Source organism: Dipodomys spectabilis, unplaced genomic scaffold, assembly GCF_019054845.1.
Source record: "Dipodomys spectabilis isolate Male_0828 unplaced genomic scaffold, ASM1905484v1 ptg000001l, whole genome shotgun sequence".
Classification (NCBI taxonomy): domain Eukaryota; kingdom Metazoa; phylum Chordata; class Mammalia; order Rodentia; family Heteromyidae; genus Dipodomys; species Dipodomys spectabilis.
The window spans coordinates 9,360,691-9,432,779 of record NW_024870678.1 but is presented as its reverse complement, the minus strand read 5'-3'; the positions used below and the strand labels follow the sequence as shown (position 1 = coordinate 9,432,779).

Here is a 72,089-nt window from a genome sequence, read left to right as displayed (position 1 = left end):
GATCAAGATGTACTCATACATTGTATTCAGACATTGATAAGTCAAATTGAAACCCTTTTGTACTACTACTTGAAGATAATAATAATCAATGTGGATGATGGAAACTACCCCAGAAAAAGAAACACCCAAATCTCCTATGCACAGACCAACTATCAGGCAACAAGGACTTGTTGGTCCTGAACAGTGGTGCCAGCAATAACAACTTCTCTGTAATCTCACCCCAAACAAGGACTTCAATAATGATCAACCAGCCCACACCTGTCCTGGGACTGGGGCTGTTGACACGTGGATACTTTTTACCACCGTCCTCTTTGTCTACTTAAACTGAAAGTTCATGCCTATTCCCCAAAGATGACTGAAGATAGACTAATGTGCTTCCCCTTCCCATGGCAGCCTAAGCTAATATAATTAATGTCCTTTGTCTGCTCTTTATCATGTCTGTCTTTTTACATGGTGTCCAAGGACAAGTGGTCTGTCCTGACATGTGGAGGTATCCCAGGAATTTGGGCCTGGAGCCTAATACTCCAGTTTCAAAAGGTGACAGATAATGTAGGCTATTACCCTGTCCACCACACAGAGACAACAGAAAGAAGACCTTCCAGAAAGGGCTAGATCATATGGCAGCTTCATAGTCTTCCATTTTGAGGCATGACCCAAAGGTGAGAAGAGTTAGAATACATTTTTAAAATGATTTCCATGTTGCAAACAGAAATTGCATTTTCTGAAGAGCATTTAAAATTACTAATCACTCCATCTTCTCCACCGGTCTTTAGCTTACCTAATACGATTGCATGCTATTTAATCAACAAAATCTTTTCTTTTCAGGTAAGGGGTAGGTTTATTCAGTAGACCTGCTGGGACCAGGCCAGGTTGGCACTCCACGTGGCTGGGAAAGGCCTGGGAAAGAGAGCTGGGAAAGAGAAGAGAGAGCTGGGAAAGAGAGAGAAAAGAACTAGAAAAAAAGAGCAACAAAATCTTTCTAAAGATACAATCACCTAGCAACTTCCAAAGTTGTTAACAGATAGATTGAACCACAGGGAATCAAACTAGGTAAGTTATTTTTGACAGCTAAGATATGTCTGCTCAGGATTGGTCAGTTGAACAGAGGAAGGATTTTATAACAAATTTACTCACTACCCAATCTCTAATACCATGAAATCCTTGATCCATGCATATCACTGTTAAACATCATGAAATAAATAAATGTATTATGAGTCTTTTAGCTCTTAGCGAAGACTACCTGAACAGCCAACTCAGTCACTGTCAGTCACTGTAGAAAATAATAGTGGATGCCCGGCACCGGTGGCTCATGCCTGTAATCCTAGCTACTCAGGAGGCTGAGATCTGAGGATCACGATTCAAAGCCAGCCCGGACAGGAAAGTCCCCATGAGACTCTTATCTCCAATTAACCACTTGAAAACTGGAAGTGGCACTGTGGCTCAAGTGGTAGCGTACTAGCCTTGAGCTGAAGAGCTGAGGGACAAGCCCAGAGTTCAAGCCCCAGACTGATTTTAAAAAGAAAGACAGAAAGAAAGAAGGAAGGAATGAAGGAAGAAAGGAAGGAAGGAAAGAAGGAAGGAAGGAACGAAGGAAGGAAGGAAGGAAGGAACGAAGGAAGGAAGGAAGGAAGGAAGGAAGGAAGGAAGGAAGGAAGGAAGGAAGGGAGGGAGGGAAGGAAGGATAGAGAAGACCACATTATTCTGCTTCCCATAGGAAGTCCTCAATTGTAGTAATGCTTTGACTAAATGAACTACAATTTAAACTTCAGACATGCCTGACTTGATGTAGACAATAGCTAATCAATAACTTATCTATTGAAAATAACTGGTATGAGCACTATGATGACCATGGATCAAATTAGATTTTTATTTATCTTTATTTCTTTATTCGGTTGCTGAACTCAACAGAATTAGACTCTAGAGTTCATTAAGTACAAGAATAAACATAAAAATGGAGTAGACTGAGAGAGGGAGGGAGGGAAAGAGGCGGGAAGGAGGAAGAGAGAGAAAGAGAAGCTCACATTGGACAGGCAGGTTGGGGAGATCTGTGCAGTCTTTCACCCAAATTCAATGGCATCTTTGGGTAGATTTTGATCATATTTTGGGCATTATGGTCCTATTCTTTTTGTTTGACTGTCATGCTATCACCTCCTGCTGGGTAGAGGATGGGCCTGAGGAACAGAGGAGGTCATAGGGGAGCTATTGGAAGGCTCTGTCAGGACAAAAAGCAGAGAGCAGCACTGGCTGTGCCCAGGACAGCAGCAGTAGAGATTGCTGGGAGGTCCAAGAAGGAAGAGGACGTGCAGGTGAGACAGAGGAGGCAGCTCGTGGCTTTTGTTCGTTTCATCTAAAGCTCAAAATTTTATTTTCATCTTCCAAGTCCAACAAACCTCACATTCATTCTGAACACTGAAGACAGCAAGTTAGATGAGCAAAAATTCATTTGTTCTGGTCTTTTTAAAACCATTTCATATATTGGAAAATAGACATGGAAAGGAATATTAAGTCCAGTGAAAGCATCAATAATTGTTCTGGAACAAATTCTACTTAATATGATTTAATAGGTTTTAGTGGGACTTTATAAACAACCCAACTTAAATTAGACACACCAAGATTTAAATCCACAAAATCATTATGCAGTTAGCCTAAAGAAAATGATGTTTAAGAAGCACCCCCTCTTTCTTCTCCCTCTTCCCCCTCTTTCTTGCCCATTCAGTTTCTCTGATGGAAACAAAGTGTTTGAACTGAGGAATATTTTAAGAAGGTCTTTGAGGTAAATGGTATGTAAAAATTTGTACCATGAGATAAATAATATGCCATATTATAAGGCAGTCATTAAATGATTTATTAGTAACAATAAATACCAAAAATATTTTTTAAATTACGGCTCCTATCCTAAAAATTATACAAATTCTAACAAAACATTATTTTTGTTTTCCACGAATAAATACAAATAACATTACAACTCTAAATGGCAACTGTGATGCTTTTTCATTTTCTGGTAAAAGCAGAGTTGTGAATGTGAATAAAGAAACATTTCTGGAAGTGGTGCTGTGGCTCAAGTCATAGAGTGCTTGCTTTGAGCTGAAGAGCTGAGGGACAGTGCCCAGGTCCAGAGTTCAAGCCCCATGACAGACCAAAAAAAATAATAAATCACATTAACACAAGAAACATTTCTTCAAGTGAAAGACAAGTACTGGAAAAGAGTAGGATTTTTAGAGCAAATTACACATGTCCTTTAAAAATGATACAGAAATTCAGGATAATCCTCTTGGTTTTTCTATCCTGGAAGAGTTTACTGTCAATGGGAACTAACAGCCTAGAAAGTAGCACTGCCAGATTTACCACATAAGGATACAGAATATCGGCTAAATTTTAAACTTTATATAAACAATAAATAATTTAAATATAAGTATACCCCAACAAACTATTTGTTGTTTTTCTGAAACTCAGACTTAACTGGTGCTATGGACTGAATCCGGTGGCAAAATGCGTATGGTAAATTCCTCATCACAATTGTAACTAGATTTGAGGCTAGGGCCTTTACGTGGTAATTAAAATTAAATGAGGTTATGAGGACAGGCCCCAATATAATAGGATGGACTATCTTATTAGGAAAAGGAAGAAATCTATCTCAGCCCACACAAAGGAAACATCACATAAAGACACAGCAAGAAGGCCCCCACCTGGGGGCCCAGCCAGAAAGAGTGCCCTACCCAAAACTAAATCCTAGTGATATATTTCCCTAGTCAAAATAGGGGTGGAAACTACACTGGGAAATGTTTGACAAGATGAGTCTTTGTTGTGTGGAGCTTTACTGAGCAACATGAAATTTTTGGTAGGTTTTCTAGTCTTCTTAAAATACTTTTTTTATTGTAAAGATACTGTACAGAGGGATTACAGTTACATGAGTACATTTCCTATCGAGTATTGTTACCCCCTCTTTTGTTTTTCCCCTACACTCCCTTCCCTCCCCACCTCCCCAACACCTCCCTCCCCACCTCCCCAAAGTTTGTTTTCAACATAGTGTCTTGATTCACCAAGTAGCATTCTCTATCCCTAACAGTGACATTCAAATTTGTTTCCAACTATTGCTTATGAAAAAAAATTGCCTGATGTTGAGAACCATTAGGTTAGCCCATATGCCACAAAACATTTTGAGATACACCAAACTAGGAACACTAAACTAGTAACCCCTGTGATTGTGTTGTAAGGTAGCCATCCATGATTAGCCATCAGAAGAAAAATATGAGACTTGTATCACCAAGAACAGATAGGTCAGTTGGAGGTAGCTTCAACTAAGCTATAAATCTATCTGTATGAAAGAGCGAGCCCAAAGGAGCACCAATATATTCCTCAGTGTAAAACCAAGTTAGTTCTTTTTATGTGTATGAAAGCAATGGGACCAAATAAGGAAACAGAAAAATAAAAATCCTCAGGTGAAAATGTACAATGTTGTCTCCAGAAGAATATCAATTTTCTTCACGATAACATGTTTGTCCTAATGGAGGAGCCGCTACACATAGCCATGATTTGGAGAAACCGAATTAGAATAAAGGCATTCATTATCTACCTCCACCTTCAACTCAGATCTTGAGGCTTGTAAAATCAGAACTCAATTCTTCTTTCTGAGTCAGCAGATCCTCAGAAGAAAAAGAATTATTGTATTTTCTCCCAGCTAAATCTGAGGTCAAGCTTTTTTGTTTGTTTTTTAGAAGAGTTGCTAGTTCCCTTTGAGCAAGCAATCGATGCTTGGAGAGATTAAATAACCTGCTGAGACCACACAGGAGGATAGTGGTAGAGTAGAACTCTGAGCTATGGCAGACCCACACCTGATCTCTCAGAGGGTCTTTTGACCAACTGGAATGCTTTACATCCACAGGCTGGCTTGTTGCTCCATATCCTGGCTCTGTGGGACAAAAGTGAAAGGGACGGTTGTCATTCCTGCCTAAGGAGGGCGGCTCTATCAATGCCTGACAAAACCCACCCACATCTAAGCACTCTGCACCAAGAGATCTGCCTCCAGATGACACTTGGCAATGTGTGAAGACATTTTAGGGATCGCAGGTGGTAAAGGAAGGAGGCAGGGTTCCTGTTGGTTTCTCAAAGGGAGAAGTCAGCATCTTACAGTGTGTCCCAAAGAAGAAATGTGGGCTGAGGGGTAAGCATTATCAAAGAGGTAGAGTTGAGCACATGCAAGGCTTTGTTTCCCGCTGGACTGTCCACAGAAGCATCCTCGCTAAAGCTGGGTGGCAGAGCCAAGCAGGACCACAGGTCTGGAGCCACCGTGCCTGTGGCTTGGGTCAGTGGCTTTGGGTCAGTGGCTGCCATCGTGTAGGAGTGAACTAGAGGACACCCAGGGGAACCTCTCATTTTCCAGTTGAAAGGCGGGGACGAGCTGGCATGGCCTGGGACAGGACCCGCAGAGCTTCCCAAACCCGAGCACAGCCCTGCCAATGGCTGAGATCAAAGGGTGGTCCCCACCGGCACCCGGCGACCTGGGGAGTCACTGTCCTCCAGAACAGCTTCAGCCTTCTGAGGATTGAGGACAGCCATTAAGGGTGATTCTCCCCGCGCCATCTTCCAGGATCGGAGACTTCAGTCAAACATTTCTGCAGCTGATGAACAGGGTAGTTTCACACCGAACCAATTCCCCTTTGCTTGTGGACGAGCATCTGGACTACATTTCCCAGGACAGCTTGCAATGACACTCATCATCGGATAATGATCTGGCCAATTGGAGTCTGCAGACATGTTCCACCAGAGCCCATAAACCCTGCTGCATAATCCTGTCAGGTTCTTTCCGCTGTCAGTGAGGTACTCCCAAAGTAGGGAAGAGTTTGAACAAGTGAGGTAGATGTTGTGTTTAAACAAATGAATCCATAAATTAGTAAAAATAAAATAAAATAAATCTGAGGTAGGGAAACCTCTACGACATATGAAAAGTCTGAGGCCAGGACAACTTGACTTGGTACAGACATTTTCCTAGGGAAGGACAGATGAGGAGAATGAGAAAAGATGCTGGGTGGGAATGAGAGGAAGAACTCAAGATGAACACTTAGTGGATGCACAAACCTGCACAGGTGACCCTGAAAGCTAAGTGGAGGTATTGCTGCTCCTTCATGAGGAATAAGAGGTAGAGAAACACCTTATATACCTCAGATTTTGATGTATTTGGGATTATCTCAACGTGCTTATAAATGGCAACAGTCCGGAGACCTAGTAAGTATATATTGCTTACCAGAAGTTTCTGGCACAAGGCAATAAAATGAGAATGGGGTAGATATCATTTGGGCACCTAATCCAAAACTGAGTCCAGCCCAGATTGTTCACAAGAAGTTAAGGTAAGATTACCTCCCCACACCTCCCACGTGTGAACAGGACAAAGAAAACCAGTAAGGGATATATATGCTCAGAGATTCGCAAGAACAGGAAGCCATCAACACCTTCCAGTCTTAAAGGCTAAGGGAAGGAAAAGGTGCTATAAGGCTAGGAAAAATGGGCATCCCTTCTCAAGAGGAAATGTAGGTGGACATATGCAGCCACCAGAGAAATGCAGGAGCAAATAAAAGGGAGTAGCGAATGTATTCCCATCGACAAGTCCGTTGGTAAGGAATTCTATGTGATTCATTCAAGAGGAGTCAGATTTCTTGAGCAAGGACTGGTAGAGAAAAGTACAAAGGTTGGATAGGTCCAGAAATAAACATAGCAAAACCCACACCGGTTTTTTTTTCCTTGTGTTACACAAAAGTGTAGGGGAACTACCCTATTCACCTGCAGAAGTGATGCTAATGGCAGCCTGTCTTTTTGTAAAGAATTTCTGAAATATTCATCAAAATACAGCAAATCTGTGAAGTCAGATATCGTATTCTGGTATTTTTATGTATTAAGTACTTAAGTGCAAAACATTATTGCAGATTCTGGGATAATAAAAGACTCACAATAACAATAGTTAGCATGTGTGTTTCACTTACAATATTCTAGGCACTGAACTAAGTGCTTTACAGGCATTATGTTATTTTTCAGTCCTATAGGTTGAGCATCATCACCATTATTGGTATCTTACATACAAAGAAATACAATGCTTATAATATATTTTATAGTTGTCTAGATTTGAGCCTATGTTAATCTCATTGCAGAACTTAGTCTCTGTCCTCAAGAAAGCTCATTGGCCAGTGGCGAAACACTGTTTGAACATAAATGAAAAATAAATGAATGAATGAAGAGTGGGGAGTGAAAAAATAAGAAAGAAATGAATAACCATTTTCTACTAAATGCTATGGCTGAAATAAGTATTGAGGAGTTATGAGAAAAAAGCAGTGGAGAAACTAACAAAATAATGAACTGAAGAGCGGGGACAGGCAGTTACTAGGAAGCTACAAAATGGGGACCTGACCCTATCAACACCTGGTATCTCTCTTGTAACACTTAGATTATGTTCAGGGAAGGAGAGCTGTGGCTTACGTGGTAGAGTGCCAGCTTTGAGAGGAAAAAGCCAAGGGATAGCACCCAGCCCTGAGTTCAAGCCTACTACCAACACACACACACACACACACACACACACACACACACACACACACACACACACACACACACACACACACACACACCATGTTCAGTTTTGCAGTTCAGTTATTTGGTGCATGTTCCAGCCTTACCTTAGAGGTCCTTAACCCTGACTGCATAAATAATAACACCTTTTACAATTTCTGGAACTTCTCTCTAAACTCTTTCATCCGAATTCTTCAGAATGAGATTCTGAGATTCATGTTTTAAAATCCTCCTCAAATAGCTCTTCTATGCATCCTGAGATGAGGACAATAGCATTACTCAAACATGTCCCACATGCAGGAGCAATGTCTTATTTCCTTTATAGCTTACAGCTCTGCCTCACATATAGTTCAATATTTCATTGAAGCAACTTGAATCAACTTGTTAATGGAGATAATTCATAAGAAAAACTACAAAAGCACATTTTGGTTATATAACTTGGAAGCACTCAAAATGAAAAAGGGGATAATGTTCTTGTTAATGCTTTTTTCTTTGAATTTGTAAGGGGAATAGGACCCTTGTATTTTCCTCAATAAGGCATTAGCACACTGTGTTTTCTCAACAAGCCCATAGGCATTCAAGTATCAGAAAATTAATTGAGGTATTTCTATCTACATCCCACAAATAACCTATGTGTCAGAGAAAAGAAAACCACGAAGAAGACTGGATGTCATGGCACTAGCATTCCAGGTGTACTCTGGGAGATGTTAAAATGCTCAGCATGCTGAGTACACTTATTTTCATGAGTTTATGTAAGCAAAGAGGGAATTGGGTAGAGGAAGACTGCCTGGAGAAATGTTTCCTTAGGTGCATGGCAATGGAGAGAGGGCTTCCTCCTAAGGGACACAGGTAGAAAGAAGAAGTGCATCACGGCACTGGAGCTATTCAGGAGGCTGAGATCTAAGGATTGCAGTTCTAAGCCAGCTGGGCAGGAAAGTCTATGAGACTCTTACTCCCAGTTAAGCAACTAAAAGCTAAAGTGGGGGTGTGGTTCTGGTGGTAGAGCACCAGCCTAAGGAAAAAATAAAGCTAACAGACAGCTTCCAGGCCCTGAGTTTAAACACTTGTACTGATACACACACACACACACACACACACACACACACACACACACACACACGCACCCCAAAAGAAAAGTTTCATCTAGACTTGGATTATTCCTGCCAATGAGAATAACATCTCCAGCTTGTGAAGTCTGGGTAATAGCCCCATCATATCCCTACTACTTTTCAATTTCATGAAGGCAGGAATGAGATACATTTTGTTATGTGCAACTTAAACATGGCCAGTTAAGCATTTCAAAAACTGAGTAAATGGGGGGAAATTGGGTTAAATGAAAAAAGAAAAAATTACAATCTGAAAGAATAATTAATAACGCCCACAGGAGTGGAATATCTATTTGGGCATCCTAGCAGACAAAGCAAAGTGAGAAACAGAATTTGTTGGTAGTGGTGGTGGTGGTGGTGGTGGTGGTGGTAGTGGGGTGTGTGTGTGTGTGTGTGTGTGTGTGTGTGTGTGTGTGTGTGTGTGTGTGTGTGTGTGTGTGTGTGTGTGTGTGTGTGTGTGTGTGTGTGTGTGTGTGTATGTTGCCAGTCCTAGGGCTTGAAGTCCGGGCCTGGGTGCTGTTCCTGAGCTCTTTTTGCTCAAGACTAGTGTGCTACCACTTGAGTCACAGCTCTACTTCTGGCTTTTTCTGTGATTAGCTGGAGATAAGAGTCTCACAGACTTTCTTGCCTGGGCTGGTTTTGAACTGGGATCCTCAGATCTCAGCCTCCTGCATAGCTAGAATTACAGGTGTGAGCCACCAGCACCTAGATGGATAAGATTTTTTTAATTAATTATATTTTTGGTCAGTTGTGGGACTTGAACTCAGAGCTTTGGTGCTGTCCCTAAGTTTTTTTGCTCAAAGCTACTGCTCTACCACTTGGTACCACAGTGTCACTTCCAGTTTTCTGGTGGTTAATTGAAAATAAGAGTCTCACAAGCCTCCATGCCATGGCTGGCTTTGAACTACAATCCTGATTATCTCAGCTTCCTCAGTAGCTAGGATTACAGACATGAGCCACCTAGCTCAAATAAGATATTTTTAATGAGCAGTTTTCTTCTTTCAGTACTTTGGGTATATCACCATATGCTTTGGTGACCTTAAAGATTTCTGTTGAGAAGTCTATTATAGCCTACCTTATAAAAGATTCCACATGACAAATTTGTTTGCTCTTGTTTATTTAAAAACTTTCTTTTTAGCTTTGATTTGAGTGTGTGTGTGTGAGAGAGAGAAAGACAGACAGACAGACAGACAGAAAGAGACGGAGAGACAGAGACAGAGACAGAGAGAGTACTGGGGCTTGAATTCAAGGCCTGAACACAGTCCCTGAGCTTTTGTGCTCAAGGCTAACACTCTACCATTTGAGCCACAGTTCTACTTCTGGCTTTTGGATATTTAATTGAAGATAATAGTCTCACGGACTTTCCTGCCCAGGCTAGCTTTGAACCATGATCCTCAGATCTCAGCCTTCTGTGTAGCTTATCAGCTACACAACTACACAGTTGAGCTACCAGCACCAGTCTAGTTTTGATTTTTGATGCTTTGATTGTATTTTGCAGTGAAGTCCAAAGTGAGTCCTTTGGGAGGTGCCTCAAAAGTCTAGGAAAACTACTAACTCCGTTCCTATCCTCCTTTTCCCTGCATGGGGAAAGGGAGCTTATAATCATGGGGATGGAATAATAAAAAGTAAACTTTTGCTCCTCGGATCCCTTTGGAACAACTAAACTTTTGTTAGGGGAGAATTGTGAAAGGAGTAACATTGATTAAGATGCATTGTACTTAGAAACTGGCATGTTGAACTGAAATCCAGGAGTTGTACAACTACTTAAAGGTAATCTTTAAAAGAATTAATGAGGAAGTGGCGCTGTAGCTCAAGTGGTAGAGCGCTCGCCTTGAGCTGAAGAGCTGAGGGACAGCGCCCAGGCCCAGAGTTCAAGCCCCACGACCGACCAAAAAAAAAAAAAAGAATTAATGAATCTTTAAAAGAATTAATGAAAGTTTTGGCATTTTTGTTTGTTTTTGTTTTCCTCCGATGTGTTGCTGATGCTTCCTCAGTTTTCACTTGTACATAGCTAATTGTTTTTGATGAGAAGATGAAGGCTTTGTTCTATTCTGCCATCTTCCTGATGGCATTCCCGGCTTTAATGAAAGACAATGTAGTCCTTTCAGAAGAACCTAGAAGTATTTAAGCAAATGATTACGTTCTGGATCTTTTATTTTGATACCACTGAGAAAATGGGCTGCTCAAATTTTAGCTGAATATATGTCAAGTAAAAAAACACAGGTAATCTCAGATTTTGTTTCAGTTGACTGATTTGTCAAAAGCCCCCTTGATTTAATATCACTGGGAAAAATGAAAACATTAATATTCTCTGCACAGACTAACATAGTTAAGATTTCCTATTTTCAGTCAGATAAAGATCATTTTGAAATAAATCTGCTTACACCAGAGCCAAATATGCTTTAATAAGATTTGTTCATGCCACAATCCTTTTTTAGAAATGGGATTTACACAAGCCATGGATAACAACAGGATTGCTCCATTTAAAAAAAAAATACCCTTACTTTGTCTAGCTTCATAAGAGACGAGTTAATGGTAAGAAAAGTCTTCATTCTTTGGCTTGTAGCTGTTGTATAGTTTCCACCATGACAACAGGAAAGTCAGATGATAAAGAGCACACACAGGAAAATGTGCCAGCTCCTACTGAGTGGGCCGAGATTCCCAAGAAAAATATAAAAGCCAACCTGAAGCTGTGCATCCGCGGCTCATACCTATAATCCTGGCTACTCAGGAAGCTAAATTCCACTGCCCCATGCCCAGGCCCAGAGTTCAAGCCCCAGTACTGAAACATACACTTTCCTGAAAACACCATAAATTCCACTCTTCTTTATGGCTGAATAATACTAATTCATATATATAATCACAGACAGAATGTGATCTCATTTTCCTTATTCACTCATTTGTTGATGGACATCTATGCTGATTCCATAATTTGCTGTAAACACATATGTTTAGATATTTCTATTGTATGAAAACTTCCTGTGAATATATTCCCAAGAGTGATATAGCAGGATACATGTTAGTTTCATTTTCAGTTACTTAAATAACCTCCAAACTAATTTTCAGTTTGCATTAGTTTACTTCCTAGCAGCATTGTACAAAGGTTGCTTATTTTCCCCCTTGCATCTTTGACATTTATTGTTGCTTGTTACTTTGATGATTGTTATTCTGACTACAGTGAGATAGAAACTCAAAATAGTTTTGATTTGCATGTGCTTTATGACTAATGATATCGGATATTTTTTTCATATATTTTGGCTATTTGTACTTCTTTTGAGAACTGTCTGTCCAATCCATTTGTCCAGTTACTAGTTGTATGGTTTGTTCTTTTTGTGTTTAATTTCTGGAGCTCTATATTCTGGATAATACTCATTTATCATGAATAGCTAGCAAAGATTTTCTTCCATTCTACCGTTTGCTTCTTGATTCTAGTAATTGTTTCCACTGCCATGCAGAAGCTTTAATTTGATACAATCCCACTTGTCAATGTTTGTTCTTACTTTTGAGCAGTTAAAGCCCTACTCTGAAGGACATTATTCACATCTGATAGTGTCTTCTCTGTATTGTTGTCTAGTAATTTCAGATTTTCTAGTATTACATGAAGACCTTTTATCCATTTTAAGTTTTTAATTGTTTTATAAATGATGAGATAGAAGTCTAGTTTTAGTCTTCTATGTGTAGACATATTCTCCAATGTATATCTTCAGTGCCTTTGTAAAAAATCAGATGGCCATCTTTTTGCTGGATCCTCACATGGGAAAAGAGAAGAAGCCCTCTCTCTTCATTTCCTCTCTGAATGGCACGAATCCAAAGGCCTCCATTCTCAGGAGCAAGTTACCTCTCAAAGGCCCCACCTCCTAAATAACATCACAGTAGAGATCTGAGTTCAATATGAATTTTTAGGAGACATAAAGTTCAGATCATTTCCAACTCCAAATAAAATTCTGATGGAAGAAGTTCTACTGCTTTTAAATAATAGGATTGAAGAATACTAAAATAGATCAGTTCTAACAAATAAGCAACTTAGATCTAAAAAAGTTAATTCGTTCTCAGCAGAACTAGAGCCAGCAACTGTTTCTAGCTAATGTTATATGGCAGGAGTGGGGTTACGGTATCAAAATACACATGGAGGTTCTTGAAAGGAATGTGTGAGAACTGATTAGTTTCTCTTAAGAGTCTTCAGAGAACATTCCCACTAGTAAAATGACTTGGGGGGGTATGTGATCTGTGCTACTGTAAAAGGCCCCATGCTTTAAAGCTTCCCATTTTCTTTAGTGCTCTGTTGTCAATATCTTGACATTCTTGATATTTTTTAAATCAAGGGCCTTTAAATTGTCATTTTGCACTGTGTCCTGAAAAAATCATGTAGCTGATCCTGCCCTTCACCCCTACATACACACACACACACACACACACGCACGCACGCACACACACAGTTCCATGGTGTAGGAAAGACCCCACAAATATCCAGAGATGATTCCCCCTGACATAATTATTTTATGAAATAGCTGGTAGTCCTGACCCTCAGGTTATAACTGTGCTGCAAGTGTCTAGGGCTGGCTGGTTTATTTATGTGCTATACAAACATTGGAGCATGATGGCCCTAAGCAAAATTTGCAGCCAGCCAAGCTTAGCCTTTGAAGTTTGCTTTCCTCCCTCTAGGATCAGTTCTACTACCCTTTGTCTAATCCCTTCTGATCCTGCCCCTATGATGCTCACCACTCCTATGCTCTCTGCTCATTTTTTCTGCCATTTGTCTTTCTTTTATTCCTATTGACACAAATCCATTGTATAACAACTCTTCCTCGATGCCAATATTTTTCTTTCCAAAGATGACAATAAATAAACTCACAATAAACTCATTTGTGTAAATGGGGTTTACTAGACATTATTGTTTACAACTAACATTTACTCTTTAATAATAATACCCTGGTTTTTATGCAGACACTCACCTCCTCTATATGGCCATAAATTCAGAGGAAGCTGATTCCACATCTAAGCCTAAGACTGGGTCTTGGTATAAGCCAAATCATGAATGCTTTCTTCTTTTTACTGACTGTTTTAAGAAGATGTGGGACATAGTCTGAGCAGAGAATCTGAACAGTAGGGGATGCAAGGCAAAGATTGGAGAGATGTTCAGGAATTGTGTGCTGCTTTTGGAGATATATGGGGAAATAAACATTCCTTTGTATTTCCTCAGTACGTGTAGCACTGTTTATTAAGTCAGGTACAATGTCACCCCTTCTTTCCCTCTCTCCCAGTTTTTCCCTCCCACCTCTGCCCGTATTTGCATAGTTCATTTTCAACAATGTCTAGTGAGTAGCACTCCTGCATTTGCTCACACTTTGTCCTTCCATTTCTTTACCTCCCCAAAGACAAACGAACAAGACAAAAAGAAAACAAATCTTGTTTATTTTGATATAGATATCTCATTCTAAAAATAACACAAATTACTAACATTTTAAGAAGCATAAAACATTGAAAAGAAATAAAAATGTTCACTTTTTAATCATTTGTACTTTAATTTCAAATATGTGAAAGAAATGAGGTAAGTATCCATCTCAAATTCCAATCAGATTTTTTTTCTGATTTTCTATTCTGAATTATATTATTGCTAAATAGCATATTGAAAAGGCCTCACCTGCCAGGCACTGGTGGCTCATATCTGTAATCCCAGCTACTCAGGAGGCTGAGATATGAGATCAGGTTCAAAGCCAATTCCAGACAGGAAAGTCCATGAGATTCTTATCCCTGAACACACACAAACACACACACACACACACACACACACACACACACACACACATACACAACTAGAGCACTAGCCTCAAGCAGAACAGCTCAGGAATAGCAACCCAGGTCCTGAGTTCAAGCCCAATTAAGAAAAAAAAGAAAATGCTGCCACTTATTAGGAAAATCCAAGGTCAATGGAAACCAAGTACACAACTTGTACAGAAGCATGTTGTACTGAGAATTATTTGCACTAGTGTGTTTTCATATCTAACTTACTTGTTTGAAAGAGAATTTGTTTTTCTCTTTTCTCATGGAAACCACATTTGAATTGCACAAAAGGTAATTTCACACAAGTAACCAGATGCAACTCATTATATGGTGGCCTATCAAGGGAAACTACTTCAAATATTTAAAGTTCATGTATTAACATCCATGTCATAATATGGATAGCATAATGATCTTTCTATATGGAAATCACATGTTAATTATTTTGCCTTCCAGACTAGTTTCTCAGAGAGGGAGTTATAATTTGCAAAACTCCATGAAAATAGACCATGAGCAAGGACTTAGGGCTCTTATTCCCAGTCAATCACATCGTGGATCCTGGCGCTTTTATCTCGCCAGAGGAGGGAAAAGCAAACCTTGCTACTGGCACACTGCATAACTTGAAACCAGCAGCTGAAGGGCTCCCGCTCAAACACACCTTAGCCACAAGGTCTGAACTATGCAGATATGGCCAGGTTCCCCTAGCTCCCTATCATCATAGAAAGACGCTCAGTACTTAGTCCTACAGCTTACAATCCAACTACCCAAGTATCCCTCTCTCCAAATACCTAGATCTGCTGAAACCCTACACATTTCCTAGAATGGAATGGCATCCGTGGATATTATTCATCTTCCCTCTGGTAGCTTCCCCTGCAGTGAGTGCTGTTTCAGCTGACTGGATCTGAATCATCATACTTGAAAAGCTCAACATTTTAAGTCAGGTGCTAGAGGCTCACACCTGTAATCCTAGCTCTTCAGATGGTGTTCCCAGAAAAGCCTGGGAAGAACACTCTGCTAGATATCACCTGCAACCAATCAGGCGTGAATCAAGTGGTTGAGTGCCAGCCCAACAAGCCCAGGAAGAGTGAGGGGGGCAGGAGGGGGTCAAGGGGGGGGCGGTATTTTATTCTTCAAGAATTTTGAAACAACTTGATTCTACTGATTTGAAAAGGCCATGCTATTGTGATTAACTGTCCTAGTGGTGACTCCAATCTGACTTTGAAAGTCTTCAGCTGATTCTGCCTGCTGAATCAACTCACCAGTAAGTTGTGTCAATAAATGCAAATGAGGCTAAGTCATTTGGGTTGTTTATCAAAAAAAGCATTTACATAAAGAAATAGAGTGAAGGAATAGTTGTGAGCCTGATGACACAAAGGAGAACTCTGGCCCCAAAGCTCTCTAAGACAGATAAGGACACCTTATAGTATTGTGGTCATGTATCAGAAAGAAAACAGTAGTTTCGAATATCTATAGTTTAAGCAATACAACTGCCTTCATAACACAGAATGTGAAGGAAAAACCAACAGAAATACATCCTATCAGTCCAAGACAGATAAGGATCTGTATATCCTACAAAGGTGGTTTTATGTTTTTTTGTTTTTTTTTTTTTTTTTTGCCAGTTGTAGGGCTTGAACTCTGGCCCTGGGCACTGTCCCTGAGCTCTTCAGCTCAAGGCGAGCTCTCTACCTCTTGAGCTACAGCACCACTTCCCCACAGAACTCTTAACATGAGACATACTAATGCCCATTATCTCTGTTTCTCTTCATATTGCAGGTGTTAGGACAAAATTAGAGGGCTGGGAAGGTGGCTCAGTGGTAGAGCACTTGCCTTGCATGCATGAGGCCCTGGGTTCGATTCCTCAGCACCACATAAGCAGCAAAAAAAAAAAAAAAAAGCCGGAGGTGCCGCTGTGGCTCAAGTGGTAGAGCGCTAGCCTTGAGCTGAAGAGCTGAGGGACAGTGCCCAGGCCCAGAGTTCAGGCCCACGACCAGACCCTCTCCCCCCACCCCAAAAAAAAGACAAAATTAGAAAAATAACAAATAACACAAGGATTGGAAAGAGTTAAAATTACTTCTATCTGCTATTTATATGACAGAATATCTGGAAAACTTAACAAAACTATAAACAATATGAGAATTCAGTATAGTGGCAGAATATAAAATTAATATTCAGAAACCACATAAAAGAATGGCAACAACAGGAAACAGTGTTGTGGCTCAAGAGGTAGAGTGCTCTCCTTGAGCTGAAGAGCTCAGAGACAGTGCCCAGGCCCAGAGTTCAAGTCCCACAACCAATCAAAAAAAAATGGTAACAAGATAAAATACTCAACAGCATGAACTTAGGTCAGAAATTTGGAACACATCACAATCAAAAAAAAAAAAAAAAAAAAAGAACCTCGGGGAAGGGAGGGAGGGTGGGGATGGTAGGGGGAAAACAATGGAGGGGGTAACAATGTTCAAGAGGAAGTGTACTCATAACCTCACTCATGTAACTGTAACCCTCTGTATAGTAGCTTTACAATAAAAAAAAAAAAAAAAAAAAGAAGTGGTACTGGGGTTTGAACTAGGGGCCTGATATTTGCTAGGCTTGCACAATACAGTGAGCCACACCATCAACCCAACATATGAACTTTAAAACACTCCTGACATTGTACTCTCAAATTGCCACATTGAATGAACACTCCCTGCACATAAAGATAATATAAATAAATAAAACACTCCCAAAAGACAAAAAAATTCAAGAGTAAACTTGAACAAAGAGAATGACATCCCTTGTTCTTAGAAAGCCAACTGTACCATTAAAATGTCAATTCTCTCCAAGTTAGTTACCATAAAAATATGTATATCTCTAAGTTAACATATACATTTAGCCTGAAATAAGAGAAAGAAACAAATTATTTTCTAAAGTAAAAAACTTATTAGAAAGCCCATCATGTTAACCTGCTTAGAAGACCTAACAAAGAATTAATAAGGAATTTCCAGTCCTACCCAATATTAACACGTACCATAAAGCTCTTATAACCAACAAATTTAGAACTGGTACATGAACAAACAGATCAATAGACTAGAAGGTTGATCCAGACACAATAAGAATTTGCATCATCAGTCATATAAATTCAACCATCTAAATTCCTTTGCTTATGCAACCATAAGCAAAAGATGGACTTCCAGTTAACCATTTGGAAAAAGATACAAATGGATCAATACCTTAAAACCACATGGATCAAAACTAAAAATGTTAGGAAGAAACCAATTTCAGGAGGGAAGAAGATATGAAAAATTAGGTTGTAAAGGAAAGAATTATATAAATACTAGAAGAAAGCAGATAGCCAGGTATGGGCAGGGTGGCATACACTTGTAATCTCAGCTACTGAAAAGGCTAAAATAGGAGGATCATAAGTTTCAGGCCAGCCTGTGAAGCTTAGCAAGAACTTGTAACAAAATAAAATGAGGCTGGAGATATAGTTCAGTGATAGAGCATTTGCCTAATATGCATGAGTCCATGCAGTTCAATCTCCAGTACTGCAAATAAGAAAGTGTTAAGTGAATTCATCTGTAACTTTTATGTAGAGAATGACTGCCTATGAATTTAAATCTACACAAATAAAAGATTGGTAACTTTTACCACATTAAAAATAAAATATGTTTTCATAGGAAAAAAAAATAAAAAAGCAAGGCCTAAGCTGGGTACCGGTGACTCACACCTACAATTCTAGCTATTCAGGAGGATGAGAGCTGAAGATCAGTTTTTAGCCAGCTCAGGCAGGAAAAACTGCCACAAGTGGAGGTGGCTCAAGTGGTGCAGCACTAGCCTTGAGCACAAAAACCCAGGCCCTGAGTTCAAGCCCCAGGACAAGCACAAAGCAATCAAAAACAAAACAAAAAAACAGGACCGAAACGTAAATAACAAATTGGGAGAAAATGTTTACATCTTATACGACAAAGAAAGGACAGGTAGCCCTCTGATGAGTTTATAAAAAAGAAAGAAAACAGAGGCAAGAATGGCAAAGAAACACATGAAGAAATGCCCGTTATCCCTGGCCACAAAGGAAATGCAAATCATACCTCTGAGATTCCCTCTCATCCCAGTTAGATTGGCCAACATCATGAATTCGAACAACAAATGCTGGTGATGATGTGGAAAAAAAGAAACGCTACTGCACTGTTGGTGGGAATGTAAACTAGTACAACACTCTGGAAAGTAGTCTGGAGGTTCCTTTAAAAACTAAATATAGACCTTCCCCACGACCCAGCCATACCAGTCCTAGGCATGTATCCTGAACATCATGAATCAGGATGTGATAAGGATACCTGCACATCCATGTTCATTGCCACACAATTCACAATAGCCAAGATATGGAAATAGGCCAGATGCTCCACAATAGATGAGTGTCCAAAAACTGTGGTACCTATATACAATGGAATTTTACACAGCCATTAGAAAGAATAAAATAATGTCATTTTCAGGGAAATGGATGGAACTAGAACAAATCGTGTTAAGTAAGGTAAGCCAAACTCAGAGAGACAAACAGTTCATGTTCTCTCTGATATGTGAAAGTCAGATCTAAAACGCAATTCTAGATACCAAGAGACTAAAAGAGGATAGTCTTAGTAGAGAATCACAAAGGTGCAATACCTAATCACCCCTCTATATTTATATAAAATAATATACTGAAACAAACTACTAAGATATTGAAACAAAAGACTTTGTTTTTTCTAATAATTTGTATTCTGTACCTTATGTACAGTGTATTCACCTGTATATCTGAAGCAGGCCAGGAGAGAGGACAAAGAACTCAAGGAAAAAGGATGAAAAGTGCAGCAGTAGAGTGCACTGGACCACTGATGAGAGGGAGCTATAGAACTCAAGGTTGGAGATAGGAGGGAGGGACTAGGAGAGAATGAGGAAATAGATACTGTATGAAAGGAAATGTGCTTACTACCTGATTCTTGTATATGCATATCTGTCTACCACCTCTATAAAAAGAAAGTAAATCTTTAAAAAAGGAAAACATGTAAAAACACAAAAGAAAATGTACAAAAACATGTACAGTAACAGAAGAAAATGTTACCTTAAATGAAAAGACCTTCAAACTCATGTATATAAGAGACACATACCTTCATTTTCTATCACTGTGCAATGAAGTACCCCAAAATTTATTGGCTTAAAATAAGTCAGTTAATTTGACCATGGATTCCAGGAGTTAGAAATTCAAGTAAGGTTCAGCTACAAAGTTCTTCTGTTCCATATTTGGCTGGGGATGAAATCATGTGGACTTTGGGGCTCTCTCTCTCTCTATGCCTCTTCTCTTCCTGCTTCTCTTATGCTGAGCTCAACAAGTGTCATTAATGAATAAACTAACTTTTCAGAAAAGTTAACATTATTGGACAGACTTAGCTAATACAGACTTAGCTAATGTGTGATTGAAGAATTTTCCTTGACACTGGAATGACAGAAAGAACTTTGGGTAGAAAAGTGATATGAAAAGAATGCTGCATTAATATACACATAAGGGGGACTGGGAACATGGCTTAGTGGTAGAGTGCTTGCCTTGCATGCATGAAGTCCTGGGTTTGATTCCTCAGTACCACATACACAGAGAAAAGCTGGAAGTGGCACTGTGGATCAAGTGGCAGAGTGCCAGCCTTGAGCAAAAAGCTCAGGGACAGTGTCCAGAACCAGAGTTCAAGCCCCAGCACTGGCAAAAAAAAAAAAAAAAAAGAATTGGCAAGAAAGGAAGTTGACCAATCTAGAGAAATAAATGAGATGACATGACCTGATCTATATCTGTAAGGAAAAGCAGTAAAATGTTTCACTTAAACCAGCACCAGCCAGATGCCGGTGTCTCATGCCTATAATCCTAGCTAATCAAGAAGCTGAGATCTGAGGATCATGGTTCAAAGCCAGCCCGAGCAGGAAAGTCCATGAGACTCTTATCTCCAATTAACCACCAGAAAACTGGAAGTGGTGCTGTGGCTCAAGTGGTAGAGTGTTAGCTGAAGAGCTGAGGGACAGTGTCCAGGCACAGAGTTCAAGCCCTACTACTGAAAAACAACAAAACCCACAAAAAACACATAAGGGGTCTCAAAGGTACCAAGTCACTTTAAATAGTTCACTGAGTTTTTACCACCTCTATCACCCTTTGTTAAATATTGCAGGCATTAGGAACATCACACCTCTGTGTATAAAATATAATTCATTTAGAAACGTGTGTTGAGGACTGGGGATGTGGTTTAAACAACAGGGCATCTGTCTAGCAAGCCCTGAGTTCAAACTCCAGTACTACCCAAAAAGGAGAGGGGGAATACATGCCAGACATGGGGTATTCAGTGTTAAACAAAATGAGTAATATTCTTGGCCTCATGAGTTTTACATAGGACAAGAGAAATATATTATTATGTCCATTGCAAAACCAGTCTATTGTTAGAGGAATGTGCTACAGTGAAATATATTATTATGTCCATTGCAAAACCAGTCTATTGTTAGAGGAATGTGCTACAGTGGCTATCAAATGACAATAAGATCATACATAGTTGGGAGAAACAGAAGACCTCACAGAAGTAGTACTAGCAAGATGGATCTTTAAAGGTAACAGAAATGAAAAAAGTATTTCTAGTAAATGCAAAAATGAGCAAAGACAAATGTTACCACATGGCTGGACTGTAGATATTTTTAAGGAAAGAAGCAGAAAATGTTACTAGAGACACTGGATTATAGTGTAGGAGGGTCCTGATTTGAAAAGTTGAACTTAATAACTAGGAAATGGAAAGCCTAAGTCAGAAAAAGCAAAACTATGCTTTAGGAAATCATTTTTACCATAGCATCTAGAAGATACAGGAGAAACGCAAAGCTAGAAAAATGCTGGAAGATATACTCATCTTCTTGGGCTGCTGAAACAAAATACAATACACTGAGTGTCTCCAACAGAAATTTATTTTCAAATGGCTCTGGAGGCTGAACTCCCAGATCGAGACACTACGCCTGGACTCAGAGCTTTTTCTGGCTTGTAGTTGGCAGCTCCTCTCCTTGTGTGCTCCCATGGGCTTTCCTTGACACTCAAAGTTCTGGTCTATCTTTCTCTTTTTACAAGGATTCCACTTCTATTGGATTAAGACCCACCTTTATGACCTCATTTAACCTTAATTACTCCCTTCAGAGGTTCTACCCCAAATATTATCACGTTGTGAGGAGGTATCAACATATGAATAAGGGAGACCATACAATTCAGTTCACAACAAAATATTATAGTAGTTTATAAAAACATTATGATGTTCTTACTTTTGCACAGATATGGTAAAAGCTCACAACTCACAATCTTTTTAGAACTGAGCAATAAGGTGTATCTGGGCGCGGGGGGGGGGGGGGGGGATGGCAGGTATATTTCAAGCATGACTGAAAAAAATGACAAAATAAAGACAAATGTCTAAGTCTATTCTGGTAAGACCAGTTTAGGTTAGATTTGGAAGGAAGGCTTCTTAACGTAGTAGAACTGGGCAACTCAGTAGACTGAAGACAAATACACTGATTCATTCATTTGTAAGTGGTACCTAAAGCCATGAGAATGGATACCATTGAAAGAACTTATGAAGTGAGGTCTAAAGGCTGATTTTATTTTACCAAATTTTCCCCATCTCTATCTCTTTCTCTTGAAGCTGGAAGAATGATCGAAGATGGTTAATTCAGACCATTTTATCCCCTAACTGGTTACCTACAAAAATAAAGAAGTGTTTGAACTTAGCATAAGATCCCCAAGTTCTCTCTAGCTTATTATTTCCTACTTCATAATTCAATTTCAGTAACCTTAAATAGCTGAGATTCTAATGCTCACTTGTTATTTTTCCAGAGATTTCTTATTTGCTCCCACTGTGCTATCAATAAGCAATGCTTACTGTGTTCAAATGTTGCTGCTTGTTGGGAGCCATTCTGTCCTCCCAGCTGCCAACAGAGTAACATGACCTTGACTGTACTTTCTGTGTTGTATTTTTGTCTATCTTCCTCAACATGAACACCTTGTGTCTGAGAAGAACTACCCCTTATGAAGACTAACCTCACACCAGCTTTTAAGGTAGTTATCATCTGCATTTGTCCTCATATCCTTAGTACCCACCAGTAGTGTCTGGAATAAGATGGCAATTATTTGCAGACCTTTGACTTCAACAACATAAATAACTGTGACATCAGATCTTCCTAGGATTCATATTTTTTAGGAAAACAAATACAAGACCCCAATAAAATAGGAGAACAGAAACTAAAAGAAAAATGTTTAAAACTCAATGATAGAAATATAAACTGCTACAATAAGTTAGAATACTTCATCTTAGTAATTTCCATGCAGATGTTTAATAGAGAAGGCTGGCAAAAGTCAGATTTTTTAAGAAAGAATCAATAGATATTTACTCAAATATTGAGTACATGAACTGTGAAGAAATTTAACAACATTTTTTGCTCTGGATATGAAGTCAACAGTAAGAGTGGTGTTTCTAAACAACAATGTACCGTCACAACAAGAAATCAAGAAAACAATTCCATTAGTAGGTACAAAAAATAAACTATGAATCAAATTAAAACATCACTAAGACACCTTACTGTGGCTGGGTTTTGACATCTGGTAAGTTTTGATCTTACAAGCCATTTAATATTTTGTACATTTATGTATAGTGAAGGTTCAGCTTGTAAGTCACTCATAAATTAATGTTTAATGAAATCATTTGCTTGGAGATTGTATATTCCTATTCATCTGAATTCTTTATATTTGACTTTGCCCTGTATGCTCCAAAGTCACTGACAGAAATATCAGGCCTAATGTCTGATACATATTTCTATCCTATGAACAAGTAAGGACAAGGTAGTTTACTTCCTTATACTTAGCCTTCAGAAAAGTCATCCTTCTCCAGGCCAGCAAAATCTATTATGACAAACACTGTTTACTTTTATTGCAATTAATACTTTGGGAAATCAAATTTCATAGAAACCACCCAAATCAAAACTTTCAGGCTATAAAAAGCTACCACATGAATTTTGATATGAGGCAAAAGATTAAAAAGAAGTAAAACTATTATGTGACAATTTACAGTTAAGAGTTTAGACCTAAGTTGAGGTCATTCACGCTACGAGAAATAGCCAAACCTTTAGGAGATCTCTGAAATCAGGAAGAAATCTTTAATTTTTCTCAGTTTGTCACACTGATGGAGCTCTAATACATGCATTATCCTTGGGGAAAAGACCTTAAAAAGCAAGCATTGTGGCCAGGCATTGGTGGCTAATGCCTATAATCCTACTCAGAAGACTGAAATCTGGGGATCATGGTTGGAATCCAGCCTTGGCAAAAAGTCTGTGAGATTCTTACCTCCAATTAACCAGCAAAAAGCCAGAACTGGATCTGTGGTTCAAGTGGTAGACCTCTAGCCTTGAGCAAAAAAAAAAAAACACTCAGGGACAGAGTCCAGATCCTGATTTCAAGCCCTGGTACTAACAGCATATGCATGCATGTGTATGTGTACACACACACACACACACACACACACACACACACACACACACACACACACACACACACGGGGTTAGAACTCGTGTATGTGTACACACACACACACACACACACACACACACACACACACACACGGGGTTAGAACTCAGGGTCTTGTGTTTGCTGGACAGGTACTCACATCTCCACCCTTAAAAGATTATTTTAAAGAGATTTCTTACAACTATGAATTGTTAAAAACATTTTCTGTTCATCAAGACAAGCTGGCAGGCAGGAAGGTCTGAAAAGGTCAAGGTTCAGTGGGAATCCACAGATGGAACAAGGTAACATTTTATATAACTAATATATACATATAGAATTTTCTGTGTACACACTGAGATCTATAGATTCAAGTATAAACAAGCTTTAATTTCTACTTTTACACTAACCTACAGCCAGACCTTATCTGAACCTCAGAACAGATATTTAAGAGTGTGCAATTCAGTCATGAGGGCTGTCCTGAGCAAAGAAGCAAGTTGAACCACATCCTTGCTTCTGCCTAATTGACAGTAGTATATGCCAGACACTCACTCCAAGTTGTGACAAATAAAAATTTCTCCAGACGTTGTTGAAGTGCATGGTGGGGGAGGGGGATCAATAACTGAAAACACTCACAGATAAATGTTATGACCAAAATCTCCAGGTAAAGGTTTCCATGTTATTTTTTTCCTATTTTCTAGGAAAAAAATTATCTGAAATCTAAGAAATTAGATGGTTACTACTACAATTACTTTGCCCATCTATTGCTCCACTAAATGTAAAAGTAAAAAAATCCAGCAATTGTTATGTTCAGCTGGTTTCTTAAGATTAACAACATAAAATACATTTATTAAAATTAAGTGCTCTTAGAACCAAGACTATATAAAAGATAGCTTTTGAAATAAGTCTCAAGGGGAAATTTATTCAACACAAGAACAGAACTATACTGACAGCCCTATGCTCATTTTCCCTTTCAAACCCTATCTCTTGACCTAAACAGCAACTGAAATCACCAATAGAGAGGAAGGGGAACACAAACATCAATACCCTGGGATTCAGTTTATTTTCTGCAGTTCTTTGGATGAGTAATGCTAAAATTAACTTAGTTTCTGAAATGCTACAGGATAGAAAGAACTGAATACAAAAATTAAGAAATTTAGATCAAAGTAAAATATTCATTAAAGAATACAAATAACTGAATAGACTATACTTTCAAATCTCAATAGACTGATGTAATTGTTTATATATAGACATAACAAAGTATGAAACAGAAAGCAAAACTCGCAACTTCTAGTTCATATTTTTTTCAAATTAGTTGTGGGGCTTGAACTCAAGGCCTGGGAATTGTCTCTGAGCTCTTTCGCTCAAGGCTAACATTCTAGCATTTGGAGCCACAGCAACACTCCCAGTTTTCCGGTGGTTAAATGGAGATAAGAGTCTCAGGGACATTCTTGCTTGGGCTGGCTTTGAACTGTGATTCTCAGATCTCAGCCTTCTGAGTAGCTAGGATTACGGGTGTGAGCCACCACTTCCCAATGAGTTCATACTTTTATTTATTTATTTTTGGATCCAGTCGTGGGGCCTGAACTCTGGGTCTGGGCACTGTCCCTCAGCTCTTCAGCTCAAGGCTAGCGCTCTACCACTTGAGCCACAGCGCCACTTCCAGCTTTTTTCTTTTGCTTATGTGGTGCTGAGGAATCAAACCCAGGGCCTCATGTATGCAAGGCAAGCGCTCTACCACTGAGCCACCTTCCCAGCCCAAGTTCATACTTTTAAAAGAATCTCTTTGTTAAACTTGCATATGTTTAAAATAGATAAAAGTACAAAAAAATTCTGGAAGAACTGTCATCAAAAATATAATGGAGGTATTTTCCCTTTTGTATCTGAATCCTCTATTTCTTGTATCATTAATACTTTTTAAAATCCCAAGTAAATTCTTTTTGAATTCCCATTTTCTGTCAAATTTATCCTTTTACATTCTATCAGTTAAGATCTTTGGCAATTGCTGACAGTAAATTAATTTTCTTGAGTTTAACCTCAAACCATCTTGAACTTTTACTACAGTACATTTTGGTATAGGCATTTGTTATCAACCAGAGTTAAAATGTGACCTCTGACAATCTTGAATTTAGATGAAAAGTATGCATGAAAAAAATCAACTCTGTCTTACAAGGTTTTAAAGTTAGAAAGTGCTCTATGAAGTATAAGACAGACCACAGTTCTTACCATTCAATTTCCTGCTTTAGCAAGAACTATTAAATTGCTTTTGTAGAGGGTACACATTTACATTTTTTAACTGTCATTTTCATATTCAGCAAGTCAATTCATATTTAAATTAATATGAATTAGACAAAGCTAAATTTAAGTAACATTGAAAGATGTCAAGTGTTTAACCTAGTAAAAACGAGACTACATTTCAATCAACAACACACCATCTAAAAACAAAATAGTATAACTCTAATCATGAGTTTCTCATTATACTTTGTAGCTCCTAAATATTCAGAATAAATGTAACATTCCATTAATACTATAATCCATGAAAAGAGTATATTTTATTGGTTTTTATTCATACATGTTAAGTTTCAACTTTCAATAATAAATTCAATAAATTTGATTCCTTAATCATAAAAACTTGCTGTACATGTATTTACATATTGCCACGGTCAACAGCCATACAAAACATCACAAGTTAACTGACTGCGCATCAGACCTTCACACAAGAGGTGGGAGCTAATTAAGAAACATACATTCCAAGATTAAACTGTAAGTATGCACAGTGCACACGGCACTGTTCATTAATGTCATATTTTCCTCTGAAAGAGGCATTCTCAAGCCTTAGTCACAATACACCACCATTTGCTATTCACATTAAAACCAGCCTTTAAACTCTGTAATAGTAACCAACTAAATTTCAAGAAGCAAAACACAACCAGAATTGGGAATGGGATTAAAATCCTCTAGCTTCTTGCTGTGCTCTAAGCTTCCACCTATCAAGCCACTGTGGGGAGTGTCAAGAATAATGTAAAACAATCTTCCATCCATGAGGCCATCTACTTTCCTTCCGGTTATCACCACCTCTCGGGAGTGCAAAGGGAGCCCTATGATGCAGAATTTGTGATGATTTTGGCAGTTCTTGAATGACCAGTGCTATGAGTTGTAGAGATTGAACTAGCAGTTGAGCTCCTCCTATACTTGACTGCAAAATCTTAGTCGCTTGTTTTAAAGCCCTCTTCCTATGACAACAGACCTTAGTCACATACATTTATTTTTGCTGTGCACATACTATCATAAGATGGGAGAAAGGCAAAAAAAACTGAAATCTTTCAGAACTTAGGTTATATCTCAATGGATAATTTGACTAGATTCATTTTAACAAACATTAAATCTCTTCAATTAGAACCATTCACTTGAATTCTTTAAAACTATAGACTCCAGAACGTTTCTAAATGGCACTTACATCATCAAGCCAATCAGAGGCACAAGGTGTCATAAATTAACCTTATTCCCCCCCTGCAAAAGAAATTCAATAGGATATGGATCACATTACAGGGGAAAGAAGCAGGAAATTCTCAAATAAAGTTGTTATAATTTCACACAAAATTTTGGCAATGAATTCAATAAGACACTACAAAAAGTTGTACAAACAACTGAATTGTGAAGTAATGTCACTGGACCAAAATTTAGTTTAATCATTTTTATTTCAAGTATGTTTTAAAAATCATAAATGGGGTTTTGTAATTCAAAGTTGAAACATTTTTTCTTCATCACTTTAGAATCTGGCAAGCAATTCCAGACCATGCTTTCTATATCCAGCCTTCCATTTTTATTTTGCAGACTTCTGAGACCTAGTATTTAAGCTAATCCATTCTAAATGTACATAAGCACTGTACACTTCTTGATAATTGTTTTTGGAAAAACGTCCATTAAATACAAATAGTTTCTGTTCCAGGATCAGCAATGAGGGAATAGTATTAAAACACTTATCAAGAAATCACTTATTCATTTGAAAAATAACAGAACCAGTGCTGTTCTCTGCCATGAAAGAGAACATGGAAAATTAAATTATTTTCACAGACTCTGGTAATACTTTTATATCCTATACAGGCCTCAAATCGTACTTATCTTTTATACTAAATTACCATTGGGATTTAGTGAATAAAAATCCCAAGTGTTATTCCAAAGAGGAACCAGTTACTTTAGGGCAGGTTGGGGAGGGGGGAAGGTAACTTTTGTCAAATGTTTATTTTAAATAGAAACAGTACATGGAAATATTTTTAAAATAACTTTGGGCACTACACCGATACTATTCATTTAAAAAAAATCAAAACTTACTTTCCTCTTTTTAGGAAAATTTTTACCTTGACTTTTAAGATTATGACATTTGCCCTATTGATTTGATTATGACTAATTCAATATTTAAGAATTTAGTAATTAAAATTTTTAATTTTGTATTTCAGTGTATGAGTTCTTTTTCAAATGAGCTTTACCACTCAGAATAGACACCAGAGCAACATTACTAAGAAATGAAATGGACGGACAGCTGAGACAGGTATTCCCTCTGCCTGACAATGAGGACACTCTGAATAACTTCATTTCTCTGAAGCTCCTTAAACTCAGAATGTTTCCATTTAACAAGTCCATATATTATTCTTAAAAATCAAAGTTTGGTCACTACAAAAAGACTGGACAAAAGGTATTCCTTCTTCAACACCAAACAACAACTAAAACAGCTCCAATCATTCCCTCCTCTCCCCACAGAAACAGGGAAGTGGCAGGGGCTGAAGCCTTTAATCTGAAATCTCAGCTCCTAAAACATCGCTGCTATTTTTGTTCCAAGTTGCAGGTTTGTGTATTCTTTCTCCAACACTCCCCCCATTTATAAGTGTATTTCCACACGCGCGCGCACACACATACACACACGCACACACTCATTCACTCTCAAGTAAGACACTTTTTTGTGTTTGTTGATAAATTATGAGGAATATGAACTAGGTGTATACAGGGTTTCATAGGTGCTTTGTAAACATCAGAGTCACTTGAGTCCTTTTCTCCAAAAGCCTGAAATCAAATTACACAACCAGGGATCATTACTTTCCCAGACGCTGTTCACAGGCTGCATACTGACGAAGGGCAGAGAAAAAGTCCTCATAGCTGATGTTTAGGTGGGAAGGCAAAGAGCTGGAAAGAAAGCACAGGGGAAAGGCAATTAGATGATACACTGTAATTTGGGAACTGTGGGCGGGGGGAAGGAGGTGGGGGACCTGAGAATGATGATCAAAAGTGGTTATAAATCTTAAGCAGAATATGCCAAAACAATTCTACTAAAAGACTGTCAAACACTGTGAAACAGTTCAAATAAAAATGAATCTTCCTTTCTTTCCATAAGAGAAAAGCATCTGTAGTGAGTTAAGAGTCATTATCTATCAAAGCAAAAGCCTGAAGTAATAAAAACTAGAGATCTATGAAAGATCTCACACAAACCCACGTTAGGAACTTCATGGTCACTAGTGACTCACAACTGTAATACTACTCAGGAGACTAAGATCCGAAAGACCAAGGTTCAAAACCAGCTGGAGCAGAAAAGTTCATCAAAGTCCACTCCCAATTCACCAGAAAAAAGCCAGACTGGAGCCATAGTTCCAATGGTAAAGCCCCAGGTGAGCAAAAGCAAGCCAAGCCAGTTTGAGGGCTGGAATTCAAACCTCAGTTCTGGCAGAAAACAACAAAATATTGTGGTCAGAATATCTTAACAATTTATTAAGGCCAAGTTGAACACAGGGCAAAGCTAGCTGTATAGCATCCCCACAAACTGAAGCTATATGGTAGGCAACCAACAATGAAATTCAACCCCACCATTTCCAACTGCTCACACAACCAAAGGCTCCTGGACTCCCCCCAATGTTGTCAATAATTATCATGAAAAAAATCTTTAATTCAGCTTAATTGTGAGGCTTGGAAATTCCAGTTAGTGACAAAGGTATACACGGGATCAGATTAGAAGAGTCGTATTCAGCATTCCAGTCAAGTGTAGAGATTGCTGTCTGCAACTACACAGGTCTTAAGTAGCATATAGTCCAAGTCTAGAGTGAGCAAAAGTGTGAAACCCTATCTGAGAAATAACCTACAGCAAAAGGTAGTAAGTACCCAACTAGAAAGCATAAGCCTTGAACCTAAGCAAAAAACAAAGAAGACTAAACCTGCCAACCTACCATGAAACAACTCCTACTATAACTTCTAGTTAGTATGCCTTTCACTATCCTTCCTCTGACTGCTAGAAACTTAGAATCAAGCCACCTACTTCCTAATTCCTATTCATCTCGTAATAACATCAAATAACATGTCTTATCTCTGCTATCACTCCTATCTTTGGGTGGGAAGGCAGTTCACCGGAATAAACTCAGGGTCTCCTTTCTTGCTAGGCAGCTGCTCTAATACTTGAGCTTAAGCCTCCAGGTCTGTTTGGAATATTTTTGAAACAGGGTCTTACATTTTTCCCAGGCTGGTCTGGATCACAATCTTCCTGATCTCATCCTCCCGCACGGAGATGAGAGATACCCAACACCGAGCCCAGTCTTTTATTGGTTGAGATAGGATCTTGCATACTTTTTGCTCAGGCTGGCCTTAAACCATAAACTCCTGGTTTCCAAAGTAGTTAGGATTACAGGCATATGCCAATTCACACAGCTATTGTTTTAGAACAGGGGGAGGGGTATCTCAAAAATATTTTGCATACACTGGCCTTTAACCACAAGCCTCCTCATCTCTTCCTTCCAAGTAGTAGGACTGAGTATATGCTAATCCTTTTGTCTTATTCACTCCACTCAAATACTATCCTCAATGGACGCTCATAATAACATTGTTACTGCTAAGCTTCCTTCAAATGTCCTCAAAGCCTCATCTCTCATCATTCTTCTAGAAGCACTGAGTGACATTACACACCTCACCCCTTCCCGCCTCTGATATCTTGCTATTACAGTCTGTTGATCAAGGCCCTACCCTCTACTTCTCCATCAATGACTGGGGCATCACGGTGCTCTATCTGGTAGAGTATAGACAAACACCAAGCAGAACTCAATGTAACATGGCAGACAGATGAACATGGGTCCGTGGGAAAGCTAGTTCTCCCAATGCTAGTTCTCTGTCACTTTTTTATTTTTTTTGGGGGGGGGGAAGGGGTCTGGTCCTGGGGCCTGAACTCTGGGCCTGGGCGCTGTCCCTCAGCTCTTCAGCTCAAGGCTAGTGCTCTACCACTTGAGCCACAGCGCCACTTCTGGCTTTTTTTCTTTTTGCTTATGTGGTGCTGAGGAATCGAACCCAGGGCCTCATGCATGCAAGGCAAGCGCTCTACCACTGAGCCACCTTCCCAGCCCTTCTGTCACTTCTTTAAATCCTCAATGCCACAATAAAATGTCCATTTTATAAATACAGATTTAAAAATCTTATCTGTTCTAAAACACATTCTTCCCTCCCCACTTCGAGTGAACTTCCCTCAAGTTCACAAGCTGACAGATGATGCCATTCTTGGAGCCCACCTGGAGGCACCTGAAATGACCAGTGAATCCTTAACAAAGGCAAGAGACACACACCTCCTCTAAGGACCCCCAGAGTTTGGAGACTGTCATTCCACTTTATTTCAAGCTCCAACAGGTCTTGTCCCGATCTCTTCCCCTGTACAATGATTTACAGCTCTTCCCTTTTCTAACATATTACATCTCTTCTGCCTCTTTATATAGCTTTTCCCTCCTTTCAGTTTCTACATTTCTTGAAGGACCCCTCTGTATACTTTAATGACCTCAAATAAATATGTTCATCTCTCCTGTTACAGACAATGGCTCAAAATCACTCACATCCCCCCTTCAAACTTCAATCTCCCTCCACTTCATTTCCTTTCAGTAACAATATTCTTCACCCCATAACTTAGGCTTTAAAAAAGTCATTTATTCTCTAAGTTTTTCTACAATTAGTAAAGTATAGGCATGCAATCATAATAAATACTCTTCTAACAGACAATCCTAAGGGGACTTTCAGAGAAAGGTTGCACGAGAGGCATGGTTCAAGTGGTAAGGTACCAGCCAACAGTCCAAAGCCTTATGCTCAAATCCCAGTACCAGAAGAAAACAGTTTGGCAAATGTGGTTTTAATAAACAATTTCATTCTTTTCACTATATTTTTTCTTAACTTACAGTGATGATCTCTTCATTTGTCTTTTTATTTCATCCTTTCTCCAATTCATTTCCAAACAAATCTTCCCAAATATCATTGTTATATTACTCACAGGCTAAACTCTTCCCCACACCCCATCTACTATGAAATGCAGTCTTTATGTTAATATTTAAAACCTTCCAAATTTTGACTATTTCATTTCCTTTCAGACTACTGTCTAACATTCTGCTCTAGTGGGGCCAATTCCCTGTGTCTTTACTACATATTCCAGTTTCCTTTTGTTTCTCTTCCCATCCCTGTGCTTCCCACTGGTATTCTAAATACAAAAAACCTAGGAGTATTATATATTCTTTGGGAGTTCCCTTCAGATTTAGAACAGCAGTGGGCTCAACAATCACTTGCCAAATCAACATCAAGAGTACTTACACAATTTCAGTCAATCTGATTTGCCAGGGAAGAAAACCTAATGTGCTGTCCACAGGACCAAACTTCAATACTAAATCAGGATCAGGGAAACCATTTGAACCTTGGAAATAAAGATACACGCATGAAGTTAATATATACTGCTTGCTGTTAAAAAAAAAAAAGCTGGGAGAAAAAAGCTGAAAGGAAAAATTTGTTAAGTTGGCCTCTGTTTTACAGATCTATTCTCTTCAAAATACTTCTGTCTTTCCCATCCCATTCCTTCCGTATACTTTAATATCTATGTTTACTGCAAATGTGGAAATCTTCTCCTAACTCCATTTAATTGAAATAATTATTTGAGAAAGAAGAAAGTCCAATTCCTCCCCTAAACCCAGTAAATACTCCCTGGTAAGTACCCCCAACATAAGTGCTAAGTTGGCTCCTGGGAAAGGCACTGTTCTTGAGGTATAACTGTTGATTTTAGCCATAGAACCAAATTATTTCAGAAAAGAAAACAACCTATAAAACTACTTGTTCTCGGGACTGGGAAGGTAGCTCAGTGGTAATGCTTGACTTGCATGCATGAGGCCCTGAGTTCATTTCCTCAGAACCACATAAGCAGAAAAAAACCGAAAGTGGCCCTATAGCTCAGGTGGTAGAGCGCTAGCCTTGAGCTGAAGAGCTGAGGGATAGTGCCAAGGCTCAGAGTTCAGGTCCCAGGACTGGCAAAAATTAAAAAAAAAAAACAAAAAACTACTCTCAGAAAAAAATGTATGTAAACTTAATAAAGGGCTATGTAAAATAAAACTATAGGCAATATCATATTATTTTCCCTAAAATTAGTAATAAGGTGTCCATTCTCCCATTCTTTTTTTTTTTTAATTGTGAAAATACCATACAGAGAAGTTACAATTACATGGGCAAGATAATGAGTACATTTCTTATCAGGCATTGTTGCCTCCTCCTTTGTTTCCCCTTTCCATCCCTTCCCATCTCCCCACCCCCCCAACCCCATACCCACCCCCATTCTCCCATTCTTATGCAACATAATGCTAGAATTCCCAGCCAGAGCAATAAGGCATGAGAAAGAAACAAAAGGAGTTCAAATAGGGAAAGACATAAAATTATCATGATTTTGACTCCTATCTCTCACTTTATAACTTCAAATTAGACATGAAATCTAAGTCTAATACTTGAAAACATGGAGGAAACTCTGTAAACTAGAGACAAACGTAATAATTTTCTAAACAGAACTACAGTGGGGCACCCATGGCTCAGCTGAGCACCAAATGCTTACACCTACAAACCTATGTACTGAGGAGGCTAAAATCTGAGGATCATGGTTGAAAGCCAGGAAAGTCTAGAAGATTTCTAGCTCAATAAGCTACAAAAGAGATGCCAGAAGTAAAGCTGTGGCTCAAGTAGTTGCCTTGAGCAAAAGAAGCTCAAGGATAGCATCTAGGCCCTGAGTTCAAGTCCTAGGACCAGCACTAAATAAATAAGTAACAAGAATTGGCAAATAAGGCAGTGTCTACATAGTACAAGAAATATCTACCAAAACCAACCCACAGAATGAGAGAAAACCTTCACCATCTATTCAACAGATAAAAGGATTAATATACAGATATATAAAGAGCAAAAAAACAAAACAAAAACTCTAGGGTGTGGGCACAGTGAGAACAGTGAGGGTTAACTGAGGATGAGTGAGGATGAATTGCATGTATGAAAACACAACAATGACACTTGCTGAAATTATCTTAAGAAGGGGAGCAGAATGAAAAAAGAAGTGACAGAAGAGGTGAGGTTGATCAGTGTACCTTGTTTTCATGAATGGAGATGTCTCAATGAAACCCTATCCTTGCCTCAGACTTTCCAGCTAAGTATCCAGAAAAACCAACCCCTAGATAAGTGGTACAAATGTTTTCAGTGTTCCCTAAAGAAAGCCCAAGTAATTTGAAGGGAGAATAAGGACTATTCCCAATCTGACAAGCATGTGGCTATTTTTATCTATGTTATGAACTGAGTTCCCCATGAGAAATGGATGTGGGTATTTCAACTGTTTAAAAACAAAGTTAAAGGGTCACTAGTATAACAGATGTGGTGTGATAATCCAAGGCTTCTCACATCTTCAACCTACCAACAAATTGTTTTCCAAACCATCTCAACAGAACCCAGATTTTTTTCACCATGAAGTAAGCAGACTGAGCTTGGAGGATGTGATATGGCTCAGTGGTAGTAGATGTTTGTCTAAAATGTACAAAGTCTTGGGTTCAATGTTCAGTACAAGGAAGAAAACAAGAAAGAAAATTTTTTTTAAAGCAGCAGCACAGAGCCAAGTTATGGAAACAGCCCAAATACCCTATAATACAAGCATGGATCAAAAAAATGTAGTACTTATACAAATTCCAAGAAATGGATACAATTTTTGTTGGTGGTGGTGAAGGTGTTATGCTGTTTTTTGCTTTGGATTTTATTGTTTCTGGTACAGCAAAGGTGTGGTGCAGAAAAGGAGAGAAAGAGGGTAAGAGGAAAGGAGAGGGATGGAGGGAGGTATGAGAACAGGAAGGGAAGAACAAATGCAATCATACAATTCAGTATACACTATGTAGAAAATTATCTATGTAACTTATGGGCAGGGATGGAAGGAAGAAACGGGGAAAGTAAAAGAAGGGGTGACAATGTCCAAAAATGAGAAAAGCACTTATTACTTGACTTATGAAGTAGTAGCCCCTCTGTATAATACCTAATCTTATTATAATATATAATATATAATATGTTATTATAATAACATCCCTATTTCCAAGAATACTCATCACTACAAATGTTCAAGAATTCTTTGCTTAACGATTATGACCTCATATAAGTAAACAAACTACATCATTATCTGAAAAGCATTTTCACATTTTTATAGCATTTTCTTTAAATATCAGAACTTTAAGGGAATGACGATAAAAACCAGGCTTTATAGGATCAAAAGAACCTACTAAATATTTTACTTTCGTACTACTATACTCAAGACAAAACTGAAAACACAGTATGACTTACTAAGTAAACTGTCTAACATATCTACATCCAAATCTGTGGCTCTCTTTTGCTGCTTGGCTACAAACTGGCAGAAGTCTTGAGCAGCTCTCACAATATCTGCTTTTCCATCTTCTGGGGACAGCACCTTCACTACCAAATGGCAATTTAAAACTGCAGGGAAACACAAATAAAGTACTTTAAAAAATATATTTTTCCAAGCTTGTTTCACAATCAGTTTTACAAAACAGTTAAGTTCAGACCAAAACAAAAAATACAGTTCTTATGTAAGCCAGAACCACTTAAGTTCTTCAATTTCAATATCAAAGCATACTTAGCTACTTTCCTCTGACAGGACCCATGTATCCCAAATCACATTACCATATGTATTTTTAGACTGCCTTCTTCTCCAAGTCCTCAAAATGACCTTTTATTGTGAATATATTCTTTGCATTGTAAGAATTTTAATTATAGGCTAGCTAACAATTTTCATTCATCTAAAATTCCATCTACAATAATAGTAGTAGAAACATGGAATAAAAGGAATGCATAAGAACGCACGGTCAGTGGAGCTAGGATTCTGATAACAGGTCACTGTCAGAAGTCCAAAATTTTAAGACAGGGCATCCTAGTTACTTGGGAGGTAGAGAGGAGCATAGAGGGTTTGAGGGGTTATGTGGATTAGCGAGACTATATGATGAATGCCTGTAATCATAGCTTGATCCTCCTTGATCAGGAGGTCAAGGACCAATGACAGCCAAGACAGAAAAGCAGAAAACTTCACCTGAAAAAATTAAGAGGTGAGGACACATCTGAAGTGGCAGACAACATGAAGTCCTAAGATCAAACTCCAGTACCACCGCCACCAAAATAAGTAAATGAAACCTAGCTACTCAGGAGGCTGAGATCTGAGGATCACGATCCAAAGCCAGCCCAGGCAGAAAAGTGCGTGAGACTCTGATCTCCAATAAACCACTAGAAAACCAGAAGTGGCGCTGTGGCTCAAGAGGTAGAGCGCTCTCCTTGAGCTGAAGAGCACAGAGCCAGCGCCCAGGCCCAGAGTTCAAGCCCCATGACCAACACACACGCGCACATGCGCGCGCGCGCGCGCGCACGCACGCACGCACGCACGCACGCACACAAAGTAAATGAAAGGCTAAATTTTTACATGAGGTTAAAATTAGACTATTTCAAGTTACCATTACTTCTATCGGCCCTTTATACATACTCATTTAATTTTCTGACTTATATAAGTTCTTTAGATTCTCTTTGTTGACCAAGTTATAAAATCTGACTAATAAAAATTTTAACATGTGTATGTTTACTTTTCTAGAAATACTTTAATAAGAGGAAGAAGGAAGGTAATTAAAAATATTGACAATAGAGACCAAAATGAAAGAAAAATGACTGATAAACCTTGCCCTGAAACATGTCCTCATATGTCACATATTCAATCTTACACTCATGCTTACCTTGATCATCTTTTTCATTACTATTTGCAAACTCCGTTGAGTATTTGGAACAATCTAGACCCAGAAGTTCCTGCTGCTGTTTTAAAATTTCATCCATCAATCTGGAATTATTTCTTTTGAAAATTCCTAAGAAAGAAAATTAAAAGCAAGTAAATCATAAATAGGTAATTTAACAGCTTTTTAATGATTAACAGATGCTTATGAATACAACACTAGATCCATAACTTAACAAGCCTCAAATGAAAAAATAATGACTAAACAAATGAAAATCTGAAAAATAAGGAAACAACACAAGTTAGGTCGAGTCTGGCTTCAGGCTACAGCCCAAAAAGGGCAAGGGTTAACTACTTGGTAGACTACTGACTATGACAGAAACTTAGACCTTCAAAAATTTTCATTCATAGGAAACTTATATTTACAGACTAAGAAACAGGGATCTAATGTCCTTAAGGGCTTATCCAAAAAATTCATTTCTGACTTCAGTCTAACATTTTTCTCTACAAAATTTTTATGTGTATTAAATACTGCCTCGATTTTATTAGTTTAGGCTTAAGAAGAAATGACATGAATTATTTTTAAGTTGAAGAGACAAAGTATTAAGACCAAATTTCTGAAAATTCAAACAAATCACAGAAACCAACTACCTGAAGCAGATTTTGATCCCCCAACCATACAAAGTAGCTTAGTATCACCAGGTTGCTGAGAAAAACAAAGGAACTATTTGACAAACATTCAACACAAATTTATAGAGCTCTAATTGGAAAAAAAAAAAAAAACAGCCACTGCTTTTTTGTTTATCATATGTTTCTACTTTGTGCTCATATAGGACTTTAAATTAGTTCAGTGCATGAGAGAAGAGTGCACTTGTGTAAATTTTGTGTAAAAAGAGACAGAATCAGCTGCATACAAATGCCAATCTGGTCATATATATGTGTATATCTCTTGGATGGACAAAGGTTTGTCCAAAGAAGACTCGAGCTGAGGTGAACTCAAAGTCCAAGAAAAGAAAATGGATAAGACATTATATACAGAAAATGCTTAAGATAAAGCATAGTTTAGAATATTGAGAGACAACTGTTTATGACACAAAGGATATGAGAGGAGAAGTGAGCGAATAGTTATAGTTTTTATTTCACACTCTTAACAAACAGGTTACCCACAATTTATGAGCAACATGGAAATGTATGGAAACTTAATCCTCAGTTGAATGTTCTTAATATCAGAATAAGAAAAGATAGGCAGTAAACTACTGTAGGATTCCATGTGTAAGCTGGTGAGACCATGGAAAGGGGAGACTTACCACAAAGGAAGAACTGAGAAGAAAATGGTACATGACTTACTCAGAAGTGAATGTGTAATATCCATAGCTTTTTATCCTTGGTAGCAGAAAAGGGTAACATTTTTAAAAAGTGATTGTTTGATTTAAATTTGCAAAAAGAACTGGTTAGAAGGAGAATGTAAACTCAAATTTAAACAATAATGGAATAGTTAGGGAGTTCTTGTAAAAGCGATTAGAAGACCCACCCACCACCACCAAAGAATGACTTATAGTCTTACTTCTTTCTGTAGTCCTGTTTCTTACTCATCAGTTTCCCAAAAGGCATCCTCCATACACTAAGGCTCAATGTTTAACCTAATAAGCTGGCACCAAGTACCAATCAACAACAAAACATCAAAAGTTATATCAGTAGGTGAAAAAAAAGTTTCCAGAAACCTCTTCACAATAAAAACAGCCATTTGTTGATTACAGACAAGCAGAAAATCTGTTAAAATGGAAGCATATTACATACAGACACAGAATCAATCTTTTTTTAAAGGTATTTTTAAGGTATTTTGGTCTTGGCTGATGTATGTAAAAAGTTAAAAGTTTTAAGGGGGGCTGGGAAGGTGGCTCAGTGGTAGAGCGCTTGCCTTGCATGCCTGAGGTCCTGGGTTCGATTCCTCGGCACCACATAAGCAAAAAGAAAAAAGCTGGAATTGGCGCTGTGGCTCAAGTGGTAAAACGCTAGCCTTGAGCTGAAGAGCTGAGGGACAGCGCCCAGGCCCAGAGTTCAGGCCCCACGACTGGACCCCCTCCCCTAAAAAAAGTTTTAAGTTATAGTTTCTGCTAAGTGCTTAGAAAAACAAAATAGATTGTGTCCACAATGATTCCTAACCGATCACAGAAATCTGACAATACTTAGGTCATGCATAAACACTATTACACCTCACAGTTTTCCTTAGCCAAGCCATACACAAACATGCTTCACGTGATACACAAGAAATACAAGATGTAAGAGTGGCTTTAATAGGAAACATCTCTAGAAGTAGCATGGTATACGTACAGATTATTTTTCTCATCATAATCCATCCTATTTGCTCTTCAAAACTTTAACACCAAAATGATTAAGGAAATTATCACAAGCATTTTATGTAAAAAGAAGTCGGGAGAGAAATAGAGGAGGTGAGATTGACTGGAATACATTGTAAATATATAGAGAAAGGTGACAATGAAATTCCCCATCCTCTGTATAAGCTAAATTTCTTTTAATTTGAGACCATTTCCATTCAGAAATAACTGACTTAAGGAAAAAACATTTGATGTGCTTTACAAAATTATGTAACATTAAGATTTCAGAATTTATTTTATTCTTTTTATAGATAGGAAACAGAGTAAGGAAAATAAACCATTTGTCCTTAAGTATCTATGAGTTTAACGGGAAACTTAGGTCAACTGAATTTACTTAGTATTTGTTAACTTTTTTTTTTTTTTTGGAGGGGGGGAGGGTCCGGTCGTGGGGCCTGAACTCTGGGCCTGGGCGCTGTCCCTCAGCTCTTCAGCTCAAGGCTAGCGCTCTACCACTTGAGCCACAGCGCCATTTCCGGCTTTTTTCTTTTTGCTTATGTGGTGCTGAGGAATCGAACCCAGGGCCTCAGGCATGCAAGGCAAGCGCTCTACCACTGAGCCACCTTCCCAGCCCCTTTGTTGACTTTTTGTAACAATGCTAAACTTACTATTGTACTATTAATTTGAATCTTTCTCTAAATGAACCCAAATAAAATGGATCTAGTTTTTAATGAGTATAGTCTTTTAAAACAACTAGAAGTACAACTCTTTTATTCCCTCGCCTTACTTTTCTTACTTTCTTATCTATAGCTCTTTCAGTCATGGGTCTTCAACTCTGGGCCTCAGCTCTTCAGCTCAAGGCTACAGCTCTAACACTTGAGCCACAAAGCCACTTCCGGTTTTCTGTCAATTGGAGATCAGAGTCTCACGGACTTTACTGCTCTGGCTGGCTTTTGAGTCGAGATCTTCAGATCTCAGCCTCCAGAGTAGTTAGGATTACAGGTGTGAGCCACCGAGGCCCAGCTATAGCTCATTCTTAAAAATGCTTTTGAAGAGATTTCACAGAGCCAACAGAACATGTATTTTAAATACTTAAGAATAACCTGAACCGCAGGAATGGAGGGAAGAAGGGAGTGCAAATATAGTCATTAGATTCAATGTACGTTATGTTAAAAATAAACTATGTAGCTGGGCGCTGGTGGCTCAGGCCTGTAATCCTAGCTACTCAGAAGGCTGAGATCTGAGGATCTTGATTCAAAGCCAGCCCGGGCAGGAAATGTCTGTGAGATTCCAATTAACCACCAGAAAACCAGAAGTGGCGCTGTGGCTCAAGTGGTAGAGCTCTAGCCTTGAGCTGAAGAGATGAGGGACAGTGCCCAGTCCCAGAGTTCAAGCCCAATGAGCAATAAATAAATAAATAAATAAACTATGTAACTTGAGGGCAGAGAAGGGAGGGGAGAAAGGGAGAAAAGGGGTGACAATGACCAAGAATCATTATACTCATAACTCAACTAATGGAATCATAAACACGTTGTACAATTACATCATCATCATCATAATGAGGAGAAGTAGAAGAAGACAACAATGAGGAAGGAGAAGGACGAGAAGGAAAAGCAGCAGCAGAGAAGCCAGGCATCTGTGGCTATTAAAAAAAAGAAAGAAAAGAGTAACCTTGGAACCAAAGGCTAGTTTCAGCAATAGTTATTTAAGAAATTTTTATAGTTTTGTTTCTTAACAACTACCTCATGGAGCCTCAAATTCCCAAATGTGAACAATTGCAAATGGGAAAGATAAATGAAAAGTCACTCCTGAGTATATACACGCGTGCATGCACATGCATGCGCGTCCAAAGTCTCTTAACTTCCATGAAATAAATTATCATTCTAAAGAGCTGCAAATGTTTACAAAAAAAAAAGCATACAAATGTTTCTTGATATTCCTTGACAAATATTAACTATGTACTTTGGGGCCCAAAAGTAGGCTTCTTTACTATATTCTACGAAATTTTCTAAGCACATTTTTAAAGTGGCTTGCACCTATCATCCTATCTACTCACATGGCTAGCCAACATGACAGACAAATCCAAGACATTCTTATTAACCAGCAAAAAGTCAGAACTGGAGGCATGGCCCCAGCCATGGGACGGGACCAGGGGAGGCAAGTGAGAGCGAAAGGCCCTTAGTACTACCACCAGAAAAGAAAATGGAAAGAAATGTTTTAAATTGTAGTATTGGATAAGACAATATTAGTATGTTCCCTAGACTTGCATGAGAACATACTGCAGTGTCCCAAAGCTTGTCAATTATAACAGTTTCAACTTACTAATATTGCCCAGTATGCATTCCAACTTTTTAAAACTTTTTTCCACTTAAATAACATGTATCCTTCCTTGTAGCCAGTCAATGGTTACTTTACGTTGTATTATTTAGCAACAAAAATGAATAAAAATTTCTGACTTTGTTCATTTCTGAAGATAAAAAAGTCAAAAGAATTTCCAGGGCTAGGGACATAGGTCAGCGGTAGACCATTTCCCTAACAAGTCTAGGCCCTGGATTCAATCCTCAAAACCAGTTTTTTGGGGGAAAATACTGTGTTCAATAAATTATATATTTAGAATACAGTCTGAGTTATGAAACAGATAAGGGTTGGAAATATCAAACTTCCTGTCAGCACACAGATGATACTTAAAATCATGGGAGACTGTCTGGGATAGGGGTCAGCAAGCTGTTAAGGGAATGCAGAAAGCCAGAAGCAGGGGTTTATAGCTACTCCCAAGCTACATTGGCAGAGTTGAGCAGAAAGACAAGGACATCACACACCTAAAATTCCTGTACATTACAACATTTAGAAGTGAAACAAAGCAGAGAAGCCAAGCAAAAGGCTCAGAAGAAACAGGAAGTGAGACAGGAAGAACTCCAAGCATAATAGTAGTGTCATGGGGATCAGGAGCAGGAAATACTTCAAGAGATAGATTACTAGAGTATATACTGCTTTCAGGTTCCTTATTAGAATCAGTTTAAACAATAGTGATATTTTGTGATTATTCAGCCTACCACTATACTCAAGCATGTATACATTAACTGGGTAATAAAGTCATCAAACATATCTTTTAAAGTTGAGGCAAACAAGTAACAAGGAAATTTAATTAAACAAGTATGTAGTCAACAATTTGTCTGTACTTCTTAAATATGGATTATCTTAAAAATTCATGTGAAATATATAATCGACTCTATAAAATAACTTAAAAATAATTGATTTAATCCAAAATTAAATCTTTTACTGTGATTTTTTTAATTCTTATAAAAATAGAACTTCTAGGGATAATCTAACAAGAAGTATAAGGACACAGGGAAGCACATAAGAAAAACAATAAAACAGAGGCTGGAAAGGTGGCTCAGTGGTAGAGCACTTGCCTTGCATGTGTGAGGCCCTGGGTTCGATTCCTCAGCACCACATAAGCAAAAAGCAAAAAGCCAGAAGTGGCGCTGTGGCTCAAGTGGTAGAGCGCTAGCCTTGAGCTGAAGAGCTGAGGGACAGAGACCAGGCCCAGAGTTCAGGCCCACGCCCGGACCCAAAAAAAAAAAAACCAAAACAATAAAACAATCTCTTCTAGTTATAAAGCACTTATCCAGCTATAGAATTGAATACACAATTATGTGTTAATACATATTTCTCAAATTGACTTTTCCCCCCTCTTTAACTAGACAGTTAAGTCACCTAGTGGTTACCTTAATTTCTCTGCCTTCCTGTAAGTCATCTAGTAGTTACCTTCATTTAATCTCTACCAACCCAACTATTAGAATTACCAGAGAAGAAAACATTCAGAACAGTTATTTAAAAATCTATTAAAATACAAGACTAAGGTAATCATAACAAAATAAATCTTATAGCCATTAAACTATTTTATTTCAAGGGACAGTCTCCAGATAGCTCACCGAGAAGCAGTTATATGGAAGTTGGCACAAAGTGACAGGGGAATAAATAGTGTAATGGCACAGTCAATGGGAAGAATGCTGGAATGAAATCACAGGCCTGTACCACAAGGGAAATGAACCAGACATATGGATTTGCTCAGCTTCTGCTTGCACATTTTATTCTTGTTTGCTTGAGCAATGTTGGGGATTGAACGCAGGGTTTCCTACACAAGGCAAATGCTCTATTCCTGAGCAACATCCCCAGCATACTTTAAAAATGAAAGTATCATCATGGACTCTGCTCATCTGACAAGTAATATTTCAATACAGAGCAAGAGCTCTGTAAAAAATATTATCTTGAGTTGATTAAAAAAGTGTCCCATAATTCAGAATAAATATTTCTCTTAGCAGTATAAGGAAAATATTGGCCTGTACAATTTTATAATTTTTTTGTCAGTCACAGTGCTTGAACACGGAGCCTAGGGCTGTGCTTAAGCTCTTCTGCTCAAGACTAGTTTTGGATCACTTTCAGTCACCTAGCCACTTCCGGTTTTCTGGTAGTTAATTGGATATAAGAGTCTCACAGACCTTCCTGGGCTGACTGGCTTTGAACCACAATCCTCGGATCTCAGATTCCTGTCTAAACTAGTATTACAGGCTTGAGCCACCAGTGCCCGCTCTGTTTATAACTTTTTTTTTTGGGGGGTGGGGACAGGTAGGAGTAAGTAGGAGTTAGGGATATTTCTATATGTAATTTCTATCACCTGCAGATAAGTAGTACTTTACCAGGTCTTGAAGATGACACAATATAATCACTAATAGTACCAGAAGTAACTATTTTGTGGTCATATTCTCTCATCAGTACAATATAAAAGTTTCAAGAACTCGCGAGGCACTCACAGCCATAAATCTCAGCTACTCAGGAGGCTGAGAAGCCAGCCCAGTTTGTGGTTCAAGACTAGCCTGGCCAAGAAAGCCCATGAAATTCTTCTCCAATTAACTATCCCCCTCCCCCAAAACAGTTGTAAGTGACTCAAGTGGTAGAGTGCTAGCCTTGAGCTAGAAAAACTCAGGGACAGTGCCCAAACCGGATCAAACCCCAGGAGCAGTGCGCACACCCACACACATTTATACACAGTTCCAAGAACAAAGGTTTTTAAATAAAATATGGTTTAAATTCTAGACCTGTCCTTACAGGTATTGGCTTACTTTGGATTTGGGTTTTTAGGCTTTGTTTTGTTTTTGAGCACTGTACTGAAGCCTCTCTAGCAAACATTCTACCACATAAGCAACACCTCAGTCCTTTTGTATTTTTGTTTTCTCAGATAGGGTTCATGCTTTGCAAGGACAGGCCTCAGACCTATATCCTCCGACCTCTGCCTCCTGAATTGGTGGAATTACAAGCCAGCATCACTCAGCACCACCAGTGCCAGAAGGTCTTAACTTTCCAATTATGTTCCTTGGTCTGTAAAACTACTATATTTAATGTATTTTTGTATACTATTGTGGCAGAGAGTAAGAGCTCAACAAAGAATGACTATTAAGATAAAAGTCTAGGAAGTGGAAATGTGGCTGAAAGTGGAGATGTGTGCTGACAAAATGCCAACTTAGAGCAAAAAAGCCAAGTGAGAGCATGAGGTCCTAAGTGCAAGCCCCAATTCCAGTACAAAAGAAATAAAATGGTAAAATTCTACTTAATGCACAAACACAGCATTATAGATAAATAAATGAGTACTCAAGAGAATGAAATCATTTCAAAAGCTAAAAAGAGAAGGATAGAACCTATCAGATAGAGCAAGACCAGAGATGACGGTTGACATAGATGATACAGTTGACCTGACCTAGGAGGAACAGTTTGGAATAGACTGAGAAGCAATCAATGATAATCCCTTTGCCCTGGAACTAACCTTCTGATAAAGAAAGAACATTTCAGGATGTTAGGACAAATGCAAAATTCTATTGAAAAGCCAACTATTAAGCCAGGTAGTTGTGGTTCACACTTACTATCCTAGCTACTCAAGAGACTGAGTTCAAGGTACGAAGCTAGCCCAGGCAGAAAAGCCCACAGACACTATCTCCAAGGTAACCAGTAAAAACCAGGCTGAAGACATTGCTGAAGTGTCAGAGCACCGGCAACCATGAGCAAGGCAAGCAAGTATGAGGTCCTAAGTTCAAACCCTGATACCAAGAGAAAAAAAAAGTGAACGACACATTACACACAAAGGTGACATTTAGAAACAGGTTTCTTTGCAATGAGTTCCCACATGAGGGAACACAAGCACTCAAGGTTGTACTGTTAAACATACCAAATATGATTTTGTGCATGTTTAACACCTCTGGCACTTTTGTATTTAAACAAAAGAAGACCGATCATTAATAAAAGTCATACTGTCCAACAATATTTGTGTCAGTATGTCAAATGGTAAACTAGAGCAAACTAAGATCATTTTCTTTAGAGTGTTTGGGGTTTAGTGCTGACTACTTGTTACAGGCATAACATCAAGCCACATTCTGTAAGGGAGATTATATGATTCTTAAAATACATCCAACTGTCACTTGAATGAATGACTCAGTCAACAAGGATAGGTCTTTCAGAAGCAATTATCACTTATCCCTTTAAGGAAAAGGTTTCTAGAACATAGAATCTTTCTGTTCTCATTCAATAGTTGGTTTAACCTGGCTTCTTCCTTTTTATTGCCAACGTTTTTTTTTCCTGTAAGTGAACATGACACAGGATGTCTGAATCACATCAGAACTCAGTAACAGGAATTGCAGGAACAAGGAAGTGTGGAAATATTATCTGTTCTTGGAGGCTCAATCTATTATTTTCCTTCCCAATAGAAAGATAAATGTTCTAAAGGAGTCATCTGGATTTAAGTCAACCCATCACATTTCCATGTCCGGCACACTGATTTCCCAGACAGTACTGGCTGTGTTGCCTTAGACACAGATTGTGTAACCTCCTAACAGCCTCACGATTTCGATTGGTCTCTAAAGTTCTTCAGCTAGTTCCAGAAAGTCAGTCTCTTGAGTAGATTAAATTTACCTTTTCCAGAGCAAACCATCATTAGAGATGAAGGGCAACTGTGTAACCCTATTCCCTGCGGCATGGGAAAATGACAGGGCAGTCAGAATAGTGTTTGGGGAGCTGCACTTTTAAATCTACCTATCTGATGAACACTTAAAAGATAAAAACTCCAGCTGTAGGTCTCTAGAGCACACAAGTGACTTAAGGAACACAGAGAAAAAAAATAAATAAAACGTTCATTTTCTTCCCTTCACACTGATGCTCCTAAATTCTGCTTACTACTCTTACCTTCTTTTCTTTAAGGAAATACCTGTGCGTTCGTAACTTAGTTGACACCCAAACCTCACACTCAGCCTCTTCCTCCACCTCCTTGCGCGTTCTCTATAATACCCTGCCAGATCTCATCACCTGCCCAGGAGCTCTCAAGTTCTTCCATTCAGCATCCTCTCCTCACTTCATTCGCTCCCCGAACACCACCTCCTGTCACTTCCTCCCCAGGAGCCTAACAGTCTATGGAATGAAAGACAAAGAATCCATGGCTTCTTGCCACGGGCTCAGTGCCGTTTTCGTACTTGGAAAAATCCCCCTGTGGAATCCAAACGTGGGGAGAGCCATGTTTTGTTAAGTCTGAGGCTCGGGGCTCACACCTCATCCCAGGCCTTTTCTAAAGTCAGTAGGGATCCAGCTCCCTTTCGGTTTAGTGGAACTCTCGACACTTTTCACAAGCCCGATTCAAATGACCCTCCGTCCCCAACCGCTCCACACACTCAAGATCGGCGTCCCCAGCCCCACCAAGGCACCCCGCCGTGTCACCCGAAGGCAGAGGCTGCAAAAAGCACGGACCAGCCCGACCCCAATTTCCCCGTGACTGCCCCGTGACCTTGGGCAAACCGGCTCAGGGCGGGCGAACCTCCCCTTCCTCTCCGCGCGGCGGCGGCGGCGCACGGCTGCCTCCCAGCCCGCCCGAGTCCTTCCAAGGTTCGGAGGAGTCTTCCCCGCGCTCAAAACACCCACGAGCCCCATCTCAACATCCAGCCGGGGCTCAGTAAAGCCCAGCTCCCGGCCTGGAAGGCGCCGGCCCGGCGAGCGCCCCGCCGGGCGGCGGGAACCCGCGGGCCCCGGGGCGCGGCCGTGCGCACCCGCCCCGCCCTCCCGCCGGGCCTCACCTTGGTGGTCGTAGACGCTGATGTAGGAGATCCCCACGGCCATACACCACACCACGAGGCTCGCGATGTCCGAGAAGCTGGGCTCCGGCTCCTCCTCGGTGACCACCAGGCCCATGTGCACCGGCAGCTTCTCCAGGGCGCGGACGTCCGCGCGCCAGCGCAGCCGGGGGTGGGCGGCGGCCGGGCCCGGCCCCCCGCGCGGGCGCCGCTGGAGCCGGCGGTTCCGGCCTCCCGCCGGGGGCTTGCGGAGCGTGAAGCCGAGCGGCGCTAGGACCGCGGCGGAGGCCGCGCGACAGCAGCGCCGCCAGATCCAGTTCCAGGTGCCGAAGCGCAGGCGGAGCCGCGAGGTGAGCGCGCGGTGCAGGCAGAGCAGCGCGTGCAGCACCCGCCACACCAGCTCGTACAGCCCCGTCATGCTCCCGCCCGCCCGCCCGCACCCGCGGCGCCACGGCTCTCTATCCGCCCCGGCTGCCGGCGCGGGCCATCGCCCCGGGTCCCCCCACCCCCCGCGCCCGAAGCCCTCGCCACTGCCAACACCTCACCTCGCCCCCGCCGCCATCTTCCTCCTCCCTCGGCGGCCCCGCCCCCGCTAGTACATGGACGATTCTGATTGGCTGCTCGACGGCTCTGACGCGGCCTCGGGGTCGAGGATGTGGCCGAGCCCCGCGCGGCTCAGGGAGGTCTTGCGCCTGCGAACTAGGAGGGCGGGGGACCTCGTGCGCCCCCTGGGGGAGAGGAGGGCGAGCAACAGCCGGCGCTGGCCTGTCCAGCTAAGGCACACGTGTCAGTACAGCACTGGGACCCCACAGCCTGGGCGTCGTATGCTGACTGTCCGTCTCCTCCCTTGAACCTGACTGGTGTCCAAAAGAGTAAAAGTGACCTAAGTGGGTTGAAAATTACAAATGCCAGAGAGAACACCAGGATAGAAAGCAGGATCTCCAAGAGGAAAGTGTCCCAAAGCTGGAGTGTGCCCCCCTCCTCCACCCCAGGAGGTCCTGCTGTGGTCCAGCCTCCCATCAGATGCTAACTCTTCACCGAGTGGAAATGAAGATCTCCAGTGATGCTTCTGAGACACACCTCCTTGAAGAGGAATCCTTACTGGGTGTCCATAGTTTAGTTTATAAGAGAGGTTGGGCCTCAAGTGATAATTGACTAGCCCATCCTCCGCCGCCCAGTTATGTTTGCAGGAACAGGAAAATGGATATGATCCCTGGTCTCAGTCACTAGCTCTGTTTTTAAGGTCAACCCCCAGCGGCCCTGAACCTGCCCTTTTACACACCTGTCGGGTCTTCAGAGTGCCTCTAGGCCAGCTCTGAATTTCCCAGCAGCAGTGCTGTACTATTTTGCCCCTCTTGCTCAAGCTCTTCCCTTCTTAATGCCTGTTTCCCAATGAAGGATTGCCCAAGTCCCAACACATTGCACAAGGATTATCCCACCTTCATAAATCTCTCTCTCCCTCCCTCTGTCTCTCCCTCCCTCTCTCCCTCTCTCTCCCTCTCCCTCTCCCTTTCTCTCTCTCCCTCTGCCTCTCTTCCTCCCCCCCCCCCCCATCTCTCCTGTCTCACTGGATTCTCAAGACTAACTGCAGCCAAGATTCAGTGGGTTGAAATGGTAATCAATGCACAATAGATCTACTTTACCTCTAGTGGTTGTTTCGAAAATCTGGCTGCTGTTCTGCATGGAGAAGAAGGAAGGAAGTTCTTTGTCTGTTGCCCTGAGCAATAATCCTGGAATGACAGAAACTGCACAGCTGCCTTCACACTGTACACGAAGCCATCTTCTTACAAAGATTTTTCTTATTTTGTCATTTCAAAGAGGAACAAATGTACCATTCTTAGTAAATTTGGGTTTCAATAAAAAGTTTGGCTTTCCTAAACATATTTAACCTTCTGCCCCAGCCCAAATTTGAACCACGGACTGAAAAATGTAGTTATGACGCTTCAGAAAGATATTAAGTTCCTAATATTATGGAGATAGTGTTATTTACTTTTCGGTTAGAAAATGCTTTACATGGGCTGGGAAAGTGGCTCAGTGGTAGAGCGCTTGCCTTGCATGCTCAAGGCCCTGGGTTCGATTCCTCAGCACCACATAAGCAAAAAGAAAAAAGCCGGAAGTGGTGCTGTGGCTCAAGTGGTAGAGTGCTAGCCTTGAGCTGAAGAGCTGAGGGACAGCACCCAGGCCCAGAGTTCAGGCCCCACGACCGGACCCAAAAAAAAAAAAAATGCTTTATATTACTTAATTCTCATCACCAAAGTATGAACTAGGTAGGGTAGGTAGAACCACCTAGATTGTACGGAAAAGAACACAATTGACAGACTACTAACAACAATGAATAAGGATTTGGGTCCTCACAGCTCTAATTTAGTGTAATTATCTTCTTACTCTCTTCCCAGTTTCCTCATCTGTAACCTGCGGTTGGCGAGGTTGGAGCAAGGCTGAATCAAACTTCACTCCATAGTTGTAAGAGCTAAGATGATTATACATACAAACTCTCTAGTATATTGTCCAGTCTATAGTGATCACTATACAACAGTCAGTAGCTGAATCTACTGCAAAAAGGAATGAGAAACCATTTCTATATGCTTTTTTATTTAGAAAAAATAGCATATTGTAAATGTTAATTGTATACAATTGTAATCTTGTGTTGAAATCGTACTAGTAGCACTTTGCCAGGAAGAATGGCTAATGCTTGTAATCCTAGCTGCTTAGGAGACTGAGCTCTGAAAATTGGAGTCTGGAGCCAGCCTAGGTAGACAAATCTACAAGACTCTTACCTTCAAACAATTAGCAAAAAGCCACAAGTAGAAGCATAGCTCAAGTGGTAGAGCATTGGAAGGGAGAGCATGAGTTCTGACAGGAAAAAAAAAATGTTAATATTAAGAAAAAAAAGTTGATTCAAATAACATACTCTTGTTTCTTTTTTTTTGGGGGGGGGGTCTGGTCGCGGGGCCTGAACTCTGGGCCTGGGCGCTGTCCCTCAGCTCTTCAGCTCAAGGCTAGCGCTCTACCACTTGAGCCACAGCGCCACTTCCGGCTTTTTTTTAATGTGGTGCTGAGGAATCGAACCCAGGGCCTTGGCATGCAAGGCAAGCGCTCTACCACTGAGCCACCTTCCCAGCCCCACATACTCTTCTTCTGTTGGGTCACATTCTAATAATAGAGCCAAGTACAGCATTTAAAAATGAATATTATTTAATATGCAGTTATGTTGCTGGGCACCGGTGGCTCATGCCTATAATCCTAACTACTCAGGAGGCTGAGCTCTGATGATCACAGTTCAAAGCCATCTCTGGAAAGGAAAGTCCATGAGATTCTTATCTCCAATAAACCACTAGAAAGCCGGAAGTGGTGCTGTGGCTTAAGTGGTAGAAGGCTAGCCTTGAGCTGAAGAGCTGAGGGACAGAGTTCAAGCTCCATGACTGACTAAAAGAAAATAAAATACAGTATGTCAAGTGTATAAATTTAAAAAGTGAGACTGAGCTTTTAATTTTTATAATGTCCTTGATAATGAAAGCTTAAAACTCTCAAACTAAGAAGATATCATGTCAAGCCAGCAGACCAATTTGTCAATAAACTTCTTGAAAATTAGAAATAATTTTCTTTATCTCTGATTTTTCTAAAGTTGGAATATGAAATGCTTTGGTACAGTTATTAGGGAATGTTTATCCTTCCTGGTGCTTCCTAGATTTGGCTTCCAACATTAACTTGGGGAGAAATGATTGCTTGTTATTGCTTCAAGTATAGCTCTTATTCTTTCTTCTCTTTTTTTCTTCTCCATTAGGCATATGTTACACTGTTTTAGCAATTTTACAATATCTGCTAAGGGAGAAATAGTCTAATGATATATACTCATGCTCAGTTCTTTTCTCAGCTGCGTCCAGTTTACTAATGAGCCCATTAAATGCATTCTTCATTTCTTTTATACTGCTTTTATTTCAAACATCTCTTTTGTATTATGATTTTTATCTGTGTACATTTCTAATTTATTCTTCCATGCTACCTACTTTATGTATTAGACTTATAGTTACTTTACATCACTGGTCTCATCATCTCAACCTGACTACCAATATCCAGATATGTTTGTGATTCTCTCTGTCTTTTTCAAACTGTAATAAACAGAAACATTGTACTGGGTAAGAGGATTTGCCATAAATGGACCAGTAGTAGCTTGGTAAGAAGGTAAGTAGAGGAGGAAAGCATTCTGCAGTCCCATGATTAGTGTCAATCTTTCGGTGTCCTAAATTAGGTGGGACAGGATAACTAGATTGGGATGGAACTTTCTTTCTAAGTTGTTTAGCTTCTGATAAAACTTCACTAAGTTAGGATCTGGAAAAACAGCTTTTTGGGGGGACAAACCTTGCTAAGAAGAATAGAGTTTTCTGGTGTTCATTAAAATTGTGCCTCTCCTCCTTTTATGAGAAGCAGGCAAGGACTTTTCTCCACTCACTTGAGAACTTGATGAAGCTCTTAAAGATACATCTCACAAAAATATGGAAGCCCCATGAGTAGGCCTCCCTGGTATTTGTAACCATCACACTTGTCTCCTGTGAGTCTCCCGTATCCACCAAGTATAGCTAAGATTTTCCTACATCAGTACTGATTCCCATGAAGGTTTCTTCTTCTGAGTTTGTAATCTGGCAAGTTGTGACTTTTCAGTATTCATGTGCTGGTTCCTTCAGTTTGGGAGCAAGGCAGTGGTCTGTGCTGTGACCTTACTTCTCTGACCAATCTAAGAACAATCGTTGATTTTTCAATTTGATTTGCCTTTTTATTTTTATAAATAGGATGTGATGATTTCAAATCTCCTATGTGCCAGCCCAGAGACTGGAAGTCTAAGAACCATTTCTGTGAGTGAAATTTTATGGGAGGCTGTGAAGGTGGCTCAGTGGTACAGTGCTTGCCTTGCATGCATGAGGCCCTGGGTTCGATTCCTTAGCACCACATAAGCAGAAGAAGCCAGAAGTGGTGCTGTGACCCAAGTGGTACAGTGCTAGCCTTGAGCTGAAGACCTGAGGTACAGCGCCCAGGCCCAGAGTTGAGGCCTATGACTGGCAAATAATAATAATAATAATTGGAACACACCCATATCTATTTGTTTACAAACACTTTACAGCAAAGTTTTGTAGCTTCAACAGAGAACTCAACTCACAAACTCTAAAATATATATTATTTGGTTAATGATGAAAAAAGTTTCCAATACCCAATTTACAGTATGAAATCTCCTAACCACAAGGCACTTTATTCTTTGTTGGTGGAAGCTGAAGTGCTTGTGTAAAACTAATATTCCTAGAATTCTCATCTTGTGGATTGGATTGACAAAACTGCAATGATGGGAGTCCTAACCACTAGGACTGGCTCAGGGTAATCCCAGTTAGTTTTTCCTGTATGTTCTCTGGACAAACTGTAAACAGCTATCTCCATTACAGTGGTATGGTATGTAGAGTTATACAGCCAGGCCCTGGTTCTAGGAATGTGCCTAACTCTATATTAGCTTAAGATAAACTAGCTGCATTTACTCTAAGATGAAGCAACTTTTGTACTAACTAATATGTGTACCTTCCATTGGACCCCATTCTAGGATCCACTTGGTTCTTTCATCTATCAGTAAATCCCCTCATTAATCCCTGATCTGTATGTTTTCTTCAGTATCACCATCCTAGGGGCTGTCATACACTGGGATTGAGTTGTTCCAGAATACCCAGAAAGTAAGAAACTAGCTAGACTACATGCCAGCTTCATTTGTTGTTTGCCTTCTAAGACAGGATCTCCTTGTAGCCCAAGCTGGCCTCCAATTTGTGATCTTCTACCTCAGTTTTCTGCATGCTAAAAATACCGGTGTGCACCACCAAACTTGACTGTGCTACATATTTTTTTTAAATTTTTAATTGTTTTGAAACTCATATTTAATGTAATCTTGCCTTTTAAAAATATCTTTAAGGGCTGGGAAGGTGGCTCAGTGGTACAGTGCTTACCTTGCATGCATGAGGCCCTGGGTTCGATTCTTCAGCACCACATAAGCAGTAAAAGCCAGAAGTGGTGCTGTGGCTCAAGTGGTAAAACGCTAGCTTTGAACTGAAGAGCTGAGGGACAGTGCCCAGGCCCACAGTTCAGGCCCCATGACCGACCAAAAAAAAATCTTTAAATGTTAGTACAAAGGGGTTTCCATTCAACATGTCACTCCTTCCATCATTCTCTCTGATCAGTCCAGCACTACCCATGCCCTCATTCCACGTTCCATTTTGGCATAAGCACATTGAATATTATGAGTGAATTTGCCCAACATTACTCTGTCAGTCTCTTCTTCACCTGAAGCTCAACTCTCAGACACAATATGTTTCAGGTTCCTGGTCTTTATTTTGTTAAATTGCAAGTTAATTTTTCAAAGGAGTTACACCATTTGACTCTACTCCTGCATATACTATACGTTAATTTGTGTGTGTGTGTGTGTGTGTGTGTGTGTGTGTGCGTGCGCGCGTGCGCGCATGTGCGTTTGTGCGTGTAGGTATATGTACTACCTTACTAAGAAAAAGATTATTTTCATTCAGAAACTTCTAGGCTAGAAGCATTTTACATAAGGATACAAAAATCACAAAATCCATTCTTTGGGTTTGTCTTTACATTAAAGGACTTGTTAATAGAAACTTCCTGAGGTTTTTGAATTGAGTGTTGATCGGATAAATTTACACTCACATAATGCTTAAAATTATGAAAAATGTAAAGTTATATTTTGAACAATTAACTCATAAATGCTGACAAATTGTATGGCTGAGCGTGCACACGCACACAGGTGCATGCTAGTCCTGGGGCTCAAACTCAGGGCATAGGCACTGTGCCTGAGCTTTTTTGTTCATGGGTAGGTCTTTACGACTTGAGCCCCAGCTCCATTTTTGGCTTTTTGGTAATTAATTGCAGATAAGACTCTTGTGAACTTTTTCTATACAGACTGGTTTTGAACTATGATCCTCAGATCTCAACCTCTTGAGTAGCTAATATTAAAGGCATGAGTCACTGGCACCTGGCTCTATCAAACTATGTTAATGTACTCATCATGACCTATAATGTCATCTTTAATAAAATTTCCAAGATCCTTAATTAAGACCTAAAAATAAGATTAAATCACCCTAATTAATTGAGTCATGAGTTATATAGATCACTTATAAGTAACATATAATACATTAAATCTTATTTACCCCTACACACAACATATACTAGTGTACACATAAATATATGTATATATGTGTATATGTATACATAGTGTGTGATTGATATGTGATTTAACTATCAAAATGCAAAGACATCATAAACCTAACCAAAAAAAAAGAAGATGGCTGTGCCCAGCTGATTGTTTTTATATGTCTGCTTTATAGCCCTGATTTGATGGCTTTGGATAATTGTTTTTATATGTCTGCTTTATAGCCCTGATTTGATGGCTTCGGATAAAATACTTGTAATATGTTTCAAGAACAAGAGATAATATCTCTAAAGTAAACTCTACAAATGTATTTTTAGAAAAAACAGTACATTTAATTTTCTTGAATGCAAAAAATGAGTTAGTAATTAAAGTAATATGATGGCTAGTAGATACATAGAAACCTATTTAACCTTTCTACTTCAGGAAAGAGAAAATGAATTCAATGAGATAACGTCTTCTTATGCATTGAATTAATGAAACTATATAAATGATGCTGACCACATGGAAACAAGGACCTACAGACACTGTTAATGACATTTCTAGGTGAATGATTTTCATAAGCTACTTTTTATATGGCACATGGGCATCTGCTACCTCTTTAAATAATTTTCAGTGGCACCTATGTTTATTAAAAAGAAAGTAAAGCCAGTCAGTAATGGCTCACATCTGTAATCCTAGCTACTCAGGAGGTTGAGATCTGAGGGTCACAGTTCAAAGCCAGCCAGAGCAGGAAAGGCTGTTACTTACTCTTATCTCCAATTAATGGGAATGGAGTTCCAGAAGTGGAGCTGTGGCTCAAGTTTTAGAGCTCTAGCTTTGAACACAAAAACTGAAGGACAGTGCCCAGGCCCTATGCTCAAGCCCCAGAACCACACCCCCCCACCACCACACACACACAAAGTAAGGACTGGGTGTTTAGCTAAGTGGTGAAGTGCTTGCCTAGCATGTCTCTTTGGGGTCAATCTCCAGCACTGCAAAAACAAACAAAAAAAAGTGGCTAAGAAGTTCTAAATAAGAAAAGAGTATGTGGACTTAATCCACACTAATCTAACACTGATCTAATCTAAGGTCAGGAAAGTTGAGGTGAGGGGATGGGGGTGGGGAAGAAAATGACTGGAACCAAATGACTACAAAGTATTTTCCTGAATTCAACACAGATGCAGTTAAGATCACCTCTGACTCTAAAGGCAATTTGTCAGTGACAGTTTTGGAAGCTGAATAGTGGCGATTTAATGAAATCCTCTGTATTGGACTCCTAAGAACAGTATTTTGTGGGAAACTGAGTATATTAAAAACATATCTTGCCTTAGAAAAAAAGAGAGAAATCAATTAGACCAGCACTTCCCTATCAAAAACAGAATAAAATAAACCTGGAATAAAGGATCATTGCTAGGGTTCCAAGAGAGTGAAAGATGCATGAATGAAACTGTTATGATAATCCATGATTATTTCTGGGATGCCAGCTGTCCATGAAGTGTATTCTTCAGAGGATAAGCCAAACTGTGCCTTGGAGTACTTACACCATTCTATGGGGTTTGAAAAGCTGGCAAGAAAGCAATTTTTTTTTTTTTTTGGTCGGTCATGAGGCTTGAACTCTGGGCTTGGGCACTATCCCTCAACTCTTCAGCTCAAGGTGAGCACTCTACCGCTTGAGCCACAGAGCCACTTCTGGTTTTCTAGTGGTTTATTGGAGATAAGAGTCTCACGGACTTTCCTTGCCCGGGCTGACTTTGAACTGTGATCCTCAGATCTCAGCTTCCTGAGTAGCTAGGATTACAGGCGTGAGCCACCAGCGCCCGGCTAAGAAAGCAATTTTTTTTTAAGAAAGAAATTTTAAATATTCACCACACTATGATTGGATGTAATGGAAAAAAATATTGAGTTTTGGGGTGACTTATAAAGGGATCAATTATTTCTTCCTGTGCCTCTATACTTAAACAAATTTATCTAAGAGCAAATTATCTAATTAACTAAACGATGCGGGATAAAATGAAGGCACAAAACATTGCAAAACATAGAGGTTATACCTCTATGTTAAAGACTTGAAAGAATTGAACATTGTTAATGTCTCACTCTCCAACACATGCTTACCAAGGTTAATTTTATAGTGAAGAAGCCAGAATGCTGGACTACAGCCTCAAAACTAGAATGTCATTTAATGAGGGAACACATAGAAAACAGCAACAAGACAAGCAGGAGGGGCACCTTGATCTTGGACTTGTCTCCTCCAGACCTGGGAGAAAATGAATACCTGTTGTTCTAGCCATTCAGTCTACGATGTTTTGCTATAGTGTTCTAATCGGAGGAATACAGATGCTATACTGAACATACTATTATTATGCATTTTGTGAGTAGATGTATTCAGTGAGCCAAACATAGCTGTGAATTCCACAGTGGAATCAAGTTTAAAAAGGAAACAGGTAGAAGGTATTGGGATGATAGATAGCTTCATGGTGGAGCAGCACTTAGTAAACACTGAGGTTGCTTTGTCTCATCCATACTACCCAAAGCAAAGACAAACAAAAACTCAGAGTAAAATCAGGTTGTAGCTCCATGTCTTCAAGCACATATAAGCCAAATACCATGTCGTCTCTCTTATTTACGGTACTCTCTATGTATTAAATACTTGATTCTTTCTCAAGGCCCTGAAAAGCTTAGAAATTCTGATTCTAAATATCTAGGTCATATCAGTGGGTACAGACTATTAGAATTATCTATCCATAGTGGTTTTTGGAGAAAAGTATAGGTCTAACACATTACAAACGAACTAAAGCATCCCTGAACAAGGAAAGTCACGTGAGAGTCTCTATTTCTGTGCTTTTCGGAGGCTATGTCAACATAGTAGGAAATTTCTCCCTAAGAAATGTCAGAAATGTCAATTTTATCATTTCAAAGGAAGGAAACATGGACATAAAACAAATAATGTAAAGTTTTCATAAAAATTTTAAGGCAAAATATGATATTCTAGAAAGTGATGTCTTATTGTGGAATCTTTGCTCCTCTACATAATCTACTCCTTACTTTCTCTGCTATCAGGAATACCTTGACAGGACAAAAAAGTTTTATAAATAAATCTTATTAATGAGAATAGAAAGCAATATGGCTCAAGCTTTACTTTATTTATTAGTAGATTATAAGTTGATTGATAGAAAAGTGTTATCCTACACAGACAGGCAACTATCAAAAGAAAGGCATCATAGAGATTGCTGTTAAAGAAAATGAGCAAAACTAAATGCACAACTTGTTTTAGGAAAGCTCTTATAGGGACATCTGTAGTCATAACATAACATTTCCTTTGGGATTTGGTAAAACTGTCGAACAAGATCTGCTAACCCATGCCTAGAGACAAACATGTGAATGAGGATGGGTTAAGCAGCAGAGTTTGGACGAAACTTCTGAAGCCATCAGCCAAAATAAACCTTTTCTCTTTGTAAAGTTGTTTACATCAAGTGTTTTGACACAGTGAGAGAAGCCAACACTGTCCTTAATCTTTTCCTCTGACTCTATTAGCTACTCAAAATCCTTCCAGAAAGTTCTTTTCATGCTTAAGTTCGCCCATCTGGTTTTCTTTTTAATTGCTTATAGCCTGCAAAAGTTAGCATTTTTTTTTTTTTTTGGTTGGTTGTGGGGCTTGAACTCTGGGCCTGGATGCTGTCCCTCAGCTCTTCAGCTCAAGGCAAGCACTCTCCCACTTGAACTATAGTGTCACTTCTGGTTTTCTGGTGGTTTTTATTGGAGAAAAGAGTCTCATTGACTTTCCTGCCTGGGCTGGCTGTGATCTCAGCCTCCTGAGTAGCTAGAATTACAGGCGTGAGCCACCAGCACCCAGCAAAAGTTAGCACTTCTTACTTGATAAAATGTACTATTTGCCGATAGTTAGCCATACTGTGCTTTTATTTGATATAATTCTTTCTCTATGTGTCATAATGAAACACAAATTACTTATAAAGTGGCAAACAACCTGATGTCATTTTATTGTTCCTGCTTGCTTATCCTCACCTCAACATATCTCACTTAACCTTTCATTCTTTAAAGAGCAGAAACAGAAACTACTTACAAAAAAAAGGTCTTACCTAAACTTACAGTATATTTCTACCTAAAACCTTAAACATTAAAAAAAAAAAGATGTTTGAGACTACAAACAATGCTTATCCTTAATCTATTTCATAATCATCATCATCTTCATCCATGCTGATTTTGAGGCTGGCAAAGTCTTCAGGCTTTGGCTTCTTTTTGGACTCTTTGCCTTTCTCGGCCTGGTGTAAGTGATGTTCACATTGCCTCATGATCTTCTTGGATGACATCCAGCTCTCGCCTTGGCGTTCGGCTGGAGTCGCACATTGTCCTCCCTTCACATCGGTGCCCTTGGCCTTCAGGACCTCCCTGGCTCTCAGCAGACTGCAGGTGCAGTTCCATGGATTTCCATCTAGGTACAGATGCCGGAGGCGAGGCAGACCCTCTAAGGCTTTGAGGTCTAAGGCAGAGATCTTGTTGTTTCTCAGGTTTAGGACCTGAAGCTGCTTCAGATCCTTGAGCTCCCGCTCAGAAATATCCTGGATGACATTGCCCTTTAGGTCCAGCCTAGCTAACGTCTCTGGGAGTCTGCAAAGCATAGGGACAGGACATGAGAGGAGATGATCAAGGCAACAGAAACATTCACCCTTTCTGTACACTTCTGCCCTTTCTCAAGCTAGGAAGTATGCGTTATGTTTGACAACTAAGCAAAAACTGTTTCATCCCGTAGGCTTTTAATGATTTAGCCTGTCTTACTTTCTAATCTTCTGATTTTACAGATTCCTAATCATGAAAATCTTTAATATTTTTATAAAAATCTTTAATATTTTTATCAAATAGATCACTAAAGAAATCAATAATGAAAGTATCTATGTCCCAATTTTTAAGTTGGCAAAGGCCAACTTTTTATAAAAGAAGCAAAAGTGTTAGATAAATTGTGTGAAGAACTTGTTCGTCAAGAATAAAAATAAAAGACAAATTAAAAATATGCAGTGGTTTAATTTTATCAAATTACAAAATGATTTTGTTTCAAAAATTTTAAACATTGTTGCTAAGGCTATAGGAGGAATGATTAGGTCTATGTATAAATTGATTTCATTTCAGGAGAAAAATATGCTAAGTAACGTATAACAAATGTAAACTATGTCATGTCCTTTAAGCTAGAAAAAATATGAAGAGTAAGTAGATTTTTATATGAAAAATGTGTACATATTTGATCATATAATAAAAGCAAAAAAAGACTAATGTTCAATAACTTGAAAATTACAAGACAATTGACTATTATAAAATTACAAGTCATTTTCAAATAACTCTAAAAATATTTCTATGAAAAGCCTTTCTAACTATAATTTCTGAAGTTATAATTATAACAGAAGTTGAAAAATATTAATAAAACTACTCAAACTATCTTAAACCAAACAAAAACCAAGCCAGTGGCTCACGCCTATAATCCTACTCAGGAAGCTGATATCTGAGTGTAATGGTTTGAAGCCAGTCCAGTTTATCTCCAATAAACTATCAACCACTGAATTGTGGCTCAAGTGGTAGAGCACTAGCCTTGAGCAAAAAGAAGCTCAGGGTTCAGTGCCCAGGCCTTGAGTTCAAGCCCTTGGACCAGCACATTAATTAATTAATTATAAAAATAGCTATGTACCTGTGGCTCATGTCTGTCATTCTAGATACTTACCAGGCTGATTATTTGAGGATCATTGTTTAAAGCTATCCTGGGCAGGAAAGTTCATGGACTCTTACCTCCATTGAACTAAAAAGCCAGAAATGGCTCAAGTGGTAAAGTGGTATCCTTGAGCAAAAAAGATTAGAGTCAGTTTCCAGGCACTAAGTACAAGCCCCAGGATGGGGGAGGGGGGGCTGATAAAAGAATAAAATTGTGAATGGCAAAAAGGGCAAAAAGCATATGCAAAGTGAAAAGAGACTATACACTGAAGGGAAATATGTACACCTATATAACAAATGGCTACCGCCATAGTATATAAAGATCTCTTAGAAAAGAAGAAATGAGTCTTAAAACAAAAAACAAAAACAGGGACCAAAGCATAGATGGGAGCTCGTTTAAAAAATAACAAAACAGGAAATCAAAGATCCTTAAACAGGGGCTGGGAAGGTGGCTCAGTGGTAGAGCGCTTGCCTTGCATGCATGAGGCCCTGGGTTCAATTCCTCAGCACCACATAAGCAAAATGAAAAAAGCCAGAAGTGGCACTGTGGTTCAAGTGGTAGAGCGCTAGCCTTGAGCTGAAGAGCTGAGGGACAGCGCCCAGGCCCAGAGTTCAGGCCCCATGACTGCCCCCCCCCCAAAAAAGATCCTTAAATCAAGCAAGGTGCTGGTGGCTCATGCCTATAATCCTAGTTACTCAGGAAGCTGAGGTCTGAGGATCATTGTCAAAGCCAGCTGGGCAAGGAAAGGCCCTGAGACTTTTATCTACAATTGACCACCTAAAAATCAGCTGTGGATCTGTGGCTTAAAGTAGTAGAGCATTAGCCTTGAGCAAAAAAGCTTAGGAAAGGCTCCCAGGGCCTGAGTTCAAGCCCTACAACTGACAAAAAAAATCCTTAAATCATTAATCTTATTTAGAATAGAGAAATCTACAGTGAAACCAAACAGCAATGCTATTTTTCACCTAACAAATTGGTAAAAATCATAAACCTAAGCAACACATTCTGTGAACAAAGGTGTGGGGTGACAGATATTCTGATATATTACCAACATATTTTAAAGCAGTCTGGGCTCAGGAAAAGAATTTAGCAAATCCTAACAAGGTAGGAGTGTAGCCTGGTGTTAGTGCACTTGGTTAAGATACATGAAGCCCTTGGTTGCACCCTTCATACAGGAAAAAAGAAGGCTGATAAAGTAACATATGTACATTTACCCTATATACAGCAATCCAACTTCTATGCATTCATCTTGAAGATATGACTCTACAAAAATAAAACAGTGCATATGGCACTTACTGTAATATTGGGGTTTATTGGGGAGAGGTGTTGACACTGGGGCTTGAACCATCAGGACTTAGCTGCTGTCCTAAAGCTTTTTTCTTCCCCTCAAGACTGGTACTCTACCATTTGAGCCATTGGATCCTGTTCCAGCTTGTGATATTCTTTATAATAGGAGACAACTGGATATGGCCCAGTCCATCAGTAAAGAGCCACTATGCAGCAGTATGAAAGAAAGTTACTAGTCTCTATGAATTACCCAAAAGTGATTTCTAGAAAGTTGTTAAAGAGAAAATAGTAAGAAAGACAAAAGTATATATAGTAGGCTAGTTTTGTATAAGAAAAAGAGAAAATAAAAAAATAAGTAGAACAACTTCTATGGAAAACAACATGATGGTTCCCCAAAAAGTTAAAAATAGAATTACCATACAATATAACAATTCTACTCTCAGGTATCTATCTAAAATAATTAAGAACATGTTGCTATGTACAACCATGTGCATAGCAGCATTCTTCTCTGTAGTATAAAGGTAGAAGCAACCCAACTGTTTATTGATAGATAAATAGGCACACAATGTATGGCTGTGTGTGTGTGTGTGTGTGTGTGTGTGTGTGTGTGTACATATAGTCACACAATGGAATATTATTCGGCCTTTAGAAAGCTGAATAATTATGATACATATTATAGCACAGATAAACCTCAAGAATATTATATTATACTACATAAAGAAGCCATTAACAACGTGACAAATATAGTATAATTTCACTAATATTAAATGTCTTCATTAGGCTAATTAACAGAAACAGAAAGTCAGAGCCTAACGGGAAAGACATGGTAGAGTAAACTGAAGAATGAAAAACTGTCTTCAGTAAGACTTGACTTTTTAAACTTGGACCTTTCTACTTATCAGTGTAAGGCAAATACTTACTTTTTATAAGCCTTATGATCTTTATCTCATAGGTTCAGGATTCACAAATGATTTATTTAATAAATAGTAGGCAATGAAAATGAATAAGCCAAGTTTTTTCTGAACAAACACGATTATTCAGTTATGCACTGTATATCAAAAAATATCTTTCTTTTTATTTCTTGTTTCTATGGAAGTTATAGTGAAAATGACATTATATAAGAAATTATTAATTACCTGATTTAGTAACCGGGTTTAGTAATATCTAATCACCTGGTTTATTAATCAAATATTTTTTATTGTGAAAATACCAAATAGAGGGGTTACAATTACATGGGCAAGATGATGAGTACATTTCTTATCAAGCATTGTTGCCTCCTCCTTTGTTTCCCTTCCCACCCCTTCCCATCTCCCACTCCCCCTCCCCCACCCCCTCTACCCCCGCCAAAGTTGTAAAGTTCATTTTTTGACATAACGACTTGTACATCTCATTGTTGCAATGGGTCCACCTGTATCCTTATTTAAACGATTTGTTTTTTCCCTTCCCCTCCACAAATTATACCAACATCAAATATAGTGAATGCAGGGGTTATACCGTGGGGGAAGCAAATATTATCTTGATATAGTTTGTCTCTCTTTTTTTTTTTTTTTTTGGTGCCAGTACTGGGCCTTGAACGCAGGGCCTAAGCACTATCTGTGCTTTTTTTTTTTTTCCTCTCAAGACTAGCCCCCCATGTTGAGCCACAGCTTCACTTTTGGCTTTTTGAGGGGGTAGTTAATGAGTCTCATAGGTTTTCCTTCCTGGACTGGCTTTGAACCGTGATCCTCAGATCTCAGCTTCCCAGGTAGCAAGGATTACAGGCATGAGCAATCTGTGCCCAGCTGATACAATTTGTTTTTATATGTCTGCTTTATGTAAAAGCTTTGATTTGAAGGCAAATCTGATGCTAGGCAAATCTGATTCTAGGTGTTCTTTAGGGTTTGCCAGTAGATGGCACTTGCGTGTAAGATAAAATGCTATGTTCAATTGTAGAGATTCTAGATTTGAATTGTCCAAAGAGAAGATGCATAAAGAAGAGATAATGTGAATCTGCTTTGTTCACTAAGGGGCAGACTGGTGAAATATGAAGCAGAAAAGAGTGAGGGCTACTTCTTGGGCATTCTAAACACAGTAAATTGCTACCAGTGGGAGAAATCAAAGGAAGCTCATGGGATGGCTATATTCCCTGCCTGGAGCTAGAACAATTTGTCAGAATTCTGACTCCGAGACTGTGACTTTGGGCAGGTTTTTGGGTTTTTTTAAAGTATTTCAAAATCTCACAGTCCTAATCTGTAAAATAGGTAACCAATGTAAGTGTGTCTAAGTCCATTGCTGGTTTTAACAAGCACTTCATAAATCCTGGTATTTTCTATTTCAATCAGTATATCGAATATGTATTTGAGTATATGTAGACATCTAAAATATGGTATTGTTTTCTTGATGAAATATAGAATAGAGGATTATAAGAAAAAAATGTGCTTTGTGGAAATCCATGCATAATTGGAACTGATTGCTTATAATTACGGTTAATGTAGCTTTTGTGTATGAATAAGCAGCATGCAAATAAAATATATCCTTTTAAAGCTCATAAATAAACTTTTCAAATTCCAACATAGAGAATCATTATTGTGTTTTTTATTATGTATGGGAAAACCATAAAAAAACTTTCTGGGGTCGTTCTCACTTCCTAATATATAAAAATGCTGCAGAGTGGGGATAAGGGGTGTGTGTGTGTGTGTGTGTGTGTGTGTGTGTGTGTGTGTGTGTGTGTGTGTGTGTGTGTGTGTGTGTGTGTGTGTGTGTGTGTGTGTTGATAAATAAAAATCACAGGACTTTTCTGCTGACCAGTTTTTTGTGTGTGTGTGTGTGTGTTTTGGGTCTGGTGGTGGGGCCTGAACTCTGGGCCTGGGCGCTGTCCCTCAGCTCTTCAGCTCAAGGCTAGCGCTCTACCACTTGAGCTACAGCACCTCTTCCGGCTTTTTTTTTTCTTTTTGCTTATGTGGTGCTGAGGAATTGAACCAGGGCCTCATGCATGCAAGGCAAGCGCTCTACCACTGAGCCACCTTCCCAGCCCTTGTTTTGTTTTTTAACAAGCAGTTATTTCACTTACTTTAAGCCTTGTCAGAAAGCCCACGCCCACCTTACATTCAGGCAGTACATTAAAATCATCTGACAAGCTTTATGAAATACTGACGTTGGGCCTCAGTGAGGGCATCTGATTTAATGGGGTTGAAGCTAGGACTTGGCTTCAGAATGCTTTTTGATACTTCTCTAGATAATTTTTCATGACGACAGATTTGAAATGATGACTAGGCTTTCAATTCTTTCTACACTCCATTGTGCTTCCTGTAGTCACTTACAGAAGCACAAAATTTGCATAAGAGTTAATAATTAAGCTAGATTTTACTTATTAAACCTAACAGGATTACTTAAGCAAATGCCTTCTAAAGACCACCCTAGTAGAAAAGTCTACAGTCTACACAATTTGTTCCATAGCCAGAAGAGCCTGTGTCATTAGTCACTCCCTAACTACCTGAAGATAAAACTCAGTGGTAGAGCATTTGACTAGCATGCACAGAGATCCTGGACTTAATCCCTAACACCGCTCTCCTGAAAGTCACTCCCTAACTTGTTTAATGAGCTTTAATTTTACATATTGTATAAAATAATATATAATTGTATATATTTTATATAGTGATAGTTATGTATATTACTCTATTATATATTTAGATATAATAATTATTTATAATAAATTCTATATAAGATACTATAAATTCTATGTAGTACACTATAAATTATATAATACATTATACTTAATTAAATAAATTATACATGATATAGGAATTATATAATATAATAAATTATATATTATATAATATATAAATTATATGTGATATAAATTATATGATTATATAAATATCATTTATAATTGTATAAAATATATAAATTATATAATATAAATTGTATATAATATAATAAAAATATTATAAAAATTATGTAGTTATCTAGAATATATTATATATTATGCAGAATATGTAATATACTCTAGCTAATTACATAATAATAAATAATATAAAATAATTAAATATAATTATATAATAGATAATATCTTATATATAGTACATACTATAATTATATAATATATAATATCTTATATATAGTATATATGGTATATATAGTATATAGCATATACCATATACTATAGTATATACTATATATACTATATAAGATATTATAGATTATATAATTATATGCAATCATATATAATTATATCATATATACCATATATAAGATATTAGATATAAGTCTATACTATAGACTTATATATAAGTATATATTATATATAATATATTATGTTATGTTTTATATAATTATATATGCTATATGTTATTTTATACAAATTATGTACATAAATACATACTATATATAAGATATTATATATTATATAATTATATGTAATTATTTTATATTTATTATATACAGTGTATATATAGTATATATTATATCTATTATACATATAATAGATATAGAATGTATAACTACATAGTATATAAAGCTATATTATATATAGGTATATATTATATTCTATATTAGTTATATATAAAATACATAATATATAATCATTGTAATGTAATAACATCACTATATAATATGCTTCATATTATTATATTACAATATTGTATATTCATATAAATATACAATATATTATATAGTTATATATAAATAGTATATATTGTATAGTTATATATAAATATTATATATTATATCTGGTTATGTATTACATATTTAACTATATAATATGTAACTATATATTATTTATATATATCTATATATGTATTTTTTTTTCTTGGAGGAGGAACATTAAGTAATAGAAAACAAGACTTAAAATATATAGAAAGCAATGATTTTAAATATCAATATTAGAGTCTTGAAATGGTACAAACAAGGTCTTGTTTTAGGGTCTTATGCTGGCTGTTCTGTATAGAATACCTTTGTTTCCAAATAGATGCCTGGCTAAATCCCTCAGCTCCTCTAAGTCTTTGCTCAAAGGTAACCTTTTTTGCCATGCTTGTCCTCTTGAAAATTGCAACCAGAAGCCTCACTTTTTTACTTCTGTGCCTGAGCCTTTTTCATTGGCTATAACACCTAACATAGTTTAGAAATTATGTTACTCTACTTATATACTATGTTTATTGTCAGTCTTCCTCTGCTAAAACTTTACCTATATACTCAAGTTTTGTTTCCTTTATTACATTTGAATGATCCAAGTATTGCATAATCAGTATGTGATAAGTATTCAAAACATTGCTTGTTAAATTCATTATATGTACATACTTGTGACGTAAAATAAATCGACTGCTTTCATTAATCTTTAATATACTCAAGGTACTGATTTCATTTTGCACTGTGTCGGAAACCATACTGAAATATTTTAAAATCCTTCTCCAAATGGAAGAAAATAAACTGTGCATATCAAAACAATTTTCCCTTTCTACAGAAGCTAGAGTTGGTATATTAATTATAGGAAACCTAATCATACTAATAGGACAAGAAATCTATATTTTCTCCCAAAATGATGACCTTTAAAGAGTAATAGACACATAAAATAAAAGGTATCTTTTTTAACAACAAAATGCTGCTTAATTCTTACACTGTTTTTATTTACCTGTTTAAAATGTAGAAGATGAAATAAAATTTAAGTGAGTAGGACTGATTAATGTAAACATGTACATTAGTTATAGATTATGAATAGTTACGGGAAACAGGTGCAGTAAATTGGATGCACAGAGAAGAATGTCTGGAAAGGGAAATTGAGAGGAGAGGGAGGAGAATGAGATAGAACAAAGGGAAGAAAGGAAAAGAGGGAGGTGAAGTAGGGCAGGAGAGATGGAAGGAATGAGGGGGAAGTAGAGTAAGAAAGAGGGAATGGGACGAGGTGGACTGTGAGAGAATCAAAGAGAAAGAAAAGAGAGGAGGAAGAAGGAAAGGAAGGGGAACGGACAGAGAAAAGAAAGAGGGACAGAGACAAAGGGAGAGGAAGAGAAGAGGAGAAAAAGGAAGCTGAAGTGATGACTAAAAACAGAAGGTAAGACCACCACAAATACACTTACTAACACAGGCACCGAGAAGAAAGCAGAGAGCCAACGTAAGCCCTTTTGAAACTTCCCAGTAAGTAATTCAAAATAAATAGAGAACTGCATTGTGAAGTTCTGATGGTTTCTCCAGTAAGTACTTAAAATTGCCTTTCCCCCCCAGTGGGTGTGTTACTAGGAACTGAACTACTTAGACTACCTAATATATATGATAACCATCTAGACTACATGTTCCTTATCAAGATTTTTTTGGTGTCTTGTTTTGCAGTGGCTATTCATGCTCAGAGTACCTGCTGATTACTCACATCCCATACTTAGAAAACAAGATAGGCTTTAAAAAATATCTTCATAAGGGAGTCACATTAATCAGGATGCATTGCACTTATAAATGGACTTGTTGCATGGTAACCTCTTCATGTAACTACTTATATAATAAAAATATAATTTAAAAATATCTTCATATTATGGGTGTCAGCATATTATTGTGTATGTGGCTTCTTCCATGAATAAGATAAATTAATGTAAGATTCAATTTGAAGACTGGAGATTCTAAAGCTCTGATTGAAACCTCTACCCCATCAGGACACCAGTGGCTTATGCCTGAAATACCATTCAGGAGGCTCAAATCTAAGGATTATGATTCAGAGCCATCCTGGGCAAGAAAATCTGTGACACAGTGATCTTCAGTTAACACCCTCCCCTTACCCTCCAAAAAAAAAAAAAAAAGCTGGAAGTAAAGCTGTAGGCTCAGTTGGTAGAATACCAGCCTTGAACAAAAAAGCCAAAGGACAGTACCCAGTACTGAGTATAAGCCCCAGTACTGGAATTAAAGACTACTACTACCAACAACAACACAAACAAAAAACGTATTTCCCCAAACACTTGCTTGGCCAACATGTTTCTCTGTCCCAGTCTTTAGGAAATTTTTATATTAGTACAGTAAATAATAGCACTTACTTACCTTAGAGGTATTGACAATAGCAGGTTCTGCTCCAAGGCCAAATTGGACAGCTGAGAGCATCTCTGCAGGGCTCCAGCTTCAAACAAGCTGACAATGTTGTTGTCCAGAAATAGATGTTTCAAGTCTCTGAGATCCAGAAAGTCCTGAGCTGTAACTCTCTGAATCAAATTATTGCTACAGTCTAGCTTCTGTAGCCTTGTTGGTAGTCTGAATGGCAGCATTTGAAGTTGGTTTTGGGATGCCTCAAGAGTTGTCAAATTGGCAAGAATTTGTGCCCCATCAATGGAAGAGAGGAAGTTCTCGGACAAGTAAAGATGAGAAAGATTTTCCAAGTGTTTTACATCTCGTAACCTAACTACTTTCAGCCTGTTTCTCTCCAGCTTTAAAGTTAACAAGGATTTGGGTAGATTAACAGGGATTTTTGTCAGAAAGTTACCACTGAAACTAAGAAACTGCAAAGACTGCAGAGAAGTAAAAAAGCTACCGGGTATGTGATGTAGGTTGTTATTCTCCATGCTCATGTGTTTCAGCTGGGGAAGGGCCATGGGACCAGCTACAGACTCTATAATATTGCCATCTACCATCAAACTTTGCAAACTGGCCAGAGAAGAGAGCATGCTGGGAGACAGGGAAGAGAGCAGGTTGTTTTTAAGTTCAAGGACTTTTAATTTCCTCAGTCCTTCAAAATCTGATCTCTGCAGCACATATATTGAATTATCATTTAGTTTTAACACTTCAAGACTGGCTGGGAGAACAGTGGGGACTCGTCTTATCTTATTTTTCCAGAGTTCTAAAGTCTTCAAGGTACTCAGCATTTTGAAAGTATCATTTTCTACAGTCTCTGTTCCACTGGCAAGCAGAATAAATTCTTCTAGTGCCAACAGTCTGGTGAAGTTAGCTAGCTACAAAAGGGGCAAGGAAGGAGAGAGAAGCACGACGTTAAGGTTGTGAACCAATACTAATACATTATCATTTCAATACTAGTGATATTTCAGATTCTGCTTAAAAATGATCTCTTGCATAAGAGTTGAAAGTCAGGTTCTCACTACTTCTTTTAATTTATGATTGCTAACATCACTGTGCTGTACTGCAAATGTCCTAAGCACATTTATACACACATGTGTGGTTATTGCATAACCAAGTGATAATTACTAAATGGCTTAGGTAAATTAGAAGGGAAAATAGACATTTTAAAAATTCAAATATTGAACCAGCTCTCCACATGGGAATTAAAATGTGCTAAAAAAGAATGTGGGACTTGGATTACAGAGGAAAATTAGGAACCCATAGGGAAGGGAGTAGAGGTGCAGTTTAAGACAGAGAGAAAAAAATATTTTTAAGTCTGCCATAGTCCAATGCCATTAACAGAAAATGGGATTTTTTAAAAAGATATAAAATCCCCCTTTTCCAGAGTGTAAATTTGAATTTGTAACCTATTATGCTCTAACTTGAGAAGTAGCACTTTTTAAGTTATTATTGTTGAAGTCACAAAATAAAACTGCAGCAAGTTCACTGTAGAACGACATAGTTACCTGGAGGTGTTGGATTTTGCTGTGGCTAATATAGAGCTTCTTGGTGGTGGAGGGAATGCCTGCTGGCAGCTCTGTTAGTCTGTAGCACTGGACCGACTGAGCAGAATCACAGCTACATCTTCCGGCACAGTTAGGACTGAAGCCATCACTGAGAGAGAGCAAAACAAGAAAAACATAAAGAAGATCCATCTCCCCAAACAGGGTCTCTTGGGTAGCAGGCGGGTGTTTAGGTGTTTCACTCTTTATACCATGGAAATCTGATCATAGAGTCTTATGAGTGTGTACTCTGTCAATGTAAGAAGATAGGAAAGAAAAAAATTCTCAGTTTGTCTGGGTTAAAATTTTAGCAACCATTACAAAGAGGAAGGGGCTTAAACATTGATAAACTGCCTTAATATTTGTAGGTGAGCAAGACCCTATGTTATTTATGGCTTGGAAGGCTGATCTGCAAACACCTCCATTATCTGTAGTTTCCTTGTTTTGTTAAATGTGACACTCAGGAATTAGTGGGAAAAGACAAAGAGCTGTTTTATAGTGGGCCATAAAACCTTTGAATTTTCTATGACCCTGTATCAAAACCATTTTTTGAAGGACTGAAACTGGCAGGTGTTTTCTTCTCACATTAACTAGTAAGGGAAAACAGGCAGGTTTTCTGGTTGTTATTGTTTTGGGAACATTTTATTGCTAGATAAAACAATGAGGTAAAATGGACCAATGTTTAGATCCACAGATAAGATGTTTCATTTCTCTAGAAGTTGATCTATTCAAATAGCATTTTGGAAAAAAATCTTTGACACTCAAAAATGTGGCTGGCTCCTTTGAGAACAAAAGACACAGTGTAGCTCTGTTATCTATATGTAATAAAGGTAGGCAGGGCCTCCAGTTTTTTCCCAAGGGATTTTGTCAGTTGTGAACCAGTGCTCTAGGTGTGTAGTCCTGAGTGCTTCTTTGTTGTGGCTTTTTGTCTTGAGCCAGGAATCCCATCTGAGGCTTTTGATCACATTGTAAGCAAATTATAATATAAAAGTCTTACCCAAGTGGGAGAGCTAAATTTCCTTATGCTGGTGAGCTTCAGCTGATTGCTCTAAAGCAACTCTTTTTCACACCAAAAAGCTTCTCCAGTTTCTTCAACCTTATTGCTCTTTGCTAAAATTGTGATTGAAAGCCTGTTTCTTTGATCTAATGATCAGTCCATTTTATTCCAGGGTAAGAGTGCCAGGGCACTTTTTCCAAAAAACTAGTCTCTTTCTTCTTATTGTTTTGCCTCTGTTTTTTCTTCTCCCCCCTCCCTCCCTCCCTCCCTCCCTCCCTCCCTTCCTTCCTTCCTTCCTTCCTTATTCCTGGGGCTCGAACTCTAGGCTTGAGTGCTATCCCAGAGCTTTTTGGCTCAAGGCTAATGCTCTACCACTTGAGCAACCGATCTACTTCTGGCTTTTTAGTGGTTAATTGCAGATAAGAGTGTCATGGACATTCCTGGCCAGGCTGGATTTGAACCCCAGGATCTTCACATCTCAGCCTTCTGAGTAGCTAGTGTTAAGGTATGAAACAACAGCGTCTGGGATTTTTTTTTCTTTTTAAAATCAGTGACAAGGAATTAGACATTTCTTTTCTGTTGAGAAACTTCAGTGTTTTTGCTTAATAATAGAATTATTTCTTAATTTTCAGAATTTTCAAATATCAAAGTAATGCTCGATAAAAGAAAAACTGGGGGAGAGATCACCTTTACTCCTGTAATAAAGTCAGACATTATTTTTCTAGTTTCTTTTCTATGCCTAGGCTTTGAAGAGACGAGAGAAACATTCACTGAACACACTTTTCTGTGTGTGTTGCTAAAAAGTATATTTGTTTTCATTTAAATTAAAATGCCGGCAAAGTCCTCTCTTCTCCTCTACTGTCAATGACAACAGATTTTTCTAAAACTACAATTTTTTCAATGCAATGCATAATAATTTGCATTTAATATCCTC

The 72,089-nt window shown here is 38.7% G+C and overlaps 2 protein-coding genes across 3 annotated transcripts; both read right to left on the bottom strand.

The window, feature by feature from the left end:
• Positions 1-26,470: 26,470 nt before the first annotated feature.
• Positions 26,471-48,007, bottom strand: Nus1 (NUS1 dehydrodolichyl diphosphate synthase subunit). Of its 2 annotated transcripts, XM_042679562.1 has the most exons (5): positions 47,433-48,007; positions 36,999-37,124; positions 35,551-35,700; positions 32,527-32,626; positions 26,471-29,115 (listed from the first exon to the last, which is right to left on the bottom strand). In XM_042679562.1, the coding sequence occupies exons 1-5, from the start codon at positions 47,845-47,847 to the stop codon at positions 29,025-29,027; spliced, it is 882 nt and encodes a 293-aa protein (XP_042535496.1). In that variant the 5' UTR covers positions 47,848-48,007; the 3' UTR covers positions 26,471-29,024. The 2 variants fall into 2 exon arrangements, with proteins under 2 accessions (XP_042535496.1, XP_042535563.1); XM_042679629.1 differs by lacking the exon at positions 35,551-35,700 and having other exon boundaries at positions 47,433-47,966.
• Positions 48,008-58,778: 10,771 nt separating this feature from the next.
• On the bottom strand, positions 58,779-70,311 carry LOC122117248 (nephrocan-like). Its single transcript, XM_042691287.1, has 3 exons — positions 70,123-70,311; positions 68,591-69,492; positions 58,779-59,226 (listed from the first exon to the last, which is right to left on the bottom strand). Exons 1-3 carry the CDS (start codon positions 70,309-70,311, stop codon positions 58,779-58,781), a joined length of 1,539 nt encoding a protein of 512 aa, XP_042547221.1.
• Between the last annotated feature and the right edge of the window lie 1,778 nt (positions 70,312-72,089).

Bases quoted from the DNA above. Each gene is read 5' to 3' on its own strand.
- LOC122117248 (XM_042691287.1), bottom strand. From the start codon at position 70,311: ATGGATCTTCTTTATGTTTTTCTTGTTTTGCTCTCTCTCAGTGATGGC. The intron at 69,493-70,122 runs GTAACTATGTCG...CCCCTTTTGTAG, and splicing joins GCAAAATCCAACACCTCCAG to CTAGCTAACTTCACCAGACT. The intron at 59,227-68,590 runs GTAAGTAAGTGC...TATGCTTTGCAG, and splicing joins CTATTGTCAATACCTCTAAG to ACTCCCAGAGACGTTAGCTA.
- Nus1 (XM_042679562.1), bottom strand. From the start codon at position 47,847: ATGACGGGGCTGTACGAGCTGGTGTGGCGGGTGCTGCACGCGCTGCTC. The intron at 37,125-47,432 runs GTGAGGCCCGGC...TTTCTTTCTTAG, and splicing joins CAGCGTCTACGACCACCAAG to GAATTTTCAAAAGAAATAAT. The intron at 32,627-35,550 runs GTAAGTCATACT...TTTATTTCCAAG, and splicing joins TATGTTAGACAGTTTACTTA to GTTCAAATGGTTTCCCTGAT.